Genomic DNA, 56,692 nt, shown 5'->3' on the forward strand with positions numbered 1-56,692 from the left:
CAGTCTGCTCAACCACTCCAGCAGATCAAAAGAGAAATGGTTATTTTGATACCCCCTAAAAATGACAATGCTACTTTTCTTGTGGTTTAAGGATTAGACTTTTTAGGTTTGTCTCAGTTCATGAAAACATTTTTTCCCAACAACACAGTTCAAGTTTGCAACTCAAGTAACTGATCTGTGAGACCCAGGATGATGTAGCTAACAATTAGACACACACACACCCAAGTTTTTATTCTCTCGCATCTCAAACAGAACCCGCCCATGCACTGATTCACTAATGGCTTAGAGGAAAGAGGACTGCTACTTTCATCACCACAACGGCCACCTTCTGCAACAGCCAGGGATTTCTTTAGTAGCCTCCTTTTCAAGCACTGCTCACGTCTGATATTGTTTTGATGGTGAGATTTATAGCCTGAGCTACTCAGGGAAGTGCTAAAGTCAGGCCCAGTGTCATCAATGAGTTTCGTATGCAAATACCACCAGGTGCAGGCACAGATATTTACATAATGCAACTTGCATAATACTGTCACTATGTACACTGTTAATCAGACTTGACCATGTGTTTAGAGACTAGAGCAATGGGTGTAGCATAAAAACCTAGACGGTCAGTCTCAAGCATGGTGGCATGACTGCAATTATATGACAAAGCTACGAAAATTAACATGGTACTATCGCATACAAAGGCACTAAAGGAATCTGGTACATAAACAAATTAGTGAAATGTTTATACTAGGAGCACTTCCAATTCTATTCCTGTAGGCTTATCCACCTCACCCTCCGGGGAGTCACTGCCAACAAAGTTCAGCAGCATTCCTCTGAAGAGTACATCCCGATCCACTTATCAATACCAGCAGCAGTGATGAGGCTTATGGGCTGTTTGGAGAGAGGCGTTACACCCCTTTCCCTACCAAAACCCAGGCAGGAACCTTATCACAACTCTTTTCCTTAAGAAACTTTTAACAAAGGGGCAGAGGTGGAGACACAAAGATTTCTGCATAAAGGGAAAAAAACTTGTGTTCGATATAGTTTTTGGAAAGCCATTCCCAAACTATTCTGTAGTTTACTGCAAATCAAGAGTGACTATTTAGGAGAGGCTTGCGGAATCAGGCCTTAAGTTTGAATAAAATAATAAATTCACAGGTTATCACACACAACTAAATTTCACCACTGTATTGAGCCTAATAACTTGTATGTGGCTAAAGTATATCCTCCAGAAATGAATCTAGACTTGATTTGAAGAGATGGAGAATCCACTTCTCTTGGCAGTTAGTTTTACGAGTGAGGGTGATTAACCATTGGAACAATGAACTTACATTCTATTTGGAATTTGTTTGACTTCAGCTTTCAGCCATTGATACTTCTTATGCCTTTTCAGCTATCAGACAGAGTGTCCTAACACCCAGTATTTTCTCCCTGAAAATGTATTTACACACTGTATGCTCTCTTTTTAAGATGAGCTAAACAGATAGAACTCTTTAAATTCCTAACGCGAAGGTATTTTCTCCCATCCTCAGATGTGGCTCTTGTGCATCCACTCCTTTTTTCAAAATCTGTTTAAAAATATGGACAGAACTGCACACAGTAATTCAGCATCCACCTCATAAATGCTCTATACAGTGGTTAATCTCTTCCATATGCCTACTCACTACTTCCTTGTTTCTACATCCAAAGATAGCATTAAAACCTTTGTGCTACAACATTACACTGAAGGCTTATGTTCAGTTGCTTGATCACTACAACCCTTGCATCTTTTTCAGAATTTGTCTTCCAGGATACAGTTACCCATGGGTAGGTATGGCTGTATTAAAATATTTTGTCTGAATGGGCCCAGATTACCAAGCAACCCGGATGGCTCTGTATGTCTGCCCTGTCCTCATCTTCATTTACCAGTCTGCCAAACTGTGTGTCACTTATCTGTTAGCAGCAGTGATTTTATATTTACTTCCAACTGACAGATGAAAATATTGACTAGCTTTGGGTCTAGTATTCATCCCTGTTGAATACCACTAGAAACTCCCTCATGTGATAATTCACCATTGCCAACTACTGAAAGCTCTTTTGATTAGCTTGTTATCCATTTAACATATGCTTTAGTGATATTGTAGAGTGCTTATTTTTTAAGCTCAGAATGTCATGCAGTATTAAGTCAAACACTTTACAAGAATCTAATTGTATTACATCTATAGAGGTTTTTTTATCTACCAAGTCTGTAATCTCAAAGAGTTAATTCTATTTTGTTTGACAAATTCTATTTTCCATAAAACTTTGTTGGATGGCATTAATTTCTATTTCTATCATTTAATTCTTTAACTGAATCCTGTATCAAGCTTTTCCATTATTTTGCCCAGGACAGACGTCAGACTAATCAATCAAGAGTTACTCATGTCATCTTGCCTCTCTTTTTTGAATATTGGCTCAACTGTATCCCTTTTCCAGGCTTCTGGAATATCCCTTGTATTCCCAAATTTATTCAAAATGATCAACCAGGTATTGCCTCAGCCAACATTTAGGACTTTTGGATGCAATTTATTCAGCACTTGCTAATCAATATCTCTAGCTGTCATAATGAAATCCAAAATAGAACTCCCCCACATTGAGTACAGTAAATACGGCAAGTGTTAGAAAAAGCAGTCTTACATGGAAAAGAACAATGACAACTAACTACTGGATTCCTTTTTCTTAAACAGCTGCTTTCAACTGTTTTAAAAAGAATAACCAAGCAAGCGTTTCAGAGAGTCAGGACATTTCAAAGGGCATTTAGGCACAGAATGAAAGTCCATAAGAGTGGACTTTTGTGTCTCTGAAAAGTCAACCCTGTTTAAAAACTTTTCATGTTAAAATTCTTTGTACATCTCAGCTTTTTTTAAAAAAGGTATACGTGCATTTTTTATTCCTCATGCATTATTAGTTACTGTCTGTATTAACATGTTAGTATGAAACTGTTCATGCCTTCTTATTTTAACAGCAGAAGATATTTATTAAAAGTTGCTTTTCTAAATTCCTGCTTTTCCAGTGGTATGTGAAAACAGGCTGGATTGAAACTTGGACAAGAAGTTTTTAAACTGGGCTCTGTTGCTTCTTCCTCACCAGTCCAATTAAAAACAAGTAGTTTTCTGTCAACTATCTTTATGCCTTTCATTTTAAAATCGTGTTGGGATATGTTTTTTAGTCTTAACACTCCTCTGCAATTCTCAAATAAAAATCAGCTACCAAAAAACCGTTAAGTAAACAAACCTGGAACCTATGACCTCAGTTCTTATTCCTGGCTCCCTTATGTCCCTGCTGAACAATCACTTCATCTATCTGTTTTGCCTCTCAGTGTTTGTCAGTCTTTTGGCTGTTTTGACTGTAAGATCTTTGGGGTAGGGACTCTCTCTCACTAATTGTTCGTACACAATGTGGTCCTTATCTTGCCTGGCAACCAAAATTCTGGCATTTCTTATGTTTGGAGCGCTTGACTTTGCAACATTAATGTTCTTTTAATGGAGTTTTGTGTATAGCCTTCAATTCTAAAGTGAAGACTATACAACAAGTAGATCATTCTTGAGTTTTCATAGCCAAGGATGAAAGTTGGAGGACCATACAGCCAAGAAATTTAACTCCATAAATAAGAATGAAATGTGTTTATTTCGAGTTGTAAACAGAGATACCAAATGCACAATGTCTGCTTCTGGTATGTAGCTGTAATTCATTCAAAAAAATTAATTCCTTTTAACTTCCTTCATTTTCCTGTTTGGGGGGTCTGACAGCAGTAGATGCTAATACAAGATGAAAAAGCATAATTTGTTTTAAGGAAAGAACAGCCTGTTTTGCATTCCTGGGTTCAGGATTACATTTGATAAGCTTCTGTTTTGCGATAAATTTAAGTGTAAGCTTTGGTCAGGACAACAGATCTACATCAAAATTTATTTTTCAAGTGAACATTTGCAGGTAGTTTATACAGGAAGCAAGATCACAGTACATGGCAGAGTATGGTGGAGTTAATGATCTATGCACAATAACTGCAGTTAGTTTGCAAATGAATGACTACAGCAATGGTGAAATGGTTTATATTATGTAATAGATTCCTGGGTGGCTGTTACTTAGAGGTACTAGAACCCCTAGCTTCACCCAATAATAAAATCAGCCTATTCATAAAACAGCAGTTTTATGATTAAGCTACTCTGGGTGGCTGAAGAACACAGTTACTTTGTTCTTTACAGCTAATCAAAACACAAGTCAGTAATGGTACACTGAACAGTGTCACTTCTGTACCAACATCCCTTAGAGCAAGTGATTGTATTATACCCACAGATTGATGTCTACTTAAAGTAATCTTTATCGGACATGGTCAAAGGATCTCTCTCTCTATTTAGCAGCAGGAGATTATTTATGCTAGTGTTGTATTCCATTGTCATCTTTTAATCAAGTCAATCTTTAGTATGGCTATGTTTCAAGCTACATGAACGATCAGGCACAGCATGTTGTTAAAGTCACTTGTTTCTATGAAGTCCCTGATGGATTTCTATGAACATTTTCTAATGAGTAAAATTACATTTTTAGAGAAGCACATATAATTATGTTATTGCATAATAAGCCACAACAGCTTCCACATGCAGTGGACTCATCTCCTTCACAAATCATAATAGAAGCTCTTTGTAATAGTACTTCTGTAACAAAATAAAAGCTCCTATCTTAAAATGGGCCAATTTAAAATAAAAAAAAAATAAAAAAAAATCAAGGAATTGCTGTAAGCCCGTTCTCCCCAGCACAGCATGATGGTAGAGTGGGACACATTTCTCACCATGCACTATACAGCACTTGTATCTGAAAGTGAAATGTATACTCCAAATTGCTGTTTGTGCTTTCTGCTTATCGCTGCCAGAGTTTAAAAATTAAGGGATCTATGAACAGTGTAAAAGTCTAATAATGTTTCTTAAAGGCATGCAGATATCCAATACTTTAAAGCTTAGCTGCTTCAGGCCTGCCTTATTTGTACTGGAATTGTGCACACAACTCAAAAATTGCACACAGAAATGCATCCAATCAGTTATTTTAATGTATAACTGTGCACCTGCATCAGCTGGGCATGTTGAAGTCTCCCCTTCACGTTTTCTGGAATGCAGTCCTTGCACCCGTTACCTGAAAATGAACACAATTTACCACTTCTCTCTCAAACTGGCCACCAGAGATTTTCAATAGCAGCTGCAAACTTGTGTTGAATTAGAGTGGAAAAACAGCTCTCCAGTTCTATACTGCTGCTGTGAAGTGGCATTGCTGTTAATGGAGCCACTACGAACATGGACGTTCAGAATGTTTTATATATTCTTCAAAATCAAAGAGTGCATACGTACAGCCAATACAAACAACAGTCCTCAGGACAAGCTTCATGACACCGCAATAAGCAAAATAAGTAGCTTTGAAGGCTGAAAACACTGTCTTTAAATTTGTCTATTGTGCCTAAGAATTAGGAATGATCTCCAGTTAAGAGGAACAAAAGAACATTAACATATTTCCTGAAAGAGGAGTGATAACTACAAAAATTAAGCCACTGTTCTGAATTCCCTTGGCTTTCTTGTATTAAGAATTCCAATATTAAACATTTTAAGATTGTAAAATGCCATTGTTAAGTATGCAGATATATATACAGTTGTATATGTTTGTATTTGTTAGCTGCCAAGGCAAGATTTTTATAATAATTCAGGTGTCTGTGCACAGAAGATATAATCCCTTTATAGTGTACTGGTGAGGAGACACTAACAATTTGCAGAATGGATTTCAAATTGTACTCCACTGGCAGCACTTCAGAGAAAGTGAATTAACATTGAATACTATTAACAGGCATCTTACATAAAATTTCATGTTTTTAGGGAACTACATTATGGTATACCAATCCCTGTTACGTACTGAGCACTACCTTGTTCTCTAATGACACAGGTCGTCAATTAAAAATCATTCCACATGTGAAAACATGCACACAAAAGTTTGGTGCTTAACCTGCATATGCAATTGCTATAGGTGTGTGTGTAAATTAGGGGACTGCCAACACAAAGACAATTCTGATAATTTATGCATGGAATCCCCTCATTTGAAAACATGGGCTTCAGTGTGAAAATAGGAAAAAGTTCCTTTTATTTATTTGCATTCTACAGACTTCACGGAAAGATATGTTAGCTTCCTTGCAAGTAAATTTAAAGCTTGTGTCTAAAGGGGAAACATATTCTCAAGTTCTACAAAGTGAAAATTCTGATTAGACACTTTTCCTGCTTCCACTGAAATTAACAGCAAAACCTCCATGGGAGTGAGGCATTCTAAGGGATTATTTTAAAAACAAGAATAGTGGATGCTTAATTTTTAGAGTGTGGATTCCACAGACACAGAGATTAAGCAGTAGTTTGCTCACACCTGGGTGTTATATCATGAGTGTGAAATTACAGGTATATACACTATGAACGTGATTTATAAACTTCATGCTCTGCATAGTTTTTATATAATAAAAAGTTACACATTCACTCCTTTTCTCGTTTACACAGGCTCAGAGCTGCCCACAATTATTTGCCACTCCTTCACGTTCAAGGCATGGGTTCATAGGTCCTGCACTTCCAGTCCTCTTCAAACTTCTCTTCAGAGTCTTTCCATTGCATCCTTAGTCTTCCATGTCCTTTCCTGCTGTCCTCTATATTTTTAATTTTATACATCTCCTAGACATCAGAATACTTCACTTTCTACAAGTCTGATGAAGCATTTCTTCAGATGGCATAAAAGTACATGAAAGCTTCATAAATGTCCAAGCAGTTTAAGGACATATTTCCATAATGGGTCTCTTACCTGAAAGATAGCTCTATCAGAGATCTTGTACCAGTAAATACAGGTGTATATAGAGTGTTTTCTTCAAAGAGGGTGGAAAAAGGGAACACTGCGCATTTGCAAAAGAATACCAGTCTTTTTGAAATGTTGTGAGTTTTCTGTCTCCAGCAGGTGGGAATACAGTAGCTTTCTGTCCAACAAGTGGGTAATAAGAATTCAATTGACACTGGCTATCCTTTGCTTGGACTAATTTTTTGAAGGACTTGGGGGCTACACTAGACATTTCCAGGCTTCTGTTTGTTAGGCTCCTGTCAGGCAGGATATGAGACACTTCAGAGTTTTGTTAAATTCCAAGTTTTAATAGTAACGAGTTATTTGAGGCGCTTACAGAACAGAGTAGCTCAGGTAGTACCATGGAACACACCCGTATGATCATAGCAGCCAGTTCTGATGGATCAATAGCTAGCTAGCGACTTAGATTGTAAACGCCTCAAGGTAGGGATTGTCTTTGTATAGTGCCTAGTACAATGGGGGTATCTTTGTTTGGGGTCCCTTAGGTGCTACGGTAACACAAAAACTAATAAAAGCAACTTCACTCATAAATTGTTTAAAATGTTAAGTTTTCAGAGACATTCAGAGGCATGGCCATTAAACAAGCTATGGCCTGAGGACACCAACACACACTTCTGGCTTTCTTCTTTAGCCATCAATCATCTGTGCCACCAAAGTCAATTTTAGTGGATAAGGTGCGTGACAGTTGCTCAGTGCACCAGCCAAAGCCAAAAAAAATACAACTCGTCCGACCCCCCCCACAAAACAGGCCAACATTAACGCTTATCCTCCATCGTTACCCTGCAATGCTGGCTTGTGTTTTAAAATTGCACTTGTGAGGCTGCCTCTGCTTTTAGAAGAGCCACAAATGTTCCAATGGCCACAGCCACCCAAACATTTGCCTTCAGTCGCTCTTTAGTCCAGGTTCTTCCAGATACATCCTACAAAGCCATGAAAGTGAATTCTTCAGGCATCATATTTATCCCATGTCTTTTAAAAGACAACTCTCCCTTTCAGAATGCTTCCTATGTTGATCGGTCATTTGGTTAACAGAAGTTGAAGAGTTTCAGAATGCTTCCATTAGTTACTAGTCCCTAAAGAGCAAAGCTGTAGCTTTTTAAATCCTTGTACAATCATGCCCCATCCTACCTTGCTGATCTCACTACTACCTACCTTCTTCCTTTGCACTGTTTCCAACCCGTCTTGCACTCATGCAAAAAATGGAGACTATAATTGCTTTGCCCCTACCATATGGAACAGATTTGACTCTGGTCTATCTTCATATCCTGTCTGAAGATGCACCTCTTCCTGTTTTTGTCGGCTATTCTGCAAGAAGTCTCCACAGAAACACATACATACGCAGAGGACATGTTGGGATTTTACTTGACCTGCAAGGGTAGCACTGGAAAATTCTGCTCATCTGCACGATGTAGAGCAGAGGCAACCATTTGATAGATAAGTAAATATCCATTAGCATTTTGATTATTATGGCAAGGGTGGAAAAGTAGATGGCAACAAAAATCTACCAATCCAAACACTCCCTCCCCTCCTCCTCTCCTCCAGCCTGATTTAGGAATAACAAAGAAATAGAAAGGGAAGCCATCTTTTTAAGTGCTTCAGGAGTCAGAGGTGTGCGACTAAGTTTCAATCTATTGCACATCTTACCCTGATGGCTTCTGAAACTGCAATCCAACTAAGATTATATGAGTAGTTGGCTGAAAAGAATAGGTCATCTACATATCATGCTTGAATATAGTGAAGATATATGCCTTATAGTTAGTACTATTATTATTACTGACTTATAGTAACATTACTATTATTAGTATTATTACTATTACTACTATTACTGCCTTAGAGTGTCACTTTGTATAAATTCTCAGGCTTACTGACTACTGACTCCAATCACGGGAGTCTGAAAAACAGCAGAGGATACCGAGTAATAAACAGACCGACAATGTGGTTAATCTAAACATCAGTATTTCATCAAATGTGCTTCTCTGGAGATTGGTTCTGGAGACTAAAATGGGGCTGGAGGAAACAGCGTTGAGGTAAGACTAGCAATTTCGTGATGCCGTACATAAGCTCCATCAAAGTGACTAACTGCAGGTCCTTTAAAAAAAATTAATTGACTTTGACAAAAGTAACTAAATGAACTTTGATCTCTGGGCTTTATTTAATTTTTTTTTTTTTTTTTTAAGATGCTACATAGTCAAACAGGATTGGTCTTTTTACGGCATAGAACTAGTTTACTACTAATTGTTTTGCTAGATAGACTTATTTATTTACATACAAAAAACAGTTTCCTGACTGCTGTTTCCCCAGTGTTTAAGTGATCAAAACTTTAACAATTACATAGTGCCCAAAACATGAGGAGGCAGAAGAATCTCGCATCACTACAGCAGTAATTTTTTAGTTCTATCCACTGGTTTTAGAACAGGTGCCTTTTTATATCATAGTATTAGTCAATATGTGACCATAAGGAAACATGAGATGAAATACATTAAATAAGTTAAATATGCATTAAACATCTCTGAACAACATTTCAATTCAACTAAATGAACCAACAGCAATGTAGCTTGGTCCCTTTAAGAGAACAAGGCATTGACCTTTATTCCAAATGGGTGTCCTACCAGTCATTATATGCCTCTTAATGATGCCTAGCACATTCAGCGCTGCCACATACAATTCTTTTCAGCTTCTATTAATTTAAGTGCCAATAGATTGTTAATTTGCACAGAGTTGAAGACACTGACAAACTGTTAACTTTATGAGCAGAATGGTGGATCAACGTATTTTACAGAAGTTATCAACCTCTCCTGCCTAACCCAGCTCCAAACATCCAAAAGGGCCAGCTCCAGCAGCGGAAGAATAATTGTTTGTTTTTTTAAAATGGACAGGGGGACAGCAACATGTACCAAGGTCTAAGAATGTTTAAAATGACATTTACAATATGCCATTGTAGTGTTAACTCATGATTTTTTCCTCATCCCTTAATAAAGAACATTCTTTATCATTCATTCACTCATTGTACATTTTAAACTTTCAAGAGGATTACATTATGTTATATTTGTGCAGGGGTAATTTAAAGGCAAGACCTGTGAGATGTCATACATTAATTTTTTTAAAACATTGTTATGAATAAATTTAATCCAATGATATGGCAGAACCATCAAGCCAATTTACAATCCTCAGCATGCTGCCTCTACAAGGCTATTTTTCCTATAATTACACCAATGATAAAGAACAAAACCACCAGAGCAAGTAGTCTAGTGCTGAGCCCTTCCTCCTTGACAGCAGTTGCAGATGCAAATATTGGGTTGTTTGTCTGGGGAGCCTTCCTCATCCGCAGACCATCTTCTTCCTACAGGAAGGAATCCTAATGATTAGTTTTGACCAAAAAAAGCTGCATAAAAAAAACACACCGAACGAACAAACAAAAAAAACCCCAACCCCCAGGACCCTATTGTTAATTAAGCCTATTAGATGAGTTTCTTTGGAAAGGCGTGCAATTTTGATGCAGAAGTATGACAACTCGTCTCCATTCTATTCCTATCAGTCCATTTGAATGTGGATTAAAAAAATAAAAATTAATTAATTCAAGAAGTATCTCACAAATATATATGTACAGGGGGACAGCAACTTTGAGGGCCTGATTTTCAGTACTGGGTACACAAGTTGTGCACATTTGAACACTATCTTGTTCTTATGAAGATGCCAATCACAAATGGAATAGCCTTGAATTACGAAGTAGCAATTTTTCTCAGGTACTTGAGCAAAGTATTTCCATTTTTACTTTTCATATACATGCTAATATTAAATGACATCTCACTGACACTACTGGGAATTACTGGCACACATTGTCCTACAATCTTATCAGTGCTCTTGATCTAAGAAGAGTCAGGTTAGTGATTGGATGAGATACCTATATTACAGCTGCTGATGAAGGAGCTTTAATTTTAATTGGATACAGTATTCATTGCTTCCTGACTTAAACAGTTGTGTAGCAGTGCTACAGGCTGTTAACATGTCAGAAAGACTGTATTCAGGGGTGGATATAGCAACCCCTTTATGCCCATACCATTCAATTATCAGAAGGCTGGTGTTAGGCTGTAGCTGAATGTCTCTAACACTGTACATGGAATTACAAAAGGCATGAGTGTCAAATAGTTGCAACATGGAAGTAGAATCAAGTTTGGGAAAATAAAATTAAGCTATTTTTTAAAAATTAAAATAAATTCCTAAAAATTCAAAAATTCACAGGGCAAGTCAGCCATTTCCTTACTTTTGACTTACGTTTTTAGCATTTGCTCATTCCAACAAGACGTTCAATCTGCAGCACTGCTCCTTAGGAGCTGTGGAGTTTTGGTTTTTTTTTTTTAAAACTAGAGTCTTATACCACTTACTATTTGCAAAACGAAGCAGGTCACAGATAGTTAAAGATTTTATAGTTCGTGTCTTAGGCACTGAAGGCCAGATTCTCAGATAAGTTAGACACCCTATTTGCATGCACAATTAGGTTAAGTAGGAGCTACTCTGCACACAGCTGTGCATCTACTGTATGTTGGAAGATCTGGCACACAGTATAATCTGTTATACTGAGGTACAAATAACTGTTGCTGTACTGCTGCAAAAGCAGACATTTCTGAAGGGATTTTCGGAAGGCAGGCCTAATACTAGTTATGTAATTGACAATATGGATCTATGTTCATCTTAAAAAAAGAAAATGCAGAGAGAAAACTATTATGAAGGCTTGGTGAACGCGAGGACTAAGAATATTTACTAAGGTTTCAAAATGCTCTACAAGATTTTAACAGAACACTTTGCAAACGTTTGCTGCGAGCCTTCAATATGCTGTACTGAAGAACACTGCTTTACTGCTATAGGTGGACAGTCCAGATCCATAAAAGGAAAATAAAATGAACAAACCAAGTTCTGACCCATGTAACCCTGGCCTGCCACACTGCACATTATCCTCCAATTTTGGCTTCAGTCTTCAGTTATTCTTCATAGGTCTTTGGTTAAAGCAAAAATCAGATCAAGCTTTCCCCGTATAATTGAAATAATTTAAAAGAAAGGCTCAGCATAGCAGTATGAACAGTCCATAGTATGAAGCACACTTAGCTTTAAGTGTACATTTCTATGAGAAATGTATTTAAGAAAGATTTTTTTGAAAATCACATGGCATTTCAGACAGACAGTCATCTTATGAGACCTGGGCAAAGTGAGATCATAATGAGAGACTAAACCAGCATCTAGCATGCTTTAAGAGGCATAAAAGTGGAGGAAAAACAAAACAGATTTTAAATGGTAAAGATTTATTTCACACTTAAACGAATATTAAAGCAGGATGAACATACAATCTCTTTCAATGTAGCTGTGCCCCATATTACCATTTTCAGCTTTATAGCTACTTCTAGGCCTAGATCTAGAGAGCAATTAAAAACTGATTTAAAAAAAGTACTTCAAAACAGTGACAAGTGGTTGTTATATACTGAGCTTTCATATTGCTGGGCTGGTCAAGGCACGAACCAGCAGTCCTCTTGCACTTTGGCTAACAGTTTAGAGTATGCACTGTAATAGCTTTGGACATTGTAAGAGGGATTTCCAAAAGTGCTCAGTATTGGCCTAACTCTGCTTGGGCTGAACTCAGTGATAAAACTCCCAACTGACGTAGATGGAAGCAGACTTTGCCCAATGCGGACTGCTTTTGAAAATTCTGCTCTAAATTCCTTCTACAAAAGAGGAGAGAAGAGAATGAATCATTTTGGGTCACTGTCATTTCACTTTGCCAGGCTGTATGCTTCAGACTTCAGTCCATGCCCCAAGAGTGCATGGATTTATGTACTTCATTTTGATTGCAAAAACTAAATTTGCAGATAAGAATTTGTGTTCTCCTTACATGTGTAACTAATATTTAAGTACCATGGCCCATGCAACCACTCCCTCCCACAAAGAGGGCTTCAAACTCAAATGGGCAGAACTCAAAAGAAAGATCTTTACCTTAAACTGTTTACTCTCCTCCCGTAACCTCTGAACTTCTACTTGAAGCCTCTTATAATCTTCCATTACTTTCTTAACTTCAGTGTCATCCAAGGAAGAACTTATTGATTTAGACATTACAGAGGATTCTGTCTTTGCAGTTGCGGATATAATTTTATTTATTTCTATATCTTGCTGTCAAAAAAAGGACAGTGATCTTAGGGTGATATTAAAAAAAAAGAAAAAACCACACCTTATATTGAGAGAACAAACTACTCTGCATCCCTGAACTGTGCCTATCTTAAAAAAAATCTTAAGTTTTCTTTTCTGCAGGCTTTATCTCTGCTTCCTGGTTTAGGGCAAAAGTCAGAGCAAGAGCAGCAAACCACAGACAGGGAGATCCCTAGATCAGGCCTCTGTCTCTCACAATGAGGGTGAGGGGGCTGGGACACTCATGTTTGATTTGCTGTTTGCTCTCCCTCCCCCACTGCCCCAATTCACTAACAGAACCTGTTCAGGAGGCATTAGTGCCACCATGAGTTTGAGCAGAAGGGAAGCATGGAGAGCACAGAATAGCAAATGGCTGCTTCCTATACATGCTGAGGAGCTGGGGCTGCATCTCTGCCCAAGCTGCACCTGGCCCATTGCCAGGAAGCCACCTCTTTACCCTGCTGAACACCTTCACTGGCCACCACTTCTCTACTCTCCTCCTATACTTCTGTAGCGTAGAAGCGGGAAACCACCCTTCAAGCCAGTTTAGAGAACAGGAGTTGATATTTTAAACACCACTCATTTGTAATAAAGATGTAGGTGGAGAAACAACTCCCTATTCGCCATTCCAAATACAAGCCTGGACAGAAGCATCTCAGGGATTTCTTCCCACACCCTTCCCTTTGAACTTCGGCACACATACTGGTAAAAGCCTTGTCACAAGGAATACAGGTTATAAGAATAAAGAATAGGATCTTGTTGCTACTTAAGGTCTATTTTGTCGTAATGAGTTTTAGGGATTAAAGAAAAACCAAAACTGTAACTTCATGAGTGACGTTCAGACATATCAGGTTGCATGTTTCAGATAAATACAGGGCCATATTTCTCTCAGCTCCCAAAGAGTGTGCACACAAAAGTGCATCAGCCTGACACATGTGCACATAAATCTCAGTGTGAATGTGCACAATGTGGGGTCTGCACATGCAGAATATTACAAGTCTGGTCCACAGATGAACAGAAAGAGGTATAAAAGTGACCACAGAAGGCAGGCCAATTGTATGGCTTGTTACAGATACATAATTGTAATTGCACAAGCTTGAATGCAAGGGAGAACAGTCTGCTCTTGTGCTTCCTGTACATGAGGTGAATGCACTAGATACACATTAATAGGCAGATCTTAATTCATCATCTGAGGACACTTATTTCCATCATGAATTAATCAGTTATCTTCTCTGCCCCAACAGGAAACAATATAGCTCAGCTCCTAACCAGCAGGGATCCCATGCCACAACTGCCATCTTTGCACTTCACCCCTTGCTAGCCTTCTACTTTTAAAACACCATTTCACTCTCAGGAAACCCCATCAGATCACGAAGAAGGTAAACTGGAAGGGCAACAAGTGGAAGCTTGTACTGCTGATGCTTGTGTTGTATCCTCTCTGGGGATAAACCGAGGACTTCTGGGATATCAAACAGCACCTTTAACAAGGCCCCCCCCCTTTTTTTTTAATGCCATCTTTCATTAAGGAACAAAGATAAACCCCAAATCCACTGAGAAATAATTTTCGTAGTTTTGCTGCACTTCTGTTGTGCAAATTAACCTCTAGTTGGATTAAGCAGCATGAAGATTCAAATTAGTGTGTTTTTTCCCTAAAGGGGATGTTATAGGGTTGGTCTGTATGAACATGCATTTTTATATGTTCTAGCTGTGGTTTTAAGTTAAATCGCCCACCACATTGTTGAAAATACTCACAGGTTTATCATTTTCTGCTGGTAGCTCAAATACACATCTAAGTTTAGAATCCATGAGTTCTTCTGGTTTTGCTTCTTTCCACTAAAAATTTAAAAGCAATATAGTCACAATGAGGCTTATGAAAAAGGTAATGTAATTTGATTCCTTGTTGCACTGTCTGGTTCAGAAAAAACACACTTGGTATAAAGGTACAGGGTGTTTATCAGATCAAGGCTTTCAACAACAAGTGTTTTACTTCCACTCCGCCAAGCATATAATTCTTAAGATGATACTTGTTAAAACTATCCTGAAAGGGATAGGAAGGTACAAAATATGACTCTCAAGAGGTGTTGTAAAAATTCATGGCATTCAGAAATTTATATTGAGAATTTGTACAAAAATTAAAGCTATCTGTAATAAACTAATTTGCTCTAGAGGGTCAGATGCACAAACACTTCTCAGTAGGGTGACCAGATGAGATGAAGAAAATATCAGGACCCATGGGGGGGCAGGGGGAGGGGGGGAGAGAGTCCCGCCAGCGAAGCAAAAAAAAAGAAAGAAAGAAAAAAAAAAAACCGAGTCCCGCTGGCAGAGAAAGAAAGAGAGAGAGAGAACAAAAAAACTGGAGTCCCGCCGGCGGAACAAGAAAAGAAAAGAAAAAGAAAAAAGCACAGGAGTGCAAAATAATCGGGATGAATTGTGTCCCGACCAAACATTGATCAGGACGCGGGACAAACGCCTAAAAATTGGGATGGTCCCGATTTTATTAGGACGTCTGGTCACCCTACTTCTCAGGGTGATCTACTGTCTAGATTAAACACAAGAGATGCAAGGAGAAGGCTCAAAAGAAAGGTGAAGTTACCAAAAACAAAACTAATAATCCAATTCAGGAAGGTTAGCATTCTTATCAATGCACAGGCTGTACGGATTGAACAATAATTTATTAACAATATCAGTGATTTGTTTTCTAGTTTATTTCAAACGGGGTGTTCAAATCCCTTTTAGAACTGTGTCCATTTCCTCAAAATAAGAACCGATTTCCCATTGTTCACTGGTAAATTCAATTTCATGTTGTGATGGGGGTGTTCACCCCACAGCAGAAGGGAAGGGATTAAAAGCACCTAGGGAGGGAGCAACCAATTGTTGAGAGGCCACATGGAGCAGCCAGTCAGGGCCCAACAGGCTTACATAAAAAGGAGCTGCAGGACAGGAGACAGTCAGTTGATGCAGGGAGCCTGAGGAGAGAGGCTGGTGTTCCTAGCTGGCAGCAGGAAAGTAGCACATGGTACAAAGCAGTTGCTGGCACAGACCGAGGGAAGCAAAGCAGGTGCTCCTAGCTGGAAGCCCTCAGAACAGAGTGAAGAAGCTGCTAGTGCCTTGGGGAAGTGGCCCAGAGAATTGATCCAGCTCTGGCAGAGAAGTTAAGAAAAGGAAGCAGGATGCTGCTATCCCACAGGATCCACAACCCAGAGTATTGCCTGGGCCTGGGCCTCCCCCTGCCCTGCCTCCCCCGCTTGCCACTGGGGAAGTGGCTGCAATATAGAACTGGGAGATCCTTCCTCCCCTGGGAAGGGGGAAAAACAGATAGTGACATGGCTGGAGGACTGACTCATGGAAAGGACCTGTCTCAGCCCAGGAAACACAGCATCTACAGGAGAGGGCATGCAGGTTGAGAACTAATCCTTGAGACAGCTAGCAGGAGGCACTGTCACTCTGGTAAGTGAACTCAATCACACATGTTCATAAATATTTGTTAGTTACCTGCTGAAGTCCAATGTATTCAGTTCTGCATAGGTGATACAGCCCTTATACCATCTAAGCAGACTAACAATACACTTCCGCAACATTTTATGTACAGGGTTACAAATCAGAAGTTCTTGCCTGATACAAATGATAACCTATAACTGAAGTGGCTGGCTCACAAGAATACTTTCTAGCTAGGAAGGTCCATAATTGTGTGTGTGGAGTGTTCACACACTTTTCTCCTTTAATATATTAATTTTTTTAGTGGTGGGCAAAGTTTTTGGCCTGAGGGCCACATCGGGATGCGAAACTGTAGGGAGGGCTGGGTAGGGAGGGCTGTGCCCTCATCCAACCCCTCCGACTTTCTGCCCCCGACTGCCCCTCTCAGAACCCCCACCCCGCCACCCCACTCCTTGGGACCCCCACCCCCATCCAACCACCCCTGCTCCCTGTCCCCTGACTGCCCCGACCCCTATCCATACCCCTGCCCCCTCACAGGCCCTGGGACCCCACCTCCTATCCAGTCCCCCTGTTCCACCCCGCCTCTTCCTAAACTGCTGCCCCATCTAACCGCCCCGTTCCCTGTCCCGACTGCCCCCCCCAGGACCGCCTGCCCCATATCCAACCCTCCAGCCCCCTTACCATGCTGCTCAGAGCAGCATGCTATCTGGAGGCGCGCTGCCTAGGCACGCTGCCATGTGTGAGCGTGCAGCCTGCCGCCCAGAGTGCTAGCAGCGTGGCTGTGGGGAAGGGAGGACAGCAGGGGAGGGGCCGGGGGCTAGCCTCCCTGGCCGGGAGCTCAGGGGCCAGGCAGGGTGGTCCTGCGGGCCACAGTTTGCCCACCTCTGTTTTAGATAATCAGCACATCTCAACAGCTGCAGATTGTGGCCCACACGCATACAGTCTGAGTAAGGATTTGACCCAGGTAGATAGCTGAATTGTTCTGTCACTTTTCTGTTGCTGAAATCAGGATTCTCTTTTGAAATTGTTGGCTGGCTGTGAAGCGTTGAAAGCTTTAGAGAACTCTTGAAATCTGTCACATCTGTTTATCCAGAATAGGAAGATATGTATTGTGGTAACATACTGAAGGACTGAGGGAGTACTGCAGGAAGAAAAAATTATGTTGGCCTGGAGAGTTCTGGAAAATTGAAACACCCCTATAGGCTCTATGGTGTGGAGATATATTTCTGATTATATAAAATAGTGCACAAAAATTTGACTAGTAAATCTCTCTGCCAAAGCAGGAATGTTTCTAACCAGGTAGAGGCTATTGTTTCATCTAGCAGCCTTTTAAAACATGCTAAACTAAGAGGCTTCAATGACTTCCTGTGGAAGCATGAGTTCTGGCATGCTTAAAGGTTTAGAGCCTGTGAAACCATCCAAGAGGGCGACGTTATAGACACGAGTAAGATTATGTGACAGTAAGTCATCTGTATGGTTTTCTGGCCAGTCTAATAAAGACAATCTAAGATCAACCTAGTTATCTTCATAGAACTACACACATTTGTTGTCTTCTACTATGCGATTTCTACTTGGCCAAAGAGCTAGCCTGTCTGCACTGCAAACTCACCATACCCTCATAGAAACAGAGGATGGGAAAAGAGACATCAGTTTCTCAAATAATATAGAAAAGGGAGTAGTTCTCTTCAATGGAACCACTACAAAAACCCTAGTACAATGACCATGCTCTCGTTTAGCTAGCAAAACCACCGCTGCAAGCGAAGAGAATCAATAAGTATCTTATAGGGTTTTTTTTTTTATTTTAACAGTTTACTTTATCATGAAATCAAATGTGTAACAAGATGGGATGTGTACCTGCCATTTATTTTTACATAATTTTTAAAAAGTGTACTAGTTTAAAAAAAGGCTCAACTAAGGAGATATTTACAAAAATCCTCCTTTTCTTAAAGAGAGAGAGAGAGACATGTGGTCATGCTGTCCCTTCAGATGCATTTTTTCGTAGATGAGTTTATATGAAATAAGCTAATTTAAATGGACAAGAGTTTAAAAGCAGTTGGATAGTGAAAAAGTATATTGCACAAAAAATATGTTAAATAGCTAGGAGTTTGTGCAAGGAAATATGTTTTCAACAAAAAGTACATAGGCTACTTTTAGGGTTTTTCACCTGTGTCAAATGTTTAAAGTAATAAAAGCAAGGGTAGAGAAGGATTCAACAGCAAGACTCTTACTATTATAGGAAGTGCCATCAGTGGAGAGACAAGAATACCGGTGAGTCTTTAACAGTCAGTGCTGCTTGCTTTGCTTCTTTCCAAGCTTCCTTAAAGTAGTCAACAATTTAATTGCTATATCCTTCGTCCTTCCTCACCCCAGCCTCTACCTACCTCTGTTTTCCTCATTTATAACCCATTTAATGCTGTACTTTAAGATCTCTGGGGTAAGGACCACATATGGGCAAACAAACAAGGGAAAGGATAAAGAAAACTCTACAATACTAGGAAAGATCCTGGTTCCCACTGGAAAGATGGAGGCTGGTCTAGGAAAGTCCTAGTATACATTAAGGAGGATTGAGAGACCGCGGCTTGAGGGAAATGTTTCATAGAGCACAGGAGATGCAAAACAAAAATCAGACCATTAGCCTTGTGGGCTCCCTCCTCACCCCTTTTCTAAAATTTGGATCCAGCCTGGTGTCCTACCACTGACAGCAGCTATCATCTGTTTCTGAGGAAGGCAACTCTCCCCATAGTGCACCGATCCAACTCTGCAATGCTGAAACTTCTAGCACAAGAAACATGGGAATGAGAGTAGAGATCATCACCCTTTAGAGTCATCGGGAAAACCATGAAGTTCATTAAGTCAACCTACAAGCAATGCTAGAAAAATTTGATTCTGTTTCTCTTTAAGATGTTCTCTCTTTATAAAACTATACAAATAAAGGACACAGTCTCTATAAATTAGTTTCAATACTTACTACTGCTTCCATATCTGAAGTATCAGCTGGAGCAAACATAGACTGTACCATAAACTTGTGTTTACTTTTCTCGTTAGGGTCGTAATCGAAAGGTTGTAGCATCACTGCAAAAAAAAAAAAAAAAGTTACATTAGAATCACTAATGATTCCCCATGACTATATGGTATCTTAAATAACATACTAGGTTAAACTGGATTCTAAGTTGCATGCCCTTATGCTGGAACACACTGCATAGATCTGGCTGAGATTCTAAATTAAAAATTAAATCAATTATTTGTGAAAGTTCAGACTCCTCAAACAAAAATTTACACTTAAGAATCACAGCAACTTTCTGTACAAAACCCCAGAAGAATAATGATAGTAGTTTGTACACAGCAGGAGAATCTATGTTTTATATACGGGAGGGGGAAAGATGTGGAAAAGAGCATCTAGAACAAAGTAATGACCGTGCATTCTGATTACTCATACACCGTATTGCTGATGAGTCTAAAAGAAAACTGCACAGAGCCAGACTAAGACATAAGGCTATTTTAGAGGTTGAGATTAAAGTTTAAAGATGTAGGTTCTCTTTGGAATGCTCAGAAGTCTCAGGATGCTATTTTACAGCAGAGATGTTTCACATTAAAAATGTTATACACATTTTAATTTGCTGTAATTTATAGCACAATCTTCCTCAAAACTACAGAAAGGCTTAATCAACTTTGTAATAAGTGGAGTTAGAATTACATTATAATGCCAAAATTAATGTATTTGAGAATTGATTGTGGAGAATGAGGACCATATCTGCCCATCCTCCCCCTTGCATTAAAATTTTAATCTGCTAGAATAATCCAGTGCTCATATTCTGCCTTCCTAATTAAGATCTATGACAGATGTTTTCCTAGCTGCAGCTATGGCTTAAGATACCTTTCTTTGTGCACATATGAAAAAAAGCCCTTTTTCTTAATCTTTTATAAGCAGCTCTCAGGAAGTAAGGCAATAGGTACTCAAACTATTTTTCAGGCATCATGGCTCCATGAACCTAGGAGTAACATGAATGCAGAATGCTCATCACACTAAGCACTCCAGCCTTCTAATTTATGGTACATCATATCTCTAGGCTCTTGGAATGGCACCCACCACTGTCGGGTGAGTGTCTTTCAAAAGGGCTGAGAGGCCAATGACAAGAACAAGGTTATGTCTACACTACAAACATAAGTCAAACTCAAGTTACATCAGCAAACAGCCATCACAGTTAGTACATTGTTTGTGAGCATGCATATTTGGGTCCTTGAGCTGGTGACGTGCATATTCACTAGGAGTGCTTGTGTTGATGCAGTGTTGTACACCATAGATAGACCACTATGCAATTTGCCACCATCCAGTGCACTGACTTGGGAAGTTTTGGCAATGCATGATGGGGTAGAAACAAGTCAGGCAGGGATGCATGGCGGGGTCAACTTCCCAATTTGCAACTGTCTCCATCTAGTAATAGTATCTGCATCCCATAATTTTCATGCTTTTTCAAAATTCCACAAACCCGTATGCCCCTCCTCATTGTCTGCCATCTGAGAAAGAAGCATGGAATCTGCACAAGCTGTCATGAGCGTTGTAAGCACAGGGTACACAATCTTGCAGTATTTGCAGAGCTGCAAGAACCATCGAATGAGTGGGAAACATGACGATTCCTTGGAGGACAGATTGCTGTGAGACATGGCAAAAACTAATTCAAGGTTGATAGTGGCATTCATGCAGCAGCTGCAGATTGGAGAGTACTCCTTCTGTCCCCAGACACAAGCACTGACTGGTGGGATTGCATTGTAATGCAGGTTTGGGACGATGAGTAGCGGCTGCAGAACTTTCAGATGCACAAGACCACAGTCCTGGATCTGTGTGCTGAGCTTGCCCCAGCACTCCAGCGCAGGGACACCAAAATGAGAGCTGAACTGATATTGGAGAAGTGACTGGCAATCTGACTCTGGAAACTTGCAATGCTAGATTGCTCCTGGTCAGTCAGGAATCAATTTGGAACCCGGAAATTCACTGTGGGGGCCACTGTCACGCAAGTGTGCGGGGCCATTAATTGCCTTCTGCTATGCAGGACTGACTCTCAGCAATGTGTAGGACATAGGGGATGGCTTTGCAGCAATGGGGTTCCCAAACTGTGGTGGAGCAAAAGATAGCACTCATATCACTGTTTTGGTACCAGACCACCTTACCACTGAGTATATTAACAGAAAGAGCTACTTTTCTATGGTTACACAGTACAAGCATTGGTGGACCAGGGATTCTTTCACTGACATCAATGTAGGCTGGTCTGAGAAGGTGCATGACACTAACATCTTTAAGAACACAGAACAGTTCAGAAAGCTACAAGCATGGACTTTCTTTCTGACAGGCAGATTATCATTGGTAATGTTGGAATGCCAGTAGTGATCCTGGCGGAGACCCAGCCTATCCCTTGCTCATGAAGCTGTACACTGGCCACCTTGACAGCACCAAGGAATAATTTGACTACTGGTGTTGTCTACTCACAAGATTGGTCCTCAGTGAGAAAACTATCCTAATGGCATTAACTGCCTGCTGTGTCCTGCATGATATCTGTGAAGCAAAAAGGGAACGTTTCTTCTGGGAGAGAGGGCACAGGCAGCACAGCTGTCTGCTGAATTTGAACAGCCAGACACAAGGGCTATTAGAAGAGCTTGACATGGAGCTACATAGCTCAGGGAGTCTTTGGAAAACCATGTTAACAGTGAGCCAGAGTAATGTGTGGTGGTGGTGTATGCACTATCTGGCCCTGCTCTTGTGTGTGCCCTGGTAGGAATTGTGTAGTGATTGCTGTACATGTAGGAATATAACATTGTCAATGCATCGATTAACTTTGTTTGTGACTGATCCTATGAGTTGTGTGAGTGTGAAACAACAGGTAATTGACTGCTTTCAGAACTACTGAGCATTCAGCAGCATCCATTATGAACTAATAAAGATGAATTATGTTCCAAATAGAAGTTTATTCTTTAACAAATAAGTGCAAAAAAATGCAATTTTAAAACAAACATTAAAAACTAAACAATCACGTCCATTTCAGCTACCTATACACCAACTGTGGCTTTCACAGGTCAGCATATGTGAAGCTGTGAATGTCTAATGTTCTCCTCTGTTGAGTGGTAAGAATAGTGCAGCAACCCCAAATGCCATGTGGAACGTTGGGGGAGCGGTATAGGGAGGTTCTGATACCAAGTTCTCAAGGGGCTGCAGAGGGAGGTGAGCCCAGGACTGGTAGACCTACAAGTTCAACAAAATCTGCAGCATCTGTTTGCTGGCTGAAGAGCTCCACTGCATCCTGATGCAACTCCCTCCCTTTTTCCTGCTGGGATTCCTGGGCCTCTCCCCTCTCTATTTTTTCCTTCTCCAAGCTGGCCGCCATGTTCGTCCTCCAGGCCCTGTGCTCACAGTGTGATGCAGCATTGGCTTGAAGGATCTTACTGAATGTGTCATCCTGAGTCCTCTTCTTTCTTCTCCTTATCTGGCTTGAGTGTTCTGTGGGAGTGGAGGGGGAAAGTCATGAAGGACGAAGTGGCAGCAGTTGCAGATAAAACACACACTGAGGTACTATTGTCAGTGTATTCATTACAGAAAATGAAACTTAAAATGCTGATCTCACTCATCCTTGTTCCCCTCAAGTGTTAAGCACTACATTCTCACCTCTGCTTTTGCTTGTGTATGGTGCCAGTCACAGCACCAGCCATGGGGTGTGTGTGGGAGAAGGGATTATGGCCTGCTGGGGATTGACAAAATGAAGAAGGAATTGCCCAGTTGCATGAAACTGAGTATGGGGCAATGACACCGAATAATGGCACCATTTCCCACATGTAGTGGTGATTTTATCTGACAACTCACTCCTGAGGGTAACAAACACAGGGAGAACATAGGTGCTGCCAGTGTCCCAAAGCCACCTAGGCCCAGATGCTGCTAGCCTGTGTACTGGAATGGTGCCTGCTAAAGTTATCACTGAGTGGCGTGGGAAAGTGTTCTATTGTGGAGATGGAAATAAGGCAGATCTCTCGAGAAACTTTTGGCAGAGGATTGCAGGTACCTCTGTGAAAGTTTCATCGAGATCGCTCAAAAGGATTCAGGAAACATGCCTGTGTACATAACCAAACTGCTCCACATCTCCTTCCCCTTGCCCTCCCTGCACCCAACACTAGAGGGGAATGAAAAGCAGATAGAAGCTCTACTTCTACTGCTTGTATCACTACCTCTTCTAGGAGCGAGTAAATTAAGGAAAAGTCAAAAGATATGTCCTGTTACTTTGGAGATGCCATCCCTGTAATTGAAAGTTTATCTGTACCACTTACCCGACATTCCTTCCCCTGACCCGGACTTGCCTGTGCTCAACTGGCGGTACTGGCTGGACTGCAGTGGAGTCATAAACAGGTTCTGGCTTGCTGCAGAGCTGGACTCCCCAGTCAGCTGTCTCCCATGGTCATCCTCTTCCTTATCCACCACCACCTTCTCCTTGCTGTTCATGGCAGGGGCCTATGACTTGAGCTCCTCAGGAGGTATCCACAAATGCTGTGGGGGGATGGAGGTGATGTCTCTGTCCAGTACAGCATGCAGCTCTTTGTAAAAGTGGCAGGTCTGTGGCTTGGCACTGGATCAACTGTTGGCTTCCCTGGCCTTCTGGAATGCCCATCGTAGCCCCTCGGCTTTCACGTGCACTGCTGCTGGTCCCTGCTGTACCCCTTTTCCTGCATCCCCTGAGCAATCTGCTAGTAGGGGTCTAACATTTTTACAGCTGCCTAGAGCTGTGCCCACACAGCCTCTTCAACCCCAAGCCCAAGAGATTCAGTTATCTCCTGTCTACTCCAGGGAGGAGAGTGGATCGTGCTGCCAGCATGGTCAGCTGGGCCGTTTCACTCAACAATGGAGACCTGCTAGGTTCACTTGCCAAGTAGGGCAATCAGGAAAACAAAATTCAAAAATTTGAAGGGCTTTAAAGGGGAGAGGGGCTTCCAGTCTCCATGACCCAGGGCAGTGGAGTTCACAGTGATGAACAGAGTGGTCAGTGTGTGGCACTGCAGGACAACTGCTGGAAGACAAGGTCAACATAAGCAACACAGTATCTACTCATGCACTGCACTGAATTAGGCATTTCAGCTGCAGCTGAACACTGCTTGGGGAGACTGTGTTAATATGTCAGCGTAACGGGGTACATATAGTGGTGGGACACCAGTTTAAGTGTAGACATATGCACAACTGGGTTGATGTAAACTGCTTTGTGGCGACTTTACTTTGTAGTGTAGATTAGGCTTAAGTTTGTAGACATGCAGAACATTATGGGAAGAGGCCCACAGAAAGGACGTGACCAACTCCCGCTAGTTCCATCCAGAAGAGGTCACTACCTGTCAAATCACCTTTCTGTGAGTTGGAAGGTGGTGAGGATTAGGGTGGCGAAGGAATTTCAGGAGTCTTTTTTTTTTAAAAGAGAAAATTCCCTTCTAAGAGTGATTAACAGAGGGGAATCCCTGTGCTTCAATTACTGAAACAATTTTTAATCACAGAAGTCATCTGGGACCTCTGTTGTTGCAAATTGTATTGTGAGTCTCAGATTATCTTGGAGAGACTGCTAACAACTATATTTTGATTGCAGTCCATTGGTCAATTAAAATACCACATTCAATTTCAAAAGCAAAAACAAGTTTGAATATGAATACATGTAACTAGATGGTGCAGACAGCTCCAAGTTAACAAACTGCAATCCAAAATTAAACTTGCATAATGCCACAATTACAATTATTAACCTGACTAAAAGATAGCCCATGTAAAATTTCAGAAGGTACATTTTACGACCAAAAAGTCCCTCTTACCCCATCATTTAGTTCATGCAGAGTCCCAGATTTAAGTGTACTCTGATCTACTAGCACAGTTAAAAAAAATTATGAGCTGCTTATTAGATGAACTACAGGAAAGAACTTTCAGTTAACAACTGATATATGCACATAAAGCTATACACTGGATATCTAAAGGTTTTGTTACAAGAAAGCTATGTCCAAGGATGTCCCTTACTTTAGAGTAAAAACAGCCAAACAAATTTGTTTTCTTAAGAGGACAGAACAACACTAAGGCTATGCCATCACATTCTTATACACAAATACAACACACAGAGTCTCTTGCCATTAGCAACTATGTGCCTTTTAAAAATGGTAGAATGAGCTAGACACTGAAATCTTCTTATATGAAGTGCTAAATTTAAAATGATTGAGATGCAGTGAAGTTGAAAACATTTTTTAAAATGTTGGTCAAAATGAAAACGAACTGTGACAGCACTTGTTTCAATACTACACAACGTGTAACAGACTTAAGAAGCGTGGTAATTAAGATCAGTACTTCCTCCATTGTTGCTCAGCTGTCTTCTCTGCTGCTTGAATCTCTATAGTGGGTGAGGACTAACTGGGTAGTTGAATACTTATCCAATTATGGAAAAAATTCTGTAGGCCTGTGGTTCATATCAGTTTGCTTAGTTCAGTGCAGCTATAAGCTCATTTAAAAGTAATTATTTCCCCAAGGTACAACTTTGAATCTGTTTTGAATGCCAAAAAGATAGATTGCTGTTCTGAATTTAATTCACTGCTTCATAATAGCAGGATTCTAGAGAAGGTTTGATGGTGTAAGTGTTGTTATACTTGTTCTTTCAGATCAATACGTGAAAATTATACTGATAGGAATTATGTAGCAAACTTTGCATATGCCAGATTGTAAACCCCTCCCCAACCCCCACTCCTTGCCGCATATCAGCATCTGGTGAAATTTTCAAATTTTGACTGCAACTGAACCCCATATCTTCATGTGCATCTTTTACAGATTGCACACTCCAGGCAGTTACAAAACCAGAAGGAAGACGGTCTCTGTCAAAGAAGCAACACACACACACACACACACACACACACACACACACAAGTTAAGACCAAAAGTCAGTCCACTCGTTATGCAAATAGCTGCTGATGGTCATTTGCACTCAATTGTCATAATCAGACAAACTGTATGTACATTTATGTACTCAGCTTTTTAAGAAAAATCTGGGCTACAAGCCTGGAATTGTAGTTAAGATGTGCTGATAGGGATGGGAATGCTTAAAAATGTTCTGGTATTTAAGTAGTGCTCTGAAATACACATAAAACAGCCTCTAGAGGTTGGAGATTTGCCACACTGTTGGAGAATGGAAAGCTTGATTTTCAACCATTGTAGTGTGTTTTAAGGGAGCTATCATGCGAGCTCAAGTAAAGCAGAATATAGCGATAATATATGACTGGATTCTCTTATCTGAGAAAAGAGAGTTATCCGCTTATAAGCTTACATTCCTACGAGACACTTCAAACCATATTGTACTGTTTTAATGGAAGACAAGTGGTAGCATTGGGAAGATACAACAGCCCCAATTTCAGCTTCAGATAGTAATTTTCTGATAAACTACAACAACAACTTGTCCAAAATCTTTATGCAGTTAGACTTTGGCACGGATCTTTTAAAAAATGAAATGCAATGCCACTCTAGTGCAACCAAATGGCCATGTTAAACCTAGTCAGCAGAAACTCAGGAGGATGGAGCAGAGATTGTAAATACAGTCCTATTAGTTTTATTGGCTGGAAGTTATCATCCAAACCGTTATACTCCAATATTTTCTTATTAGGTTTTGGAGAATCCAAAGTGCTGTTTTATGCCTTATATATGATTTAAATTACAAGACTGAAAATACCTTGCTTCAGAAAGCTATTTTTACTTCTTAGATCTTAGGACACTAATATATGATTTGTTTTGCACATTTAACAAATTGAATATATGCTATTTGATATAGCTACTGACAAGTATCAGTGCTGAGAAGCAAAATCATACTAAAGTAAAATATATATGCAACCCTCCCCATAGCCTCTAATTTATTTTGTGTGGTAGCAAATCAGTAGATCCGCCACCTCACTACAAGTGTTGCAATAATTACTTACGTATTCATGAAATCAAAATTTGGTGAAGGTTAAAAGTGCTAACCCCAGTAACATGCTGCAAGAAGCAGAAGTATTTTTGATGGACCTAAAATTTTGTTACTTCTCTTGATCCATGAACAAACATGGCTCATAATATCAATTCAAATCCTGCTTTTTAAACTGCTGTGTGTTTGACAATTAGACAGCATGCCCAAGAAGTGGTTTTGAGAATTAAACTACTTTAATTGCATATTTTGGAAAATATGGGGGGAGGGGCGAGTTAATGTAGGCAAGATCATGAAAACCAGAATGCAAGATTCAAACAGCATAGCACCGATTAGCCTTTTTTTTTTTTCCAAACTTCATATTTCAGGCCCCGAGTCTGTAAACTGGATCTGTGTAGATGGAAAGTTCCAGACATGAGGGTCTGATTGTAAGGCCAGAAGGGATTACTAATCATCTAGTTTGCCCTTCTACATAACATAGGCCACCTAACTTCCCCCAAGTAATTCTTGTTGAACTACAGCATATCTTTTCAAAAAACATCCACTCTTGATTTACAAATGGCCAATGACTGTGAATCTTACCATAACTCTTCGTGAATTGTTCCAGTGATTAATCACCTGACTACACGCTGACCTTACTTAGTGCAGTTTACACTGTTTAGGCCCTATTTAAAGTATTAAGGCAGGATGGAAACGGGTTTGCCACATTTGGTGCTTAGTTCACATATTGCAACTAAACCAACACTTGGCAAGATGGTGACTAGCAGCAGTAAATTCTACACAGGCTTCTCCCAACAGGCTAAAACACAGGCAACTTGCTATGCAACTTAGGGAAATCTGCTTTTCAGCATGAGTTGGGGATATTTTAAATCCTTTCCCTCAACCCACCCCAGCGTGGTACCAGAGCACAACATACTACTTCCATGGCTGCTACTACAGTTCTACATATAGCAGTACCTGGTGCACTTACCCAAAAATTGTTGGAAACCTACTATCTATTCATCACTTGCTCCCTCCTCCCTCAATCTTCTCTTGCACACCCCCTTCAATATGCAGACCCTCTGACATGGTCTTTTTGTATTACCCTTTGGACACCAGAGCCAAGGTGGCTGTGCTACTTTTTGTGTGCAGTCCCCCTCCAGGTTTTGTGCTTTAAGGAAACTACCATGAACAAAAGGGATGCACAGCTCTTTTTGAAAAACGCTGGAGTGCAAATGGGCCATTATTAAATAGTAATAAAACAAGCTTACAGCTGAAAGGTCACTATAGCTTTTCTAAGGAAATGAACTAACATTTGTAATCCCAGAAACCTGCTTCCTTAACCTCAAATGGTACTTGTCACAGGAAAGAAATACTTAAGCGTTCTTCAGATTTATCAGGCATAGTTTAAAAATACGTTGTTAATTTGGGGTAGGCATTTTAAGATTGAGTTTATCACCATCATGATGTGAATTTCAGTGTGAAAGCAAATCCAGCTCAGAGGCATTTAAGTGCCCCAGTTAAACCCATAAAGCTGACTGAGGAGGAGCAAATGGACCTCCCACTCCACCCTTGAAGGATCTGTCCACCAGTCTAGAGAGGCCAAGATTTCAGAAGGCATCCAAACCATCATTTCTACAGAGAGTACACAGATGCTAGCTACCCTTGCAGCTCCTGAAAATGGCACCTGGCAAGCTGAACTACATAAGTGCCTGAGCCCATATACCCCAGATGCCTGAGGCAAGTCTATACTCCTCACGGTAGGATGGACCTTCAGGTCTAACACAACGGCAAGCATCATCTGCAATCTTATATGTGGAACAAAGGCATTGGCTTCCACAGAGTCCAAGACTGTTCTTATAAACTTTATTTTATATAAGTGACAGGATTGACTTCTCCATGTTGATGAGCAACCCTAGTGCATCGAAGGTGGATTGGATGATTGACATAAAGGTCAGCATCTGAACCTCAGATTGGCCTCTCACTAGCCAGTCATCCAAGTAGGAAAAACTTGAATTCCTGACTTCCTCAGGAATGCTGCCAGCACTACTATACACTATGTGAATACCCGTGGAGCTGCAGATAGGCCGAACAGCAGTACTGTAAACTGGTAGTGGGTCTTATTTACCAAAAACCTGAGGAATTTCCTGTGGCTCTGATGTATTGCCACACAGAAATGTGTCTTTTAAGCTGAGGGCAGTATACCAGATAATGGAAGCCAGCATGACCATGCAAAACTATTTTGTTCAGATGTTTGAACTATCACAGGTCTAGTATGGGTCTGAGACCTCCTTTTGCTTTTGGGGTCAGGAAATATTGGGAAGTAAACCCTTTCCCCTGTATAACTGAGAAACTTCCTCTATCATCCTTACTGAAGTAGAGATAGCACCCTCCCAAAGGAGAACTTCCTCATGACAATGGTCCCTGAAAACGGATGGAAAACAGGGGTGGGAAGGGGGAAAGAAAGAAAATGAAGGGTGTAGTCCCAGTTCCACCACGCACTGATCTGTAGTGATGTAGGACTGAGCACTTAGGTAGTGGGATAGTCAGTTTGTAAACTGGTGGGATAGAGCAGCTGGCACTCCAGAAATTGGTAGGCTGTCTTTGACAAACAACAAAATGTTTGCTTACAATTCTCAGGCTGTCTGGGTGAATCAGGAGCTATTGCATAAAGGGGGTAGGGGTGGTCTTCTGTTATAATTTCTGTTCTCTTTCCTGGCTAGGTTTTGGTGACAAGGCGTGAAAACAGGATACCAGTGAGGCTGATTAGGACAGAACTGCTTCCTCTTTGGTGCAGGTGTGTAAATGCCCAAAGATTTGAGTGTGACCTTGGAGTCCTTTAGGCCATGCAGCTTATCATCGGTCTGCTCAGAGAAGAGTGATGACATCTCAAGGGGCACAGTATAGTCTGTTGGACTTCTTGAAGACTATGTGATGACTGGAGCCATAACCATGTGAGCTGCATAATGGTCGATGCCTGGGCTTCAGATACAAAGTCAGCGGTCTTCAAACCAGCCTGAAGGGAGGTTTTGGCCATCACTTTACTCTCAAGCACCAGGGCGAGAAATTCCTGACTTGTATCCTCTAGCGATTTGTCTTTAAATTTAAATGTATTGTCCAAAAGGCTATATAGAGACCAAGCAAATACTGCTAGTTAGCAATCCTAAACTGCAGACTCACTGGCAAATAAAGTTTTCTACCAAAGAGATCCAGCTTCTTTGCATCCTTTCCGTTCCTTCCTGCTAACCTTGGCGTTCTCTATCATTGGCAGCTGAGACCACCAATGACCCTGGACGGTGGGTGTAAATGTTCAAATCCCTGTGAGGGGACAGGATATCTGTGCTTGGAACTTTTTGCTGTGGGATGGTGGGGAAGAAAGACTGTGTCTGCCATAGCACCTTGATGGACTTCAGACTGCTCCCAATTAATGAAGCTCAGCTCTAGATGGTTCCTAAGAAACTAAGATGTTGACTAGCCTGAGAGACCTTTCTCCAGCCCCTTCCACCTGGATATTCAGACCAGAAGCCACCCTCTTTAATAGTACTGCTGAGCCCTGCAGTCCTTTAAGGGAGATGAGGAACCTTCTGACACCACTGCTTCACGGGCGATGAAGAGGAGGAGATCGAAGGTGAGTGCTGTGGAGCTCCGTTGATTCCTCTAAAGGTAAATCCACCAGAGCAATTACATCCCGCTCAGTATTGAGCCCGGTACTGAGCGAGGTCTCCTGCTGCATCTGGTGTGTGTTGGTGCCTACTTTATAAAGCAGAGCAGGGAGGATGTGGAGACTATTTGGACGCAGGTGGAAACACCCAAGGAGTTCAAATGGCCAGGGATAAGGCCTCAGAGTCCAATTTCTTCCCAGATATAGGTCTCTGCTTGAGGGCCAAGACAGAGCCTCCAGAGGATACTGAGGATGGTAGGTAGTGGAAAGGGAAAAATGATGTTCATGGCACAGCAGCGACAGGTTGGAGTCAACTTCTGACCAAGAAGGGAGGACTGTTGCCATTGATGCCACAGACTGATGTCCGGAGCCTGGTGATGGCAGTTCCAGTGAGATCATGGTTCCACCACACAAAGAGGGATGCAGCAAACCAGAGGAACTCACGATACTGCGCACTGGGATGACACAGTTAGAACAGGTGCCAGTATTGAGTGAGAAGTATCTTGGATAGCTGGCAAAGCCAGTGCTCAGACTCACCAGATCCATGCAACACCATGCTCTGAGTGTCCCTAGCCTTTGTTTGCCAGAAGTTGGGAATGAACGACAGGGGATGGATCACTTGATTATCTGCTCTGTTCACTACCTCTGAAGCACATGGCATTGGTCACTGTCAGAAGACAGGATACTAGGCTAGACAGACCACTGGTATGATCCAGTACGGCCGTTCTTATACCATACTGCTGCATAAGCCTCCAGCATAGTCTCCCATACCACTGAACTAAATGGAGCCACTTCAGGGGCTAGTCTCCATGGTGCCAGCACTGGAGCTGATGGTCTCTTTTAAGCATATGACTGCCTCGGAGAGTACCTTGGCCCTGAGTGCACTTTTGTGTTCTTGCCCAGAAGCTTCCTGGACTTTGGTGCCAGGGTTCTCAAACTCCCAGATTCTGAGCATTTAACACAGATTCCTGATATGAGACTCCCTGAGACAACCCAGGCAATCAGCAGGTCACTCACTGGTATCAGTTTCTTGCAAGAATTGCAAGGCTTGAAACCCAGAGTTCAAGGTACCCAGCAACAGGAACCAAAAAGTGTTCAAAAAACACTTTAAAGGAAAAAACTTATGTCTATTACTAATGAAGAGTCTAAACTATAAAACACTACTAACTATACACAAATGAGAAAAAAGTGCAACATCAAGACATGTTTCAACAACCGTTAAGGGCAATAAGAAGGAACTGAGAGGAGTCATGGCAACTCTGTCCTTTATGCCTTTGCGTGGTGGCACAAGACAGACGATGGCGCATGTGCCCCCGACAGGTCCAACTGAGGGATAAATCTTCAACAATTTGTGCACGTGGCACGTACACACACGCACGCACCACCACCCCCCGACCCCGAGGTGGAATATACATGTAATCACCTGAAAAAACTTGGAATTTAACTACCCAATTTGCAGCCATTACAATTAGGACATGCAATTCTGAGTCAAAGCACATAAAACTCATATATATAAAAAAACTGCATGAAAAACCCATGCACGTTTTAAAGTTATTTCAAATTAACAGTCACTAAAAACTGACTTAGTAGAACTGATTCAATAAGTATTTCCATATATTTTTATAAGCACTGAAGACTATACTATCATGTATAAATAGGGTTAATATTTTATTGCTAAGTCACAGCTACATATTCCTCATTCCAGGAATGAAACCGCCATTGAAATCTAAGAGACTGGTAAAATTATGCCCCTCTTAAAGGATAAAAGCTTCAAAAAAGGAGCAATGATTGGTGTGAAATCCACAAAACTGAAAGAGAGATTAAGTCAAATTCTCCACTTCTATTGTGACACGGGGTTTATGGAATATTATCTGACTGTTCCAATACATCTGCAAATGTTAGCAAAATAGTCAGAGAGATGTAATTTAAAGTTAAACATTTATCTTGAAGGGCCAAATTTTTCTCTGGGTTGCAGTGGTATAATTAAATAGTTACAAAACCCTCCAATTTCAGTGGGAAATATATTCAGCTCTGTAAACTTACAGCATACCAGTCTGCTTTGTCTTTTTATGATTGCTATAATTCAGTTACCAAACTTCTGAGGATTTAAGCAAGTTAAAAATTCAGCTATCACTTCCCAATAAACAGACAAGTGAATAAATCAGTTATGCTTTCCCCCTTACAAAGTAAAGTTTTTTTTTGGTGCCGAAGCACACGTATTTTCAGGCCATGGCTATACTGGCACTTTACAGCGCTGCAACTTTCGCGCTCAGGGGTGTGAAAAAAACACACCCCTGAGTGCTGCAAGATACAGCGCTGTAAAGCCTCAGTGTAAACAGTGCCGCAGCGCTGGGAGCACGGCTCCCAGCGCTGCAAGCTACACCCGTAGAGGATGTGGAGTACGTGCAGCGCTGGGAGAGCTCTCTCCCAGCGCTGGCGCTGCAACTACACTGGAAACTTCAAAGCGCTGCCGCGCAAGTGTAGCCATAACCTTAGAGTACAAAACAGGTGATTCTGAAAGTAATTATCTGCATTGTTTACATTGATTTGTTTTTGCTTTTATCAAAATATAAAAGCTTTAAAAATTATGCCACCAGCAATAAGTAGGTTTATGAAACAGTTTGTTTTTCATGGAGATAAAATAAATATGAAATCATGCTTTCCTGCTTGTCTCTCCACTTTCCCAGTATATATTAAGTTCACACAGTGTTCTGAAAATAATCACTGATTTGATGAGACCAGCTTCAATTACAAAACAAGCCATTTTGAATGACTTACCGGAAACATTAATTGATGTTCCTGCATCAATAATTCCACTGTTAGGCCTTACGCAGTATCTGCGTGGTGCTGTAGTTTTCACTTTGAAGCACACATTTCTGTCTGTAGGATTACCAAGTTTCAGGTTTGTAGTGACAACATCTGTGAAAGGACCTGCAGAACACAGCAATGATTTTAAATTATATTAAAAATACTCTCTAAACTTTGAGTTTAAACAGACTTTAAATTTGTATCTACAAATCATATAGTTCAGAGGTTCTCAAACTGGGGGTCAGGACCCCTCAAGGGGTCGCAAGGTTATTATATGGGAGGTCACGAGCTGTCAGCGTCCACCCAAACCCCACTTTGCCTTCAGCATTTATAATTGTGTTAAATATACAAAAAAAAAAAAGAAGTGTTTTTTAATTTATGACAAGGGTCGCACTCAGAGGACTGCTGTGTGAAAGGAGTCCCCAATACAAAAGTTTGAGAACCACTGATATAGTTAGATATTCAGCTTCCATTAGTGGCATCTACAATTAACTGTGCATACAGAACTGAGGATGGGTTGAGGCCTCTGAAAATCTGACCCATGTTATTCTTGAATGCATATCAATAGTTGTGCTTTACCTTTAATGACTAATAAGCTACAAGGAAGCATAATTGGTACATCATGAAAACTTAGCAACTGAATTTCGCTATCTTACGCTGTTGTAATTGTGAAGTAAATACTGAAGTAAGAGTTATTTTGGATGTTCACGGATATAAGAGCAGAGAGTTTGACCCACTTTATTCTAGGCTGTATGGAAGAGAAAGTTTGTTTTAGAAGGAAAGTCAACCATTAAGAAATCTTAAAACTGTCTAATTGACAAAAAAGTGAATACTGCTCATATTAAAAGGAAAGGCAGACTTATAAGAGTGGTTAGTACAATATTCAACCAGGGTGTCCCAGTGAAAGCATGTTATTCAAAGGACACACTAGGGATTTCTAATTGGATCAGAGCTATAGATGGCTGGCTGTCCAAATATTAGCTAGTGTGCTACTGCACTCATTTCTCTGTTCTTCATATTAACAGAGCAAGACAATTATAGACGTGAAAACATTAAATGATTAACTGGCTTCTGACAAAGGCTACAAAACAAGAAAACTTGGTGCATAATCATCGGAGGGAATTACCAAAAATCCTAGAGAATAAAAGCCAAATGGGTATGAACATTTAACACTGCAGTAGGCAAATTTTCCTCATATTTTGAACTGTAAAATATGAAGAAACTCCCAAAAAAGGAGACTAAATAGATTTTCAACTGGATACAGAAGTGATCATTTGTTTTAGTACTTTTTTTTTTAATGTTATGTTTCTTTATATAACTGCTGCTGCTTCAGGAAGATGGGACTTGTTCCAGACCACAGCACCTTCATCTTGAAATAATTAACAGATTAAATTATGGGCTCACCTTACCTCCTCCTACAAAACTGGTCTTTTAAGGTGATGTATGATAAAGTTGTAAAAATCCTACAGGCTTAAAGCCAATGTCCTTGATGCAAATACACCTCTACCCTGATATAACACGGTCCGATATAACATGAATTCGGATATAACACGGTAAAGCAGTGCTCCGGGGTGAAGTGGCTGCGCACTCTGGTGGATCAAAGCAAGTTCAATATAACGCGGTTTCATCTACAACGCAGTTAGATTTTTTGGCTCCCAAGGACAGCGTTATATTGAGGTAGAGGTGTAGTTTAAAAAGAAAAATACGACACACCCTCCAACGTCAATATAGCATCAGTTCTGCGTGCTTCGTGAACAGCACATTAGACATGTATTTGCTATGCAAGATGGCAGCAAAAGGGGAAGCCAGTGGAATTTAGGGCTGGACACACAAGTTTCATGACATGAAACAGTCCCTCAATGCACCAAATTCTGGCTCTACTCAGTTATATGGCATCCCTGGTAGTCCAAAGGTGTAACCACTAAATTCCCTTAGCCTTCCCCATTGGAATAGAGTCCATGATTCCAGCCCCCACTTTGAAAACAGAGACAAGGGGTTATAATTAGGAGCAATAGAACAAATTCTGAAATAGATTTTGGGGACAGATTTTCAAAGGAGCTCAGCACTCAGTTAGGCACCTTAGTACCTGATGGGGAAATGTACTGTTTACTACTCTAAACAGAAATTTCTGGGTGCTGAGCACTTCTGAAAATCTGGCCATTCAGGTTATGACTTTACTGCAGCGTTAAACTTGGGCAACTGGCACCTATGTTTGACTAGCCAGGCTGCAAGCAGCCACAGTGCAAAACTAAACTTGAATGTGTCCACTTAATTGCATCCACACTGGTGCTGCACTCACTCATGTATCTCTAGGACTTCTGGGGGATTGCCCCACGGTTCTCAGGGCTCCAGTAAGCCCCTCAGATTTTTTCCCAGCGAGTTATGGGGTGTGTGGGTACTGAGCACATGGGGGCTGGTGGGAGGGGGAGAGGAGAGAAACTGTCAAAAGGCACCCAAGGACTATCAGCATGCAAGCATGCCTGTGTTCTCACTGACAAGTGAGTCGGTCACTAGCCCAAGCATAAGCAGCATTTGGGCTTCATTCAGCCTCTATCCCAAGGCAGGCTAGCTAGTTAGGGTGAAAAGTACCACCATATTTAGGTGAGAGTTTTGTTTAGGAAAACAGGAGCTAGGCTAGGGGCAACAACGTAATAAGAGCCTGAGTCAACTCTGCAGGGAAGACAAACTCTTAAGTGCCTAGATGGGAGCTACTGAAAACTGAGCTCTACTAAAAATCTGGCCTGGTTTATCAAAAGATTCAGACAAATGACAAAAAACATTCACGGTTACTGGCATTATTTCCAGAAAAATTAGATTCTACTTCTATAGATTACCCAGCAAGTCTAAGTATACTCACAGAATGCCCCCCCCCCCATGAAATTTATTTCTAAAACTAGGAAACTTTTTCTATTCTTTAAACACCAATAAAAGAATGGAAAATCTGTCTGTACATAATCTGATATGGGGTTGTCATGCAAGCTATCTAAAAGGAAGAATGTAACAAGCTGAATTTGGTGGTGAAAAGTTTGGAATGTTCTGCTGGGGTCTTTTGAATTTCTTCAGCCAGTTAGAAAAGAGCTGATTTGTATTAATACAAACAGGCAACTGGTATGTGCATGCAGTATCTAGCGAAGTTTAAAAAAACCCAGTACCACCTAGTTTGTATCTCAGGTCACAAGTGTATATTACCAAGGACCAAGAGGTATCTGACTTTCATATGTACTCCAACATATTTTCCCACCAGTTATTTTAAAACTGTTTCTGTGGTTTTCCACCCAGAAGCTATGCATGCAACCCTTCACATTTGAAGATCACTGCATTATCTCAATTTGCAACGCCCCGTTTCCTATTGAAACACCAGTGTGATACCAATCTTACCTAAAAGTATCATTCTACACTGTAGCATTTTGCAATTCATAAGATGATTATTTCAATAAGAAAAAGTGGTTGAGAATTAAGTCAAGAGACTATTATGTCAACTATTTAACATTTAATAAATACTTGCTACCCTACAAATGCAGCACACAAATTCATGATAGCGAGCTATGGGCTAATATCAGTTTGCCGAATAGTGCAGTACACATGCTATTCCATCGCCAATTATCATGGCAAATACATTACCACGTTGCCATTTCACTCAGATGGCTTCTATTTGTGTGCCCTTTATGAAATTATTGTATCTTAGTCAAAGCCCCTTACACTGGGGGAAAAAAGCAAACAATCCTCACATATAGGGTATGCCTACACTTTGAGCTGGGGATGGGATAGCCATCAAACCAGTGTGCTAAAAATAGTGTAGCTGTGGAAGCACAAGTGGTGGGAGGGGCTAGCTGCTCCAAGGATGTATCTACTGTCTCAAAGCAGTTAACTCCTTCTAGTACTCATGTTGCTACAGCGGCATTATTTTTAGTTCATTAGCTTGATCAAGGGTATCTCCTCAAGCTGGGAATCACACCCCCAGCTAAATGTGTACACACAGGGCCAGTGCTACCATTTAGGCAACCTAGGCAATCGCCTAGGGCGCCAGAATAATTGGTGGGCGGCATTTTGCCACAGGGGGCGGCAGGCAGCTCTGGTGGAGCTGCTGCAGTGGTGCCTGCGGAGGGTCTGCTGGTCCACGGCTCCGATGGAGCTGCTGCAGTCGTGCCTTGGACGATTGGCTCCTTGTGCGGCTCCGGTGGACCGCCCGCAGGCACCACTGCGGCAGCTCCACCGGCACCGGACCCTCCGCAGGCACCACTGCGGCAGCTCCAACGGAGCTGCAGGACGGCGAAATTGCCGTCCGCCTAGGGCGCTCAAACCCCTAGCGCTGGTCCTATGTACACATACCCCATACTAACATCTTTAATCACTTCTGTTCTCTAGCCCTGATTCAGCAAGGTACTTAAGCACACGTCTAACTGCAAAAATGGGACTACTCATGTACTTGCAGTCGGTGAAACTTCTCACTTGTATGTCTACACTGCAACTGGGAGGTGAGATTTCCAACTCAGGCAATACAGGAGCTAGTTCTGCTTGAGCTATAAACAGAAGTCAGGTTTCAGAGTAGCAGCCCTGTTAGTCTGTATCTGCAAAAAGAACAGGAGTACTTGTGGCACCTTAGGGACTAACAAATTTATTTCAGCATGAGCTTTCGTAAGCTACACTCACTTCAGATGCATAGAATGGAACACACAGATGGGAGATATTTATACATACAGAGAACATGAAAAGGTGGAAGTATGCATACCAACAGGAAGAGTCTAATCAATTAAGATGAGCTATCATCAGCAGGAGAAAAAAAACTTTTGAAGTGATAATTAAGATGACCCATAGAAGGTGTGAGGAGAACTTAACATAGGGAAATAGATTCAAATAGTGTAATGACCCAACCATTCCCAGTCTCTATCTCTGCCTCTGTCTGAGGGATTAACACCTACAAGATCTCTATCAAGCATTCTTAAAACTACAATACCCACCTGCTGAAGTGAAAAAACAGATTGACAGAGTCAGAAGAGTATCCAGAAGCCACCTACTACAGGACAGGCCCAACAAAGAAAACAACAGAAAGCCACTAGCCATCACCTACAGCCCCCAACTAAAACCTCTCTAGCGCAACATCAAAGATCTACAACCTATCCTTAAAGGTGATCCCTCACTCTCACAGATCTTGGGAGACAGGCCAGTTCTTGCTTATAGACAGCCTCCCAACCTGAAGCAAATACTCAACAGCAACCACACACCATACAACATAAACACTAACCCAGGAACTTATCCTTGCAACAAAGCCCAATGCCAGCTCTGTCCACATATCTATTCAAGTGACACCATCATAGGACCTAATCACATCAGCCACGTCATCAGGGGCTCATTCACCTGCACATCTACCAACGTGATATATGCCATCATGTGCCAGCAATGCCCCTCTGCCATGTACATTGGCCAAACTGGACAGTCTCTATTCAAAAGAATAAAATGGACACAAATCTGACATCAGGAAACATAACATTCAAAAACCAGTGGGAGAACACTTCAACCTCTCTAACCACTCAGTGACAGACTTGAAGGTGGCAATTTGGCAACAAAAAAACTGCAAAAACAGACTTCAAAGAGAGACTGCTGAACTTGAATTAATATGCAAATTAGATACAATTAACTCAGGCTTAAACAGAGACTGGGAATGGTTGGGTCATTACACTAACTGAATCTATTTCCCTATGTTAAGTTCTCCTCACACCTTCTATGGGTCATCTTAATTATCACTTCAAAAGTTTTTTTTCTCCTGCTGCTGATAGCTCATCTCAATTGATTAGACTCTTCCTGTTGGTATGCATACTTCCACCTTTTCATGTTCTCTGTATGTATAAATATCTCCTGTCTGTGTGTTCCATTCTGTGCATCCGAAGAAGTGAGCTGTAGCTCACGAAAGCTCATGCTGAAATAAATTTGTTAGTCTCTAAGGTGCCACAAGTACTCCTGTTCTTTTTATAAACAGACCACAGCAGCATGGGCGGCAGCTTGACTTATCCTCCCATAAGAGTTTTAGAGGGACAGTCTCAGCTTAAAGGGAAAAACCCAAAACAAAACACAATCACACTTCTATCTGAATATTTTAAAACCTGTTATAAACAGTAACACCTATGATTAATTTAACTGGAAGACTAGATAAAGCCTATTTTCTCAGTTTGTTTACTATGCATTTCACAGATCTTGGAGTCCATTACTCTCTTTCCCTTGCATACTACTTTCCCTCTTAGTTTGTGTGCATCTTCTCACAGAAATAAGAGAGATTAAATTTATATAATATACCAATCTTTGTGGTTTTACAATCAACCATTTTTTTTTATTCCATATTAAACCACAAAGATTGGCAGGAGGGTTCAGTGATAGGTATAGCACTTGTTACTTTATTTTTTTCTTTTAAGATTTGATTAGCTTTCAAGTTTATTATGTTCTTTAAGAATAAGCTTTAAAATGAAATAAGCTGAAATGTCAAGTGAGACAACATGGTCTAGAACAACAAGTACATGGCTGGGAGTCAGGAAGTCCTGAGTTCCAATCAAAGCTCTACCACTGTCTTGCGGTCTATCCTTAAGCTATGTCTACACTACCGCAGTAAGCTGACCTATGCTACGCAACTCCAGCTATGTGAATAACGTAGCTTGAGTCGACATATCTTAGGTCGAGTTATCGCAGGGTCTACACCATGGCGGGTCAACAGGAGAAAAATCTCCCATTTGCTTACCTTACTCTTCTCATCGGGTTAGAGTACAGAGGTCGACCAGAGAGTGATCTATAGTCGATTTGACAGGTCTTTACTAGACCTGCTAAATCGAGCGCTGATGGATGGACCTCAAAGCCTCGATCCCCGCTGTAGTGTTGACCTGCCCTTAGATAGTTCACTTAAGGACTTGACCTTGTGATTAAAATCAATGGGAGCTGACACCAATTTAAACAGGAGCAGGTTTGTGCCCTTAAAATTTCTCTGCCTGTAAAAGTTAGTACAATACTTACCTAATCACAGGGAATCTTGTGAAGATGAATGTTTTAAAAGCACTACATTCCACATTTTAATTATCATGTGGCTTAATTTGTAATTAAGCAAGCATCAGCAACTTTTTAAATCTAAGTAGTTGAGGAATGAGATGCTGAGAGTATCTGTTCTTTATATACATATTTCAGAAGTAATTGGTTGAAAGCAGCCCTCTTATTCTGCATTTGAAGATTAATTTTTTAAAAATTAGGCAGATCTGTATGCCTGCATCAACCACTTCTGACCTATTCACCTCTGGTTTATTCTTTTCACATCTTTGCTACCTTGCTTTCTCCTCCCAATTCCTGCTATGGCTAGGCAGTTCTTTCACTACCTTTGAAAAGTATATACTACCACTGGAAATAGATACTTCACAAAGATCTGGCCCAGCAGACCCAAAGCCAGCCATTAACTTACTCCGTGTGGCGTGCAGTCATGCAAAACACAGAAAAGCAGAATGAGCACCAGACTGTGGAGCTTCTACACTGGAGAAGTGATGACAGGCAAATGCGTGTACTGAAGCAGGTACCTATGTATTTCTACTACGGCACACTTCTCAAAGAAGCTACTGAGGCTGCCTGAGCCCTGGTGGAACAGGCTTCCAATTAGCTAATATTCACAGCACAGTCTAATTTAGCCAGTAATCCACAAAAAGTCTGAGGTGAAATGTGTTGCCTTTTCATCCCTTCTGTGTAAACTACAAATAACCTACAAGATAGCTCTTGGGGGCAGTGGCTTTTTTGTTCTCTTTGTACAGCACCTAGCAGAATGAGGTCCTAGTCCATGACCACTGTGCCTGGGCACTATGTTAAGGCAAACAAATAATACCACCACCACCACCACCACCACCACAGTCCGATCTAGATCAAATGACAGTGTTTTATGCACTTCCAGAGTATGTAGCTTAGTTTACGCTTTTCTAGTGAGACTTGGGGAAGAGAAGGTGGTGAATTACTTGATTGAGATGGAAGTCGGAAGGTATTCTGAGATTTAATTGCAACTTGTTATCCAAAGTTATACTGTATTCTATACAGACAGGGTAAGGCAGTCTTGACATAAGGTTATGAGTCTCTCCCACCCTTTAGGCAAATATTATTGCTACCAACCACATTGTTTTGATGGACCGGTGAAAAAGAGAGCAGCATGATGATAGGGGCTCAAAGGGTGGTCCGATCATCCCCATTAATATGCTTAGAGGCATGGGGCTGTAGGTCATCTTATTAGGGGATAAACCCTGATAAGGCCCTTTAGGAACCTAGTACTATTGGATGAGAGAACACAGTGCCTTTGAACTGGAGGATTAGCTTGAAATGACTTGTGAGCAGATTCTAAGGAATTTATGACCAGTCCTGATCTCTTTAATGATAAGCTGTATGCCTAGGGATCGGAGTCTATAAAGAACGCTGTATTTGCCGAATGGCCCAGATGATAAACCTTTTCCATTTGGCAAAGTAGATAGTACTGGTAGAGTCCTTTCTACACTTACAAGGATATTCTAGATTTCTGGTGAGCAGCTTCTCTCTAGCACTGACAACTATCAGCAACCTGTAAGGAGTAGGGAAGTTGGCCCTGGCCCTCCCTTTGTGACATCAGGCTCCGTTGAAGTAGCTGAATTGGGGGCCAAACTGATAGATTCATTAGATCAAAGAACTAAAACTGCTTTAGCCTGGCTTGTGCCAGGACTTTCATTTTGTCCAAGTCTTGCTGAGTTTTCTAATTATTCTTAGATTTAAAAAAATTGGAGGCTAAGCACATATCAGACTTGGGAGACCAGGGAATCTGGAATGCATCTGACAGAGGCCCTTGGCCTTGACCTCCTCTGGAGCAGAATTTGGAACATTTCCTGTTTGCAACAATGAACAACAGATCTATGGAGGACTGACCCTGACAAATATTTCTTGGATAATCCTTGACGGCATTCTTTACTGCCCATTCATGACTGCTTGTAAATTGCCTGAGGTGATCAGCCCGAACATTCTGTAGTCCTGTTAAGTGAAGACTATTTAGATTTACACCAGTTTCACAGATGCACAGCTTCCTGGCAAAGAGGGGTGGATCTTGTTCCTCCCAGTGTGGTTATGTAAAACATTGCTGTGGTGTCATCTATCAAGATCTGAACGGATGATCCTCTGAGAGCTGGAAGCAATGTTATGCAAGCATGACTAATTGCTCTCAATTCCAGAGTGTTTTTGTACACTTGGGCTTGTACATAACCTTGTGTCTGTAAGTGGTTCAGATGAAACCCCAGCATCTTGGATTGGAGGCATTTGTTATTGTTAGGATGTAATGGTGGAGAGAAGGGAACTCCCTCACAAACTTTTTCAGGAGCCTTCTACCAATCTAAAATTATAGGACTTCCTGTGGGACCTGCACTTTCTTCTCTAGGTGATGTCTGATGGGCTGATATATGACTTCAATCACTCTTGCAGGCAGTGAAAATGAAGTCTGGTATGCTGAATTACATCAGAGCAGAAAGCTATACGGCCTAGAAGCCCAGGGCAAGTTCTCATGGAGATTTGATGCTGTTGATGCAGTTGATTGATTAATCCTATATAGCTGAATCTTTCTTGAAGCAGGTAAGCCCTTGCTGGTTGAATCTAAAATTGCTCCTATGAATTGCCTGGCACAGATAGGGGTTTGTAGTGGGGATACTACTCCAGTGGTAGCCTCACCTGAGCTAACTCTGTAGTAAAAACATACCCATAAGTCCTAACACATACTGCTGGCCAAATAAATTCTAACTTGAGTGCACAGGGCACATGTGCACCATCAGTGGCATATGAACAAGTACCCAGATTTTAAATGGGAGCTCTTTGAAAAACTCAGTCTGGTGAAAACTTGTTCTCTTCCCTTCCCCATTCCCATTCCCAGCTGAAGTAATCTTGAGGAAAGGGCTACTGGAAAAGCAAAGTGTTACACTGACAGGCACTAATCATGTCAAAATACAGACGAGGGAATAAGACAGGGAAAAAAATGTTTAAAAATTGCATAATTTTTAAATTAAAAGAAGAGTCAACAGGAAAGAGAAATGTATAAAAACCCAACATAATTATGAGATCCAGATGCCAAACTTGTAACGCTGTTCATAGTTTATAAATTATTCAGTTTGGATGGATTAATCATTGTCCTTCCTTCTCCTGCCTGTTTTGGCACAATCTATTTTTGCCAAGAATATGCCTCACGCACAATGGGTGCGGGGGAAGGAAAGAAACATGACTAAGATATTGAAAGAATATTTTCAGTATATGAATAGGCAAGCTCCTTTATCATCTTCTATATCCTTAGTATCATTAACTGTTTGACTTCACAGTTCTAAAAACTGTAAAGAGTGAGGTCACACTCAAGCTTGCCAACAGAGACAGATGAGCATGTCCTTCAACACAAACATTTTTCATGAGATTTTCACTTACTTGTTCCAATCTGACTTCTTTAGAGTTTATTACATTCAAACATGTTGTATTAAGTAGTTTTAGAAGTTTTAAACAACAAACAGAAAATAATTTGAGCAAATATTTTTTCTTGTGTCCTAAACTTAAAAACATGCTTTGTCTATGAACGATGAAGTAAACAAAAGGATTGACAGCACATTTTGCTGGATTTTGCTTCTAGACATGGTTTTTAAAGATAAGCATTCTTTTAGAATTGGGTTCCAAATGAATTACATCATATTTTAGATGCATGGAATAAACATTTACTAAGTTATGCTTTATAGTAGAAGAAAGGGGATGTGTGTGTCAGAACAATAATGGGAGCAAAATAGAACTTTTTTATTTTTCCAATTGAAAAAGGAAAAAAAACCTCACCAGAATAAAATAATCTTGAACAGAAAAAACCTTCCACACAACTTCCCAATACCCGACCTGTACTTGAAAAGAAAATGGTATTTACAGAAAACATATTTTTCATCCAAAAATATTAAAAAAACCCTTTACAGCAAGATGAAGTAGGATGAATCTTCTAAGACAGAGGTTCTCAACCTCTCTCTTTCTGAGCCCCCACCACCACAGGCTACAACAACTCCATGGCCCATCTGTGTCACAACAATGTTTTTTCTGCATATAAAAGCCAGGACCAGCATAGGAGGTAATAAGCAGGGCAACTGCCAGGGGCCCCGCGAAGCTAATTTGCTCAGGGTTCGGCTTTAGCCCCAGGCAGTGACGCTTGGAGCCCCAGGCCACGGGGCTTAGGCTTTCTGCCCTGGGCCCCAGCAAGTCTAATGCCAGCCCAGTATGGCAGATCCCCTGAAATCGGCTCACAGCCCCCCAGTGGGCCCTGGACCCCTGGTTGAGAACCACTGTTCTAAGAGATTTATCTACCATACAATGTTCATAGGGCACAGATAGTGAAGATCATATTAAAGGTGCTTATGGACCTGTTTTTCTCAGAGATGCTCAGATGTCAACTTTTACTGGAGTTCCAGATGCTTAGGACTTAAAAATCAAGCCCTATTTGTTTAGTCTGGGTGGAGTGGTGATGTTGGGATGGAGTTCAGCCACATAAGGTATAATGTTGATAGTACATTCAATTTAAAATAAAGTTTCTAGAAGCTTCAGTCCAAAAGAGAATTTGCTACGACAAATACTTATTTTCCTGACTATCTGCTTGTAAAATTATGTTTAGACAACTGTTTCTGCATTTTCATTTGCTATCTAATCTGTCTTTACAGTTATATCAACTTGTTACCTGCTCCATCTTGCAGCTATTCTCCACCTCACCAACACAACTTCTAAGATTTATTAGAGAAGTGCCAATCCTGGGCTATGGACATGTGACTTTCAGTACTGACCCAATGCAGTAATTGCTAAAACATGTTCAGTAGCTCTGAAATAAGTTTGTGTTCTCAGTCCTATTCCAAATATCCGCATCTCAAAACACACCATACAACCTTGTTGTTAAGTCTCAGTGATCAAAGACTGAATGGCTACAGAGAATTAAGCACACCCTTATGTATGGAAGTAGTCCTTCCAACAGCAAAGAGAAGCACAAAGGCTGGAGGAGCCTGCAATGGCACTCCTCATGCTGCTATCTGTACACTGAAGTCAGCACAAGACTTAGAGCACCAAAAAATTATATTTCAGGAGTTGTTTTCTAAAAAGCCTTAGTGGTATTAGTGTTACTCCTGAGGGAACTCTGCACACAATATTTGAAAATTCTGCATATTTTGTCAAAACACCACAATATAATCATACCAGTAAATTATTTTGGTAATTTATTTCAAAATATCTGTCAGCAAGTATGTCTGTAACAATATAGATCACTGAAAAAAACCAAACCAATCTGGTATTTTTTTTTTTATACAAATAGATTCCTTATACAGAACTTTGAATCATTCATTTAAATTACAATACAGAACTATATTTCCTGCACCTGTCAGAAGCAGTGCAAAGGCATGAGGGAGTCAGGGGTAACGGAGGAGCTGATGGAGAGGGAAGGAGCCTAGGAGTGAACCTGGAGGGTGCTGGGTGTGAAGGGGTTATTTTGGGAGGGGGGCAAGGGGTGGAATTGTTAGGGAGTTGAGAAGCCTCCCTCATACAGACCCTGGCTGACCTCAAGTCTCCCCTAATCAGTCAGACACATCTGCCCCTGTCCCTGCACCCTCCCACCCTCATGGGTCTCGGCAGCCCTCCTCCCATATCCCTTGTCACCCCACTAGTTCCTGAGTCCATGCTCCAGTGTTCCGTCCCCCCCACTAGCCATTCTAAACTCCAGTCTGTGACCCCCCCCCCCCCAGGAGTCCTGTGTGCCCCACTCTGTCCTAACCTGGCTTCGTTGGCAGGGTACTGTGATGAACGTCTACTCCTGAGGGAATTCTCCCCCCCACCCAAAAAGACATTCTGAAACAGAAGTACTGCAGTTCTGCCTTTTGGTACCATAATGGCCTCTGGTGGGCAAAAGGCAAAACTGCAGCACTTCTTGGGCAAAATGTATTTTATGTGGGAAGATACAAAATTATGCGGGACAGATGAATTCTGTGTGCCCACAGATGCACAGAATTCCTCCAAGAGTAAATTTCATGGTTTGGTTGGCATACTTTCTTCTTACATTTCTTCTGAAGTAATTTTTTTCTGGCCATGCAAACTCCATCTACCCAGAGATCTCTATTTCAGAACACTGAATGTATTAAATATTGGAGGAGGGAGGAAGAGTAGCAGTTACTATGAACAGTAAATGGACAAAGGTTACAGCAACATGGTAATTTAAAGAAATGTGCATTATCATTCTGCTATAACCCTTATCTATTTATACCATAAAGAACCTATCAAATGTGTGGCCACTGTAAAACAGCAACATCATCATTAACATGACAGCTTTATAATAAATGGAGAATAATTTTCTTCTCATTATCTAGTTTTAATGTATTCACTTTCTATATACAAGTCAAATTGTATGTGTTCATATACATTATACATGTAATTTATATCTACAAGGTCGTTACTGAATTGGAAGAGATTCAAAGATGCAATTTATGTATAATTTTAAGTACCTGAATAAAAATAACAGTGGATGGAAAATTAAAGGTTTCAGGATACACACAGACTGGCTGCACATTGAGCAGATTATAAAATAACTTCTGCTCTTAATATATTCAGGACCTAAAAATGGAGATCAATCCTGTGCTCTGCAAGCAGTGGAAGCTATGGCTCTGTTGTTGAACTCTTAAGAGAGCTGTATTATTAGTGATGTTTTCAGGATGTGATGGAAAAAAACAAAAATGAAAAACAGCATGTAGGAGTAACCAGAGAGCCTAATAGAGGCAGAGAAAACCTTAAAATTATTTTTCAGAGCAATCATAGCATAAAATTCAAGATAGTGAGGTGGAAAGTATTCTGCAGTCCTTATATGAAAGCAACTCCCATAGAGGTAATTTGAATTTCTCCATGAGTCAGGAGTGCAGGATTTCATCTGCAGTGATCGGAATCTAGTTTAGTTTGTAATTAGTAAGTGCAGCTACCTATAGCCTCACTATGGTTATAAAATTAAACTTTTATCCCAAAATAATTAAAGTTAATCAATTGTTTGCATACAAACTCTCTTACTTTATTATTGCTTCTTATGCCCCAAACTGGGAATAGATGGGAGGTAAAACAAACAGAGAAAATAAGGCATGCTCAACTTTAGCAGAACAAACATTTGGAAAAACGGTATAAAGTCACATGGTATAAATAAGCAGCAAGAGACATTTTATAAAGCCTTCATTTTCCTGAATTGTGTAGCCAGTTAATATGACTCTGGGATAATCATGCTTTCAGTGAGCTCAAGCGACTCGTGCTAGGTCTTAAAACTATTTGCAGAAGACAAGATTTCCCTCCATTGTAGGTCCCACACACTCGGAATCTTACAAACTGTATTGTAAATAACTGTTGGATCACCAGGCATACAAGCATATCCCACCTCTCCTTCCCTAATTCCCTAACCCCTACTGTGGAAACTGAACAAGAAAACAAGATTAAATTGTTCAGAAACACAGCATTTTTAATCCATAGCACCATGTAAGAGGGACTTTGTTTACAGCTCAAAGAAGAACTATGGCATTTAGCATTTCATAGAGTAGTTACTATAATATGAGATAAAGTACTGCAGGAAGCAGCAGAGCCAGTTTTTGAAATATTAGAAAAGGTGTTTGGAGAAAGCAATATTTGACAATCGATGACAGGAGAAACTTACTCAGCTTTGTATGGTGGAGCATGATTTTTTGTTAGCATAAAACCTCAGTCACTTCTTTCCTATCCAGTCTTAAACCCATTTTTAATTAAATATGGAAGTAGTCATGCTCTGTCACACCGGGAGAACATTTTGAGTGGCAGTAAACACAAGACAGCTGCTGCAGATTTATTACATAAACCCCTTTCTATAAAAGGCTGCCTAACAGGCCAAGTTTTCAAACTCAACAATTAGTCCAGTCACATTAAAAAAAAAATCCTGTGTCCCTTATGTACACAAGAAATTTCCACCTTGGCATGTAAAGCAGTGGCCTATAATAGATTTGTATATTGAACAAATGTTGAGGGACAAACACAAGGCTGTAGACTTATTTTAAGCCTTGCCCTTAAATTGGATAATTGTGCTTATGTACTGTTGCACATATGCAGAAGCACAGGCTCTCTTCTGTCACTGGCACTCAGTGGAGAGATATGAAGGAAAGAAAGGTCTCAAAGAAGCGGTACTAGCAATGAGAATTGTCTACAGTGCTGGAGTTCATTCTTCACTAAAAAAAGAAAGGCCTAATACAGAGGTCCTTAATCTAGCAAAAATGTCCGTTTATGTCAATGGGAGTTGTGCTTAATTGGAGACAAAAGAATCTGGCTTACAGTAGGGGTTTGGGGAGTTTCTCTATGAAGCATCCTGTTTCTCTATAAATAACAGATGAAATTAGTCCTGGCCAACAGTTATGACACAACAAAACTGCTTAAAACCTAATCCAATTAAGCTTTCAAAAACAACCAACTGCACTGACAATAAAAAAGTTAGTTATTGTACTAACTGGGTAGGTTCTTTCAATACTTGTGTTTTCTTCCTGCAGTGAGCTAATAAGACTGATATGGTAATGAGAAATTAGAAAACGAGTGTTACAGTAAGATGTGGACATAATTAGCAAGGGTCATTTGATTCCTGCATTGTCTCCAGCTTGGCGAAAACTACATTTAGAGGAAATACTACCAGCTCCCCAAACCAAAAAACTCCCATGCACAAATACTGAGATGCAATATTACCTAGTTTTGTGCAAAATTAAATTGACACTTAAAATGCTCATTACACTTGACTGAAGAAATGCCTACATCTTTTTGAAATGGTTAAGAGATGTACTTTCCATTGCAATCTTCCAAGAGATTACAGGCTCCTCAAAACGAAGAGAAACTCAGCAGACCAATATTACATCTTCAGTTATTCAAAGCAAGTGTTTACACTAAGTTTTATTACCATTAAAATGATAATTTGGAACAAAATTCTGCCTGTAGAATTTGGCTTTTTATTCTTCTGAAAACATATCAATTTATATGAATCAAGAGTTCACATGACCACCATTGATACGTCTTTAATTCATACGGCTGCAAAGTGAGACAGAAATGCACTGATTTACAGAGGAAAATAAACCACTACTTTGCAACTAGAAGGCCTAAAATTACTATTAAAAAAAAAACAGATTATGAAGAATTCAACATAATCCAAAGAACTATGATATTTTGTGCACAAATATTTAGAATGCCTCTAGTTATGATCCCCTTTGACTAATGGTTCTGAGTATGAAATCTAACATTTTACTAGCGTTTAGACACGATAGGGCTACATCTTGCAGTCCCTATGCAAACAAAATTTTTATTGAAGTTAGTGGGACTTCTGCCCTATGGAAGGCTGCATGATTTAATCCATAGTAACTGAGAAGGCAAATAAACCAAGTTAGACCAAACCATTTTAAGACTTTTACAAGCACTTCGGTTTAAATACTAGTGCTCTTTAGACAAATTAGGTATAGCAAGTTTGCCTGATTCACAGTTTAACCAGTGTAACCAGTGGTTAGGAAAGTGATTTCCCAACCCTGACATAATTATACCAGTACAACTACTAGAGCAGATGCAGTGAAGTTAGTATAAAGGTGCCATATACCACTAACTAACTGTTTCCCCTTCCCATAAGGGAAGTATTTCAGCAGCCATTCCTAAGGAACCATACAGTACAGCATGATTCTACGGTCCCTAACACAAGCCATAAAGGCTTAGTTTTCATGTATGCAATGCAGACAGACCTTGGTTAAGATTTTCCAAATAGTCTAGGGGATTTAGATATATCTTCAATGAAAATTAATAGAAGATGTGGCTACATCTCTTAGACTGCTTGGAAAAACAACTCATAATCCAATCTTAGATCATGGAATCATAAAAAAATACAGCAAGACACAGCTGACTCAAAATGGTAAAACTGTGCTAACTAGTCTCTATATTGACACACACTCATTCTCACCTATGCGGTTGTTACTAACACATCCATAACCAAAAAGATGGAAAGTTGAAGGAATCCTGTTAGGGGATATAAAGTAAGTTACAATCTTTATCTTCAGGATTTTTTTTTTAAAGTGATGTTAATTTTCCATAATGTTACAACTGATTAAAAGTGATCAGGTAATTATAAAGATAATACTAATGATGCACTTAAAATCAGTATAATTCAAGGAGTTACACAGTATGTCTGCTCTACCGTAAAGAACATTTAGCACAGTTAGAATAAGTTATTGATTTTATTTGCATTGCAAAAAGAGCTACTGTAACAAACTATAAATATTTAAGTGTTGCTAGGAAAATGATTAATTTTGTTTCATATCTGGGTTGTGTGTTGAGATTTGTATAAATTTAGGAAGTCAGCTGTTCTTTAGATACTGTATTAGGTTTTTATAATAATCAAACTCAAATGAGCGGGAAGAAATTAATGTTTTGCTGAGAGTACAAAACCATTGACTTTGATTAACAGTTACATAATTAAAGTGAAATGTGAACTGATAAGTTTTCCAACAAAATAGTGGATAGCTATTCAGACAGTCTTCAAATAGATGAGAGTAGAGAAATCCTAGTACAGACTGCCATTATTCATGAATCCGGAAAGGCTCATGGTTTCTAAGAGTTTAAAGAAAGCACTATATGCATTTTCAGTTTTGTTCTTTATTCATACCTAAAAGGGCAATTTTAAGAAGATTTTTAAAATGATTTCTGTGTACACAGACCAGTGCCCATTCCAGTGACAACACAGGAAATCCCCATTTAGCCACGAAATAGATACAACATTTCGGAAATGTGCATTGTTCTTACCTAAGAACCCTTAACAATAGCATGCTTAGAACTTGGAGTATAGAAACCACATGTAGAGGAGACAGGATAGTTTCATCTCCATGACCTATTCAGTCCTTAGCCTCTCTGCTGAGACTGACAGTGATGGTCAATTATGCTGATGAGCTGCGTGAAGTAGACAAAGATGACTACAAGCAACTGGACTGAGAAACCTAGAGCACAAACTACAATAAGCATCAGACATCCACTTTTAGGTTTAAGAGATTTAGCGTAAATCTGAACCAACGACAGATGATAGCTTGCAAAAAACACTACCAAGCCTCAAGCCAATGACAAAGCAGCATTCTTGATTAAACAGGAAAAGTAAAGGGTACACCTCATTCCAGGGTTATTTTTCTGCTCTTTTCAGAAAATGAAGTTATAAAACATATATGCAGAAGCGGGTGCTTGCGCACTGGGAACAGAAAACAGCATGTCCAATTGGAAGTAATTCTTATTAGTCTGTCTTCCAAGTTGCTAAACTCACGCATTTGGCAGTATTGCTATTTGCCAACTGGGGAGCACCACAGCACGCTGCTGATTCACAACTCAGGGCCTACCTGTGGCTAACCTCTAAGAAAGCTGATGCAAGACATCTCATCTGCTCAATCCAGGCCATTTTATCTTAGCAACTTCTCAGACTCTACTGTATTTTATTAAAGAACGCTTCCTTACATCCCCCCCCAACCTGAACACGAAGCAACAGCATTACAATTATATTTAAAATAAGCTAAGTCCTAAAATGGTTACTTCCTAATGAAATTGTATTTGCTGGCATTAACAGACCAATCACGTCTCTAAGACTAGTTTTCAATAAGGTATCTAAACAATTTTAATTTTGTCCCCTTGGGGATCCATACTGTATACTCAATGAGGCAGGAGTCCTGTGGAGAAAACAGTATGATCGCGTAATTAAAAACTATCAAAATGTTTCAAGTGCTTGAGCATGCAACCTAAATAATGTTCTTTTAAACAGTTTACACATTTAATTTCCTAGTTTTTACAAGGAACTATATAGACACTCACCCACACAATACAATTGTAACAATTCTCTCCATCATACATCATTAGGGTTTGAACTCTGAACCTTCAGCAAGAACTTCTACCACTTGAGCTATAAGACTAACTACATTGGCCGGCAACAGCAGAAGGCAGTTAACAAGGGGTTGTGGGTATGGCAGCCTGACTGGCTCTTTCTTCACATGGGGTTCAGGCTCCTACTCCAAGTGATGCTGGGGGATGTGGAGGGAATAGTTTGCTGTAGCCATGTGCTGGGTTGGGAGTGGAGAACCTGGTCTTGCTCTCACTCTCCATCTTCTCCCTCTCTAGATAAGTTTCCAGCTTAGTATGTGGTTCCAGCTTGGTAGTGGAGGGTGCTTGGCGTTAGAAAGTTGACATTCACTTATTTTGACAGCCTGCCATGGCAAGTGAGGGAAAAAGAATGGTGATTTTTTCAAACAGATTAGATTTTAGTAACACCTGAACAGCATGTCCTGGGACAAATAAGAGATCTAATACCATAGCAGAATTTCAAAGGTCTGCTGCAAACAATGGAGGTGTAAGAGATTTTCAAAAATGGCATACAAAAAAAAATCTCTTATAATGGACGGTGTTAGGCAACCTGAAAATGAGGAGCTGGCAGCAACCCCTCTTTTGTCTATGCCAAGGAAGACTTTCTCTCAACATTATACTTCAGCTCAGCATGCTCCCCACCTCTGGATATATTCTTCAAGGTGGTAATCATCTAAGTAACAGAACGGTATAATAATTTTAGAGCTGGAGACTTCACTACTGTTTTCAACTCTGAACTGGCTCCATGCAGCTGAAGTGAGGTTTTTTACCCATGAAAGCTAATGCCCAAATAAATCTGTTAGTCTTTAAGGTGCCACCACACTCCTCATTTCAGTGCTGGGATCTTTATACCTCCGTATCCAACGCATACATTATGGAACTTAGATCCCAATCCTTCACTGACATCACTAGTGTCTACAACGTTCTCCGAGATCTTCCAGGGAAGAGCACCATGGCAGCACACAATGATAGAAAGGAATGGAGTGTCTTCTGCTATTGAAATCTCTCAGCAATTCTTATCTACTAATATGATGCAAAATATCCCTTCTAAAATAAGGGTACCTGAAAAACATAATGTCTGACACACTTATAGGTATAAAAAAAGTCACATAAGCACTAACCAGAACAGAATAAACTTCCTGATTACTTCAAATATGACTTTTCTGAACAAGTCTGTGGTATTTTCCCCAGGGAAACTGGCTAAAAATTACTAATAATTGAATCTTTGCATACCAAAGATACATTATAATAAATCTTGTTCTAGTGTAGATGTTTAAGCACAATTTAAATCAAGTCATTTAATATCTGAAAATTGTCACTTGACATTTGCATGGTTTGTTTCCCCTGTCAAAATACTACAGTATATCAAAGTGTAGAAATCACTGTCCTTTACAAATTACTTTTCCTGTCATATGGCTGTAAAAACAAAAAAAATTAAAAAAAAAATTCTAGTGAGCAGTCGAAAATTTCACTGATGCTGACAGTTTAGCCCTGATCTTGAGGCTGTGCGTTATTTGATCAACAACTGGTTCATCTCTCTGTCCCAGCAGATCTTGGCAGTTGTTAAAATGGATTGTGTTTTGTGAAAGAGAAACAAAGTACAACCCTGCCACCCAACAAATAATGATTATGTTTCATTCACAACTCAATGCTGATTAAAAGGTCAGTACTTTTGTCCAACACACATTCAGATGCTGATTTTTAAGTCTGATGGAAATAATTTTGGAATGGAAATTACTGGCTAAAACATGAATTTTTATTTTTACATTACTATATTATACTGCAATAGTTTGCTTCTAAATTTTGTTTAACTCATTACTGTTGCCTTGGCAACATGTAACTACCTTAATTTGCAACAAAATAAAAACCATTCACTCCATACCATATTTATTGCTATATTTTTGTTCTTTTAAATAGCTGTTTAACATATTTTTGAGATATTTATTAATGACCAAGATAACACAAATATATAGGGATGTTATTTTAGCCATGTTTAAAGTTAAACTGCAGCTTTCAATCAAGATGCAATTAATATTTTAACATAAAATGATCACTACTATAACAACACTGAAGTTTAGACGAATATTTGCTAAATATTAGCATTATACTTTCGTAAGGGGAGATTTTTATTTCTACTAGAAGCAAATTTTATTAATGTTGATATGTAATCTAAGTAGACTGTGTTACAACTTGATGGACTGGACTGTTGTAACATAATTTAAGAGCAAATAAAGTTAATCTCTTCACAAGAGGGTTCTTCTTTCAAATGAAATCCCAAACATTATTAGGAATGTGTTTGTGTTAGAAGCTTATAAAATAATGAACGGAAAAACAAAAAACTATTGCCAGATTCAAGGCCAGAAATCCCAGATTTTCTTTCATACACAAACTGAAATCCATTCCACATGTTCCAGGGCCCTGTATCCTCCAGCTACATGCAATTCTGACAGCGTTCAGATAGCTGTAAAACTGCTCCAGGAAATAGGAGCCACAAAACCATCTACTTATGCCAGGTGGTGGCTTCTACCTCAGCTGAAAATATTCTTATTCTTTGACTACACCTCTAAAAATCACAACAGTCAGAGAGCTAGTGATTAAAACCACGATCAGATTATGTAATCCGTAGGAGTATGTCAGGATACAGCTCACATAAAAGACTACATATATTATAAACACAAACATACATATATAGTCATACTGAATTACACCCACTAAGAGACAAACTCAAGGCAGAGAGCAATCACACACAGAAGGAGATAGGAAGGGGTGTTTCTCATCCTGTACTAATGATAACACCGAGGCGACATGGAAGGTCAGATTATTTCAATGTAGTGCTTCTCTGGTGTGGGAGGGGGAAGATGAGAAATCTGAAGCTTGAGTCTACACGATTGTATCTGTAACACACACACACACAAATTACAAGACACCCCCTCCTTCCCAGGAAACACCCCACAGAAAAATAAGGAGCATTTCACACCCCTACCCCCCCTTTGTGGTCTCGCAGTTTCAGGGCTCCCGGCATGTCTGGTGCCCAGGGACTGGGGCGAGGCCGGAGCAGAGCACTGGGGGTCCAGACCTAGGGGCGCACGGAAGCACCCAGCGCCCCCACGCGGACCCCGGCCGCCTGCCCCCCAAGGGAGTGGCGGGAGGGCCGCAGAGCGGTGGGGCTGCGGGGCAGGGCCTGCGAAGGACACTCGAGCCGCGGGAGCCGAGCGCCAGCCCCCGGAAAATGGCTGCCGGAGCCCAGCGCCTGGCAGCGGCCAGCGAGCGCCGGGCCCGCGGCCACCCCTCACCTTTGAATTTCAGCTCGTGCTGCGGTTCGAGGCTCAGGACCTGCTCCACTTTCGCCATGTTCACGGCGGCACCGGGAGGGGGGGGCAGCTGCGACGCGCCCGGCGGGTTTAATAACCCCCGAGCCGCGGGTAACCGGCGGGCTGGCGGGAGGGGAGCGGCGGCGCCTCTAGGCGGGGTGGGGGCGTCAGGCGGCGGCTGCGCGGTGAGGAGGCTCCCGGCTCGCACACGCTCCCCTCGCAGGGAAGGAGGCGGGGATAATGCAGCACGGACAGGCCCAGAGACAGGCTGCGGCTGACGTCTCCCTCCAGCCGGCCCAGCAAACAGTCTCCGCGCGCGGCGCAGAGCGGCCCGGCCCTGCCCGGGGGAGTGGGGCCAGGGCGCAGCGCCGGGAGGGGAGCGCGCAAGCCAGGCGGGGGCAGGGAGGGGAGCACGCAAGGCAGGGCAAGGGCGCAGCGCCGGGAGGGGAGCGCGCAAGCCAAGCGGGGGCAGGGAGGGGAGCGCGCAAGGCAGGGCAAGGGCGCAGCGCCGGGAGGGGAACGCGCAAGCCAGGCGGGGGCAGGGAGGGGAGCGCGCAAGGCAGGGCAAGGGCGCAGCGCGCAAGGTCGGGAGAGGAGCGCGCAAGCCAGGCGGGGGCAGGGCGGGACCAAGGTGCAGCACGTAG

General features: G+C 40.8%; 1 protein-coding gene across 2 annotated transcripts; it reads right to left on the bottom strand.

Moving 5' to 3' along the window:
* Positions 1-3,892: 3,892 nt before the first annotated feature.
* On the bottom strand, positions 3,893-56,407 carry VAPB (VAMP associated protein B and C). Of its 2 annotated transcripts, XM_030532933.1 has the most exons (6): positions 56,031-56,406; positions 33,811-33,963; positions 19,430-19,533; positions 14,779-14,859; positions 12,838-13,011; positions 3,893-10,198 (listed from the first exon to the last, which is right to left on the bottom strand). In XM_030532933.1, the coding sequence occupies exons 1-6, from the start codon at positions 56,086-56,088 to the stop codon at positions 10,040-10,042; spliced, it is 729 nt and encodes a 242-aa protein (XP_030388793.1). In that variant the 5' UTR covers positions 56,089-56,406; the 3' UTR covers positions 3,893-10,039. The 2 variants fall into 2 exon arrangements, with proteins under 2 accessions (XP_030388793.1, XP_030388794.1); XM_030532934.1 differs by lacking the exon at positions 12,838-13,011 and having other exon boundaries at positions 56,031-56,407.
* Between the last annotated feature and the right edge of the window lie 285 nt (positions 56,408-56,692).

Source organism: Gopherus evgoodei, chromosome 14 (assembly GCF_007399415.2).
Source record: "Gopherus evgoodei ecotype Sinaloan lineage chromosome 14, rGopEvg1_v1.p, whole genome shotgun sequence".
Lineage (NCBI taxonomy): Eukaryota > Metazoa > Chordata > Testudines > Testudinidae > Gopherus > Gopherus evgoodei.

Bases quoted from the DNA above. Each gene is read 5' to 3' on its own strand.
- VAPB (XM_030532933.1), bottom strand. From the start codon at position 56,088: ATGGCGAAAGTGGAGCAGGTCCTGAGCCTCGAACCGCAGCACGAGCTG. The intron at 13,012-14,778 runs GTGAGTATTTTC...TTTTTTTGACAG, and splicing joins CAGCAGAAAATGATAAACCT to CAAGATATAGAAATAAATAA. The intron at 10,199-12,837 runs GTAAAGATCTTT...TCCTTCCTGTAG, and splicing joins AGGAGAGTAAACAGTTTAAG to GAAGAAGATGGTCTGCGGAT.